General features: G+C 41.9%; 2 protein-coding genes across 2 annotated transcripts; one reads left to right on the top strand and one right to left on the bottom strand.

Moving 5' to 3' along the window:
- Window positions 1-918: 918 nt before the first annotated feature.
- echdc2 (enoyl CoA hydratase domain containing 2) lies at window positions 919-6674 on the bottom strand. Its single transcript, XM_085397854.1, has 11 exons — window positions 6340-6674; window positions 4503-4570; window positions 4215-4302; window positions 4045-4131; window positions 3834-3926; window positions 2940-2996; window positions 2771-2833; window positions 2548-2672; window positions 1646-1696; window positions 1526-1573; window positions 919-1303 (listed from the first exon to the last, which is right to left on the bottom strand). The coding sequence occupies exons 1-11, from the start codon at window positions 6578-6580 to the stop codon at window positions 1226-1228; spliced, it is 999 nt and encodes a 332-aa protein (XP_085253980.1). The 5' UTR covers window positions 6581-6674; the 3' UTR covers window positions 919-1225.
- An 8101-nt stretch (window positions 6675-14775) lies between these two features.
- On the top strand, window positions 14776-37331 carry lrrc52 (leucine rich repeat containing 52). Its single transcript, XM_085399186.1, has 2 exons — window positions 14776-16135; window positions 31505-37331. Exons 1-2 carry the CDS (start codon window positions 15487-15489, stop codon window positions 31843-31845), a joined length of 990 nt encoding a protein of 329 aa, XP_085255312.1. The 5' UTR covers window positions 14776-15486; the 3' UTR covers window positions 31846-37331.
- The last annotated feature ends 13851 nt before the right edge of the window (window positions 37332-51182 follow it).

Genomic DNA, 51182 nt, shown 5'->3' with positions numbered 1-51182 from the left:
CATAAGGATACTGAAGGGGGGGGGGTCGTTGTTTAGGAGTGATTGCATGGAAATTATTCTACTGTATGTTTTTCAGTTCCATCTGATTGAACAAAGGGAAGAAAAACAGTTTATACAACAATAGCGTAGAAACATTTAAATTATTTAAAGGCATTTCTCTGTTCTGAAAGTGACCGGCCGTGTGATGTCTGCATCCTACAGGCTGCTATTTTAACAGTTATGCTTCTGCTGTTTAGACTTGCTGTTACAGCTTATGAGACTGGCTACATTTTTGTTGTTCATCTCTTATTGCAGGCCTTGTCATTTACTATGCTGTCAACACATAACTAGGAAAGAGTACTGAGGAGACATGAAGCAGAATAAAGTACAATTATTTTTGCATTTTGAGAATAAAGTCGACTCCCTTAATCCACAAACTAAAGGTAGGAAAGTGACCACTGACTGCCAGAATGGAGGTGATTTTTCTGGTCAAAGTTTATTCTCAAAATGCAAAACTTTTGCTGAAACACTTTGATAAATAACACTTTCTAAATAATTGGAGATAAATTTGTTTGGCAGGAATGCCAGTGACAGGTCAGGAGACTTGAAAAGATTACTGGATGTATGGTTATATAGATAAATATAGAACATTAGGCTCCAAAATGATACTTAATGACGCATGTGTCCCAGGCTAATAGTGTTTCCACAAGGATAGTCTTAGATGACAGAACTTTTGGGGGTTTTTTCCGCCAAAGTCGTGTAGTTTGGTTGAATATCGCCCTGCATAAAAGGCCAGTTCTTAGTTTTTTCCACAAGCGTTTTAATCCATTGGAAGATGCAGAAAGTCAAGGTACTGTATGTCTGCTGTGATTGTGCCATGTTGCTGCTCAGAATCGCATTTTCAAATTTAGAAATAAAGAATGTACATTGCCATAAAACTGGAGATGACCCATGTGCTGTCTTTTTTATTTATTTAGTTTCATTTCAAAGATGACCTTGTTCCTGATAAAGCATCAAATATAACAAATTATAAACAATCTGCACTTGTCAGTCTGATCCTGAGTCACAAAAGCAAGTGGCCACTATTGAGCACTTGCATGGCCTAAATTAATGTACTGGCACCGGCTGAGAGTCACAAAGACAATCAATAGATGTTAATTGTTTATCTGACATCGGGCTACAGAAAGCAGTGTGCTTCTGTGTTCACATGTCGGTACGACAAAGAAATCCAGTAGCTCAAAGGAGTTTATTCCCCAGTGTACCGCGGAGCTCTCTTCTCTATGAAGGCTGCCATACCCTCTTGTCGGTCCCGTGTGGGGATGACCTATAAAGAGAGGACAAGTAAATGATGATTTAAGTGGAGCGAGCATCAGAAGGTTCATGTCAAAGCTAGGCCCGACTAGAATTTAATTTATAACAGCCTCAGCATCAGCTATGTGTTGGGTTGCCTTAGAATTTAGCTCAAAAGAAAATTCCTGAACCACAACAATTATGCCAAATTAAAACAAGTGTTTCGGAAATCATAAACAAGAAGTGGAAGACTTACTCGAGCATAACACATCCTCTCTATCGCCATTGCTGAACCGATATCAACCTGGAAGAAAGAACAGTCACTAAATTCACTGATGTAAAGACCTTTAAAGAAGATCTGGGATTCATAATGTACCTCCAAGCCTCTGTTCATTGCCTCTTTAGCCATCCGCACTGCAATAGGAGCCTGAGCAACAGAAACAAAAAGGGTTAGATGCCGATGGTATTATCTCCTTCCATCCTAATCAGGTGCCCAAACCACCTGGATTGGCTCTACTTTAAATATAGGACCTTTGGAATATAAACAATGATAGACACAAAAATGCTCACCTTCCTTTACGTTTTTGTCTCTGATACTTAGCTACTTTATTTCACTCTACCACTGACGTCCCTTTATGTTGTTGTTTATTCAATTTTTTGTTCAAAAATTAAAGTTTGAGAGAGAGAATCAAAAATATTAAACTGTTGATCAATCAATGTGAGCAATGCATTTCTACAGAAATTTAACTGGAGGAACTCTTTACAGTTTAATCACATGCAAGCAGCAGTACATTTGTCTTAGAAATTCCAGGAAAACAGAAGTGCCAAAATAAAGATCTACACCCTCTTATTATTTCCTCTGTGCTCCCTCACTTTGATTCAGTGCAAGATCCTGTTAATCAATCAATCCGTGCTAAGTCGAGCATAAATGTGTTGGAAAATGTGATAGTGTATGGTGCTATTTGTGGTCCATTTCTCCACTTGACTGCCACTCTAACCCCACTGACTGTGGGCATCTGAACTGGAGTGAAAGATATATGGAACGACAGAGGCCTGGAGAGAGGGACAAGCAGAGGGAGATGGTGAGAGGGAAGGTGGGAAGAGGAAAAAAAAAAAAACAAGACGGAAGAAAGGAAAAAAGAAATGCATTGTTTTTGTTTCTTCCCCTTCCACTGCATCCAGAGAAAGGGGAAAGGGAGCAGATCCCCCTGCCTGAAGGAGGAGAGATGCAGCAGTATCAGAGCTTTAGCGGCATGAAAAGTGTGTTTGTACTCTAACCTGGGGCAGTATCTCCCTGGCCAGGCTGAGTGCCTCTCTGTAGGCAGCGTCTCCTGTCTGGTTCTGTTCTACTACTCTGTTTATGAGCCCCATTTCCAGAGCTGTCTGCCCTCCCACGCGCCTGCCTGATAACAGACAAGGAGAGACAGTGACACACCAAATCCTTGCTCACTGATGAGCATTCAGTGCCACTAAAATCACATCAATATTTCTGAATTACTACCTGTGAAAATGAGCTCTTTGGCCAGAGTGACACCGATCATCCGTGGCAGACGCTGACTGCCCCCTGCAGGACAAACCACCTCAAGGTCAACTTATCACAGCTGCTTTATCTCTATTTACATACAGTCAGTGCAGTTCAGGGTCATTTCAGTGACCTCTGTTCGTCTTACCCGCCCCTGGGAGCAGCCCCCGTGTCGTCTCAATAAGACCCATCTGTGCCGAATTTGCTGCAACACACATACACACACAAACAGAGGACAGTTGAAGGTCTAAGTGCCATTAAGCTGGAGAGAGTGTAAAATCTGACTGATGTCTCTGTCAGAGCAATTGACACAAACACCTGCTCACCCAGCTCATCTGTGCTCAACCAATCACTGAGCTGCTGCGCCTAATATAACCAATCACATGAAGGTTCAAACGCATGAACAGCTGGGCAGATGTGGCCTCATTAGTCCCCAAGCTCATCAACAGATCATTAGAGCTCCATCGTCTCAGGAGTATGTTTTTAGCTTGACCATTGTGTATATAACACATTTACATTTATTCAAAGCTGTTTAAAAGCTGACAGTTTAATTTCCCCCTAAGTTACTTATAAAGAGTTGGGAAAGTTTTGTTTCATTTTAGAAGATATTGTTTCAGTAAATTACCTGTTCATTAACTGTGATAGCTGAAATTGTGTAAATATTGTGTGAATAGTCCAACATATATTCATTTAAACTAAATAGTAAAATAAATTTTTTTTACGTCAGTCTACATATAATGGAAACTTTTAAAATACACAGTATTTTGAAATCTTTTCAGAAACGTTTTCTGCGCTCTAAGATTATTTTTTGCCCCCCCCCCCCCCCCCCCGGGGAATCCTGTGTGTCCAATGAGGAAATTGTCAATGAAGAGAAATGATCCCATGTTGAAACTGCTATTCTCCACCACTGATCTGATATGAGTGGATTAGTGACAGCTGTAAAGGGAACATGACATCCCCTTTCTAACCTGATTAGCATCACCGGAAGAAAGAAAGCAGATCCGATTCAGAGTTGACAGGTGAAGGTTCAGAGGTCACTCACCAGCAGCGCGAAGGTCACAGGCCAAGGCTAACTCCAATCCACCTCCCAGTGCAACTCCATCCATCGCTGCGATGGTCGGCGTGGGCAACAATGCTGCCAGGTTATTGAAACAAAGTGAGCAAAGTTTACAAATGGATAAACACATTTAGCTTGAAAAAAAGACTGACTAATCACTCAACCTTAATGGGTTTTTTTTGTTTGTTTTTTTTACCTATTTGAGTCATGAGGGAGCGCAGGCCGTGAACAAACAGATCAGACTCAGAGTTGTTCATCAGAGCTCTCTCCTTCAGATCGGCACCTAACCATAAATCATAACGCACATGGTCACACATCATTACTGCACACTTTGATCACACCTTCCTGGCACCAGAGATCACTCACCTGCACAGAAAACGCCCGGCACTAAACTCCTGAAGATAACCACACGTACCGCTGAGTCATTGTACAGAGTGGAAACCACCTTCCTCATCTGCACACACACACGTCATCATGTCTCAGTGGCTGCTGCATATGTGTTTAATGTATGTGTGTGTGTGTGTGTGTGTGTGTGTGTGTGTGTGTGTGTGTGTGTGTGTGTGTGTGTGTGTGTGTGTGTGAGAGAGAGAGAGAGAGAGAGAGAGAGAGAGAGAGAGAGAGAGAGAGAGAGAGAAGACGTGGAAGTCTGCTTACCTGTGACACAAACACATTGCCGAGAGCATTTCTGGCTTTGTGCCGGCACATCAACACTTCTACGATCCCTGAGGAAAAGAAAGCAACAACAGGAATAAAGGGCAACAGCTAGAAATTAATCTTGCTGAGTTTTTATAAACATGCCGTTTACAATTCAGTAAAAATGTGGGTTCATTAACTATTTATTTCCACCATGACCATGATGGAAATCAAGAGTATCAAACCATGGAATCGGCTTTCTAAAGTCACCTTAGTCTGGAAGACACGTAGTAGGCCTAATACGTAAAACATCCTGAAACAAAAATATTTAATTTGTAACAAAAGCCAGTTGAAACCTAAAACGCTCACATATACGTGTTAAAATACTCTGCTGTTAAAAGAAAATTAAAGAAACTCATCAGATTCTTGTGGGATATATCTACTGATATGCTACCATCTACTGATGGCCTGAAACAATGTTACAGGCAGCATAATGTTCACCGCGACTTTTCCAGGCCCTCCCATGTCTGTCACTTGTGCTCAGGGTGAGCCTGCTATCATCTGTGACAAGCACAGGATGCCACTGGTGGACCTGCCTACTGGGCTCCACGGTGCTGGGCAGTGAACACAGAGCCCACTGGAGGAGGCTGACCTTCATAAAGTCTATTTCTGATTGCTTGGCCAGAGATATTCACACCATTGGCCTCCTGTTGGTCAATCTGTTGGGCTCATCCTGTTCCTCCTTGCATAAAGGAGCAGATATCAGTCCTGCTGATGAGTTAAAGACTTCTATGGCCCTGTCCAGCTCTCCTAAAGTATATGCTCGTTTCCTGGAATCAGTTCCATGTTCCTGTGACTGTGCTGGGAGACAAGGCAACCCTTCTAGCAATATTGTTATACCATCCTGGAGGATTTGCACTACCTGTGCCACCTCTGTAGGGTGCAGGTATTGCTCATGCTAACAGTGGTGACACTGACCCTAGCCTTATGCAAAACTAATGGGAAAAAAGTCAGGAAAGATGAGAAGGGAAGAAACTGCTAGTGACCTCCACCTGTAAATGACCAGATCAATATCCCAGAAGTTTAACTGACTTGATGCTACACTCTGATTAAAATGTGCTCCTTTAACCTGACACATGACATGTGTAAAAATAATGTCGAACATACAAAATAAACATGGAAACAATAAAGCTACATAAAAATATGTTCGCACAATGCGAAAATGGCTTGCTTGTGCGCATGAAACTTATTAAAAATACACATTGCTATGCATTAAACACATAACTCGAATTAAAATGTATTAAGAGTAGCAAATTAATGATTTAGTCAGTGAAGAAATGTAAAACTTCGTGCAAAATTAAAGAAATAAGGGGGGGCACTACTTTTCAACTCCCAGCAGAATGTGGTTACTTTCTTACTACACGCCTAAATAAATGTTTACTGGTAGTTCTGATAAACAGTAACGCGTTATGCATCTATACTTAAACAATTGTTCTGCTAATCAGTAATAAAACAGTACTGGAGCTCGGTGTTGATATATAACCTAATTACTGATTTATTTAAGAGTCTCCATATTTCATTTATGTGAAGTCTCCTTGTCATGTTAAAAAGTACAGTTTGAATTCATGAGAAGAAATTAATGTCCTTCAACACAACCGCCCGTTTCAACAGTAATCTAGAAATACGATAACCTGTGGGAGTTATCGACCAGTCGTCACCAGACAGCAAGTAAGCACAGAAATTTGACATTTGCGAGGGGTTCCGTGAGACTAAAGCGTTGCGAAGATGTCAAACACAAAAATATGTTTCTGCAAACTTTCGTGTTATCATCATACTGTTGTGCAAAAAGTGCCCCTACCATCGTCTTTCCCCTCTAACCGCTTTAAATCCACCTCTACGGCAGCCGCCGCCTCAGTGTGCTGCCTGCGGCTTTGTGCGCGACTGTATCCCGTCAGAGGCCGACCGCCGCCGGCCAGGAGTCGCGCTCCTCCCTGCGGAATCACATGGGAAGTTCGGCTGTGAGTTTCCCTCTTAATCAAAGCCCCGTATCTCCACAATAAGCACCTCGGCCCTGTCAGTCTGCAGAGGATTGTTGTCATGCTTGTCTTTTACTTTGCTGAGCAGCTTCTAAAAGCAGGAAGACCGTTCAACAAAAGTTAACGCTCCAGGAAGTTTAATGCTGCTTTCTTCCTGTGAGAGGAGGGACTTGGATGCTAATGACCCTTTTTCACGCCAGCATGCTGGAAGCAAAGTGCAAGAGTGGCTGAAACAAGGTAGTACCCACGAGAGTCACTCTTTTATGATGTAACAGTGAAATGTTTGAAATTAGTGTCATATTTTTAAAACGTGGGATTTTTATGCTTCCTGATTACAGTCATTATTTCCTTCTAGAAGAGTAAGACTGAAAATTGTGTTGTGAAAATTTATTTTTACTTCTTTATCTCCCTGACACACACACACACACACACACACACACACACACACACACACACACACACACACACACACACACACACACACTCAGTCTTGACATCACCTGAACATGAAATTAATTCTCACATTAAATATATTATGATTTAATTTTAAGTCCCTCCACTGTGACTGTAAAGACATTTAGATCCCAACCATATGACAACAAACACACGTTGTCCTCCAGCCTGTTGTCCTGTCTCTGGAGTGTCCAGTCTTTGGCCAGACATCACACAGCTTGTTGAGGTAAGGTTTTCCGTCAGACTTCTCATGTCTAGTTTGACCATGCATTATTGAGCAGGTCTTTATAGCTTATGCAATCACGAAGCCAGACAGTTGCTTTGATGGCACAACGGCCTGAAATTAGAGAGTCGGGTCTGTGTTTCTATTTTAACTTTCAAGTACATCTGATTACATTCAAATCAGTCAGATTACATCCAGTGTGCCACGGCACTGTTCAGTCCATTTTAATGCAGCCTCTCTTTGTTTACCCTTCCTAATTAACATGGATGCCAATGGCTCTGGGCAATGAATCATATTAATTTGTAATTGAAATGTAAATTAATCATCGGTGCAATGTGTAGTTGGCTGTGTGTGCTGCAAGGTGTCAGGTCACGAGAGTGGGCAGGAAGAAGTGGGAAAGTGAGATTGAAACTATGCCCATAATTGCACAGATGCATATTTAAACACACAATTTTTTAATTATATAAATTCCACCACTAATCACAGACAAATTGAATAAATAAAAGAAAGGGGGGAATAGAGGAAAAAAGAATGAGAGGTAACGTAAGAAACATTTAAATATAAATGTTCAGTTGCTGATAAGGCTTCATTTGAGAGGCAAAGAGACAGAGAAAAGAGATCTGCATTAGTCTGTAGGTTCTGTTGCAGTGAGGTGGAAAGTTACCTGAGAGATTTGGAGGAGAACAGGTTGTCCAGATTTGATGTCTGGCAGGTTTGCCTTCCTCTTCTCATGTGTGCCTTGAGACGGAAAACTGATAGAAGATGACACTCACAGTTTGAGTGTGAGGGTGTGTGAGTGACAGAAACTGAGCCTGATGGACTCTGACTGATGTAGACAGTCTGTTCCCAGAAAAGATGCACAGGTTGGACTCGCATCACTCCAGCACTCTGGGACAAAAGCAGGCGAAGATTATTATTCCACCATTTTACCAAAAAACAGAGAAGTAAGTATTTGTTCTGCATTTTCATGACTTTGGTGGTTATTTCCAAGACCTACATTTTCAGACTTTATCCTCTTTTAACAAACATCACAGAAACAACACACTTTATTCGGTGTCAACCACACATTGATTCCCCTCCGTTCCTGCAGGGGTCAGCCTCGTATCAGAGGGCTGATTCGAGGTTTGTGAACTGTTCACGAGGGCCTTTATTTGGCCTCTCAGACATGCTTTCAGCATTATCTTCATTAAAGCCCAGGGCTGAGTTTGTGCACAGTGGGCTGGTGATGGCTGATGAGGTAGGGCATGAGTCAGAGGGAATGAGTGGCATTCAGTTACCAGATATGTCTGGGAAAAGTAAGAAGGTACAATGAGCTCAACAGGGCGCGTGCAGTGCGTTTGAGCTTTACATCCAGCGCTTCATCACACTGATATGCTGTAATACTAACACATTTGATTCTCTTATAAACACCTATAAAGAAACAAGGTCTTAATTTACTGACATAACTATGGAAGAAACAAGAATTGTGCAACAATACCCTCTTTGTTTATAAGTATCTCAGTGTCATAAGTCTGTGTGTGCGCGTGTGTGTGTGTGTGTGGGGGGGTGCAATGGAAAGAAGAGTGATTGGGTAAAGAAAATGGGAGCAGATGTGTTTTCAGGTGATCCTGATTTGTGTGTGAGGTGATTTGTGAGGGGGCAGAGAAGGATGTTACGTGAGCACACTGAGGTGGAGTGGATAAATATGCTCTGATGATACTACAGATTGATAAAGCTGCGTTTGCTTGCCAACAGAATCCTATCAAAATGTAACTCATCAACTACAAATCAGAAGTGTAAAAAAAAAAGGGAAACATCTGGTAAATGTCTATATTTTTACCAAAAGACCCCCAAAACCAAAAAAAGTCACACAATGATGATAAAGAGGAGAAACATGGTAAATGAGGGGTTCACAAATGTCTGTTTAAAATTTCATGTAAGCCCACTTCCTGAGATATTTCCATCTGTATCTGTGAGCTAGGCTGCTGCACTGGCTCCATGTGCATTTATTAAAATGAACATAGACACTAATCTATTTTTACTCAATCCCACATACTTCATCCTGATGCCTTATGCACTTAGGAGAGCACCATTGTTTAGTATCCCACAGCTGAAAACTGAAAGCTGCACATTCACATGTTAATTTTTGCCCAGCTGTTTAGGAAAATTATTGCATATGTGATTTATTTATGAGGGATATATTCATTTATATCCTTGGTAGGATTCATGTGACTTGGAATTGAGTTCCATAGATGAAGTTTAAAAAGCAGTAATCTTGATATTGCTGGTTTTAGTCTTTTCACTGAATTTTTAAACAATATATATGTGTATATATATATATATATATATATATATACACATATATATATACACATATATACACACATACATATATATATATATAGCTGGAGACATGCTTCCAGTTTAGGTGCCTAACCCTTCCATTACCACTGGGACCATTATAGACTAGAACATCTGCTCCAGCTGATCCTTCAGCCCCTGATTCTGGTACTAATGATGCATCTGGATAATGTAGTGAAAATATTACTGTTTTTGGAATAAACCAGGTGTTTGAATCCTGATCAGGGTGTGCATCTAGCAAGTATCCACAGTGCTACTCAAGTATACCTTGGAAAATAAGTAAACATACAGCTAACATCACCCAGTCAGCTTCTTAGAGCACGTGTTTACCCTGAGAACTCAAAGCACATTTTACTACAATCCTCATTCGTCCAAACATGCACAACAGGAACCTTTCTATACACACCTTGTCTGACATTCACACACACACCTACACTATGATCTAGGATATTTTGACATGGAGACTGGAGAAGCAGAGGAGTGACCCACCAACCTCCTCTACCTCCTGAGCCAGATGAGCCTACATGTTGGAGAACCTTGACCATAGTTATGAGCAGTGAGCTGTTTTTATGTGTTCACAATAATGGACAAAGATATCCTGTTTACAGTGGTACATGCTCATTTTTCACATGTCAAATTATCAGGTCAGCATATGTTTAAGTAACCCAGTCAGCCTTCTGAGTGCTCCATGCACACAGGTTCATTTGGTTTTTGGGGGTTTTTTTTATTCTTGACTCTTTATGATGTCAAAGAGAGCCAATACTCATAGTATGACCAGACCTGCTACACATGTGTGGCTGTGAGCACCCTCAAACCTTTTTGTGAGAGACATGCAGTAAAAGCTGTTTTAAAGCGAAGGAAGTGAAATAGATATTTTTTCTTGACAGGAGCTGCACCAAAGCAGCGTTAAATATAAATAAGGAACCCTTTGAACTGCAAAACACTCAAATATGTTAATGTAACACAGGATTATGTTAAGTACTCAAATGCTCCCTGGACAGCACTGCACATGAAAATATGATTTTGACCTTTTTCAGATTAGTCCTCTTTATGGCCAAGCTGAGCCATTACAGGCTGCAAATAAAATGTAATGTCCACATGTTCGGTCTCTTTATACTTAATCTTTTCTATCCATAGCATCCAGTATGGAGGCAGTCTGTGTGACTGATAGATGACTGTACTCTTGGCTCAGTTACATTAAAGTGATGGACTTGGACACAACCTGAAAATAAAGAGCCTTGGCCTTATAGCCTGAGGGATTGTGCAAAATGGGAGAAGAGTTACAACCATACTGAGCCACAAAAAGAGAAAGGGAGAGTGGAGTTATAGCTATATGCTCGTGAAAAGTGAGTATTTTCAGCTGTTACAAAAAGAAAAACAATTTGTCTTGTCATTATTTAGTCCAGCAATTTCTCCAAAGAAAAACAAAAAGATGTGAAGTAGTGGATCTGAAGGGAAAGGTGAGTGACACCTTTAATGGTAGAGGTAGTCCTCTCCTCAGGTTGGGGATCAGACGGTCTGTCTGGCACTTGACAGCTGACACTGAACACACCCTTATTAAAAAATAAAGATACGCTCACACACTCCACACAGGTGCACTGTCACATCCATGCAGACGAGCATGACACAGAGCGCATGCCGCTCTCACGTGACCGTACGAGACAAGACATCGAATGCCGCGTAGCCTGGACACATGATGTTCCCTCAGCTCACGCACGCATGCAAGCACATGGATGTACACAAGCCCCTTTGGAAGCTGACACCATTTTGAGCAGTCAGGGAGGAAAGTCACATTAATGATTCTGATCACCAGGCTTTACCAAGGCGGTTAGCCGCGAACACGATCCAGCTGGGCCATTTAGATAGAAACCCACGACAGAGGGAGCAGACGGGCCGAGAGAAACCGACACTGATCAAATAGGCTCATTTTTCTCCAGGCCGCTCAGGGCTCGGTGGAGCTTTACTTCAATAATCATACATCAGACTGGAGATAGATAACCATGCTGGACCACAACAGCTCTGAAATGAAAAGATGTAGGTGTCAGAGCTGTAATATTTTACAGCTTGTTATCTGTGTGAACTCTTATTATGAAGCAGCGCCTGCTTGTCTCCTCTGGCCACATGTTACTCGACTGACTTTCCTTTCTTAGAAAAATATCATCTTAAGGGGCTGTGCAATTATCCAACCAACCTTTGATCATTTATTCGCCTTCAACCTACTCGTAGCAGTCCTGACTCCAGGTTGGAAACCAGTTGGGCATTTGTAAATATGCTTTTTTGGGCTATGTTTTTAGATTTCAAGCCTCCCCCCCCTCCCAACAGCAGTGAAATAAAGGTCACTTGTCTTAAATACTGTTTTAATAAAAGTAACAATCTTATTCTTGTTTTCCTATATTTGATTAAAAAAAGATTTACACTACTAGAATAACTTGAAATTGGGTTTCTTGGAGAATAAACTTTTTAGGATGAATAACAGATTTATCAGACAGTAGTGTCAGGATGCCTGGGTCGTTGACCCAGGGTTTTTGAGTTTATTATATTATTTATCATTTCTAGTCTTTGGTTTCTTTGAGTTCTGTCTTATGGTTTATGTCTCTGTCTTCTCTAGTTGCTCTGTCTCCCCTGTCAGCTGTATCCCCTTGTCGAGTTCGCGTCTCTGTGTATCCTTAGTTGCTTTATCCCCATGTCCAGTCAGTGTCTGTCTGCCCTGGTCCCATGTCTCTGTTCCCTCTGTTGCAGTGCCTGCATGTGAGTCTGTGTCTTTAGTTCAGTCTATGTTATGTTTCCTGTTTTACTTTGAAAGTCCGTGTCTCATGTATATGCGTCTGGTTTTGCTTCCTTTGTCTCGTTAGGCCTGATTTGCCCCAGCTGTGTTTCCCTCCTGTTACCCATTCCCTGATTGCTCCCCCTGTGTATTTAAGCCCTGTGTTTCTCTGTGTCGTGGTCTACCCTCATTTATGCTGTGTGTTCTGCCTGCTCGCTCATGTAAGTTTAATTGGATTTTTGTTACGTTTGCCAGCAATAAAAGCTGAGTTTTGAAATACACTTTTGCCTCCGAGCGTCTGCACTTTGGGTCCTCCTTACCACCACTCCTGCCTGCACACAGCCCTAACCTGACAAGTAGCTCTGAAGGCAGATGGAAAACAATGAGAGACCACAAACAAAGAAATAGTTACTGTGCTTGTAATTTTCTTTTCATTATTTTTAAATAAAAAGGATTAAATTTACTAATTTAAAGTTTTAAAGGTGTTGGTGTTTATGCTGATCTAACTGGCTCCTGAAAATTAATATTTACCCCTGACATTCTAATATGTTAAAGCTTCCAATGTTGTGTTGTTGTTTTTTTAAACCAAGATTAAGGTTCTTCATTGATTGCAATAAAAATGCCACCAGGGTGTTTGTAAATCAAAGAACTCTGACTCTCTTGATCTCTGGTTTCATGTTCATACCAGATTGGGTTAATTCCGTTTAAGATTGTTGAAAGTGGCATTTTATGCTCCTCACTTCATGTTTTCAGAAGAAACAAAAAATTTACGCTACATTTTAGACTCCTGACAGCAGTCACCTTTGACAAAACACAACCAGCTATTTCTTATATGCATGTTTAAGCTCCTGTTGTGGTTTAAATATGCTACTAGCTCAAATGAGGAAGTCCTGCCCTAAACCCTTAACCTTTGACCTGACATATGTTGGATAGCAATAGTGTTTTTGGGGTGAAACGGTCTTCCGTAAGAAAAATTTCAGGGCATTAGTTGTCAGGTTTCGTAGATCGGACTCACGCGCAGACCACTAGTGTCTTCAAAAGGTGCATTTATTTACAGTGTTTCCTACAGTGGAATTCATATATACACATAATAGTGTCAAAGGAAAAAGGGGCCGGGGTTCCAGGGTCCAGGAGTGAAAGAGGCAGGAGTCCAGGAAGGGAAAGTTTCCATTCAGTCCTAGCACATCTCCTCTCCTTTATCTCTCTTGCTCCCGTTCAGTCGCCAGGCACAGGGGAAGAACAAGTCCAGAGGCAATCTATGCACAGGCAGAAAAAAAACCATTAGTCTCCTGGTTCAGACATGCTCATAAACTGACTTTACAAAATACAGGGCGACTGACGCTGATGACTCAACGATCCAGCGACGAGTAGAGCAGACTCGCCCTCTTAAGAAGGATTCCAATCTTTCATGATCAGCGACAGATGTGCTGATCACCTCCAGGTGCGTAGGCCAGGGGCAGGAGCCCATACTGAGCTCCGCCCCGGCAGGAGAAAGAGAGAATGGAAGAGGGCGAGAGAGAAAGGGAGAGCAGAGGTGAGAGAGAAAGGTAAACAAAAACAAAACACCTGACGGCTGTCAGCTGACGAGGAGCGGAGACCATGACATTAGTATTGCTTCGTTTGAATTTGGATAGCTGACAAGATATTTGTACAAACTAAAATATAATTTGGGGTTGTTGTTTTTTTACTAGAAGCAAAGGGGATTTGTAGCTGAGCTGCAGCCAGTTTAACTACAGTTGGATTGATGAAGTCCATACCTCTATGTGACCCCTTAACGAAGGAGCCTTTGACCTAATTTCTCTGACTTTTGAACTATTTCCATCTCTGACACCTGTCGCATAGCTTTGCATAACACCTTTGCTTCACTCATCTCCCATTTGAAAGTGAACTTTTGAATGACACTAATGGGATGTGACAGTCAACATCCTGTCAACTTACTTCCAACTGTAAGACAACAAAACGTGTGGCATGTGGATAAGGGAGTGTGTGACTGCCTGACCAAATTAAAATCTGACTATGCCAGAAAAAATTAATAACTACGCGCGCGCACAATCCAATTTGAATGCATTATGTTGTCAACAAGCCGCTGGGGGAAAAGACAAGGGAGAAATTAGCCAGTGGACCACATGAGATAAGGCCTGTTAAATTTGTGCATGGCTAAGAGGCTGCTGCTTTCAGACAAGATTATGATTGAGTTGTTTTCATTATTATTATTATTATTATTATTATTATTATTATTATTATTATTATTTTATGCGCGCACACACAAAAACACAACGGCACGAGGACTTTGAGTTTCACCGGATGGTCGGACGGTTTGCTCTCTGGACGTCTGGTTTTCTAAAGAGGGCAACACCTGCTGACGTCACCACTACAAATTGCCCATAGCCAACACACACACACACACACACACACACACACACACACACACACACACACACACACACACACCACAAACTGGACTTTTGTGTGTGCAGAGCTGCAGTATACGCGCGGATGGAGAGTCAGAAAGGGAGGGCGCACAGAGCGAGACAGCATCAGTACAGCGCGGCAGTGAGCCACGGTCACACAGGGCTGAGTGAGCGCAGTGGAAGGACGCACTTTCAGTTGCACTCCTGAGGGAAAAACACGACTTGCCTGCTGGACGGTGGCGCACATCACTCAGACAAACACAGTCAAGGACACATGTGAGCCGAGTGCGTCTCCACGGAGAACATTTCGCGGACTCTGCGTTCAGGATTCAGGGATTTGTTTTAATTTAATTTAATTTTTTTTTTTTTGCGTAAGTCATGGTATTTGTTTGGAAACTAAATAAACAATGCTCTCCGATGGAGTCGACTAATTCGCAAAGATGAGACTCGGAGGGGGCGATCGACAACATTCAATGGTTCTTTGGTCTCCTCAGGTGGGACAAAGTCCGATAAGCTGCACAAGTCTCACCCACTGAGCCTGAGAAGCGGTCACCTTCTGAAATGATGTCTGGTGGCAACGTGCGTGGTGCGCCAGCGTGCGTGTGAGTGACTGACCGATAGCCTTTCTGAGAAAGAGAGAAAGAGCCTGGATATAAACAGGAGCCGGGATTTCAGGCAGAGACAGCCAGATACTCACACCCATGCAGGATGCCCGGAGAGCGCCGGAGAGTCCTGGTCCAGCTCATCCCGAGTTCATGACGCTCTGGGCGGCCTCGTCATGCGTCTCTTGCCCGAGCCCAGTGCCCAGTCCCTCCGACTCCTCTTCCTCTTTATCTTCGTGATGGGGGTGGCCCCTTCACCGGCTCTCACTGCCGGTTGCCCTGACAGATGCGTGTGCGACGACCAGCTGGTGGTCCAGTGCGCTGGCCAGGATCTTACCCAGTTTCCCAATGACCTCCCCCTGGCCACCCGGCAGCTCATAATCTCGAACAACCGCATCGGTGACCTACCGGCGCTGCAGCTCAACTACCTTTCCGATCTGGTCTATCTGGATTGTAGCAACAACTCACTGACAGAAATCTCCGAATCCACTTTCGGGAACTTGAGGAAACTCGCTTATCTGGACTTGTCATTCAACAACCTGCTGCAGATTGAGGACCGGACTTTCGGGCCCCTAGCGTCTCTGGTGATGCTCCGGCTGACGGATAACCCGAGTCTGGGGGAGATCCACCCGGATGCCTTTGCAGAGAACATGGCTCTGCAGGTGCTCGATGTGAGCCGGAACAACCTGACGACCCTCAACATTAGCAGCCTGATCGCTCTGCCTGCTCTGAGGTCTCTGGGGCTCAGCGGCAACCCATGGAGATGCGACTGTGACACAGAGGACCTCTGCCTTTGGCTGCAGATAGAGGGATACAAGTTCCAAGGTGAGGTTGTATGTATACACAAACGGGCATTTATGATAGTTTTAAACACTTAAAAAATGATAATGTATTTTTTACTTTTATATGGAACATAGCACAACACATAAATTGGTCCATATATGCATGTTTATTTTTCAGTTGGCAGCAGTCTTTTGTGAGGTGATCACTGTGCGTTTGGCTGCTCTTTCCTGGAAAAGAAACTACTCTTACTTTTAAGACCTAAAGGTTTCATCATTTGTGGATGGCTTAGCTCCTGATGATGGGCCACTTATTGCACTGTTGTTCTCCTTTTATTCTGATATGTATACACACATATTTCCAACCTCCCCCAGGTGTGCACAGATGCACAGTCAGATGCTCTTTCTCTTTCTGAAAAGCACACACTCACAGAGAGAGATGAGAGGCTCCAGAGCTAAGAGTTTGACCTCAGAGTCAAAGTAATCTGAAGATTTTGTTCCCCTGCTGATCTCTGCAACACAGTCCCTCCAAACTGCCCTTCACGTCTCAGTAATACCTTGAGTTTACCCCAACAAATAAGCAGCCTCGTGTTGTTCTTACCTGGAAGGCATCAGCACCTCGGCTGTAAAATCCCTTAAACACAGAGGAAGAATGACCCACGAAGAATTTGTGGACTTGTGACTTTCTCAGAGAGGACAAGCTCAGGTGATCTTTGCTCACAAAGGTTAATTGAGCTTAACTGTAAGCAGGTGAATTGGGTTATCGCTCGGGACAATGGATTGCTGTCTTACAGCTGGTGTTCATCCCATCAATGTCACCGCTTTGTTTATCTCAGTCCTGAAGGCAGAGATAATGCTAAGAGGATGATTGTGTCCTTTTGTACCTTTTTTTACTTTTTACTAACCTCCCCTGCTTGCACACACACACACACACACACACACACACACACACACACACACACACACACACACACACACACACACACACACACACACACAGACTTTAATGAACACACATGCAAACAAAGTGCCCACTTGGGTGTACTGGAGCTCACATTGTTGGGCCCCTCAGTCCAGATGGTTAATGATGATGCTCCAAAAAATTGGCCTCCTGTGCTCTTACTAAGGACAACACGTACATGTGTGAAGCGTGTGTGTTTGTCTGTGAGAGAGAGAGTGACTCACCCCACTTGCCCCAAACGCAATTTCATTGTTCTTGACAATGACAATAAATAAATAAATACTAAAAATACTAAATACACTTAGTGTGGAAGCTAGAGGTTAAGGGGGACCCTCAGGCCAGGACCCATAGGAAATTGAAGTATTAAGGGACACAGAGCTTTAGAGGAAGGCCACATAAAGACAACAAGTACCCAAAGTTGTTATCCACCTTTAGACATGCAGTTACTAAGAAAATCAGAACACATTTTCTAACCCGAGAGCTTCTGAACTGTAAGTGACACAATCCAACACCCACAGCTGAGCCACTCTGCCTTAAAAACACTCACACCTGTAACAGTTAATAATCATGAAATGACACTCATTCATCATCACACCGCTCTATAAAAGTTAGAAACGTGATCAGTGGAGTTCAGACTTTGTTCATTGAGAAACACATATCGCACACCCTCCATCGCTCAGGCTGACAAATCAAGTATGAACGTGGCATTCATAAACAAACACGTAACCAGTTTAACGAAGTGAACGGGGTCAAGCGAGAACGTGTGTGTGTTAGAGCATGTAGTTGTGTTTCTGTGGTCGTGAATGCCTCCTGATCAGACTGCAGGGCTGTGAGTCTAAAGCACAGAGACTCCAGCTGTCGCTACCTCTCAGTGTGAATATGAATCAGGTGCATGCAAGTGTGTATGCTTGTGAGAGTTCATCTTCAGACAGACACAATAACTAATTCAGGATTGTTTTCAGTTTTGCTGCTGATGATGTTTAAGGTTATAATACCTGGATTCAAACCAAATTTAGTTTGGTTTGATTGTTTTTGTGTTTCTGTTACAGATTTTGTGCTTTTTGTCGTTGTTAGGTATTTACATGCCCGTCATTTTTAAGAAAGTCACCCAGTTTTTCTTTTTGTTTGTGCTGGTTATGTGTGACTGACAAAGGCTGACATGACTTGACTCTGGCAGCCATAATAAAAGAGAGACAACAAGAGAGAGAGCGACAGAGTGATTGAACGAAGAGACACAAAGACAGAGTGGATGCGTTTCTTTAGTAAAGTCACGAAAAAAGCAAAAAGACAAACCGTCAGGAAAGTCTCTGTCACAGAGAACGAGTCTGAGCTAGAGGTGCAAGCAGTCGGGTTTTATGGTTGATGTTGTAAATTTCTTCCTGGTCAAGAAAGACTTCGAAAAAAAATGTTGGATAAAATGATATTTTCAGAAAGGGAAGCTTAATGTAATTGTGAAACAGCTGCTGTTATTAAAAAGGGTCTAAAATTAACCAAGAGAAAAGAAGTAAAGATACTTTTAGTTAATCATGTATAATATTTAGACTCTATATTGAAGGAGTTCTGTCATAATGGCGCTAGGCGTGGGGTTTGGCGCTGGGGGTTTCAGTTACAAGAGAACTGGAAGGAAGAAGACCAACAGCACCACCTGCAGATTTGCACCCCAGGAAATACTAATTTAATAAACCTTAATTATTTTGCAAATTGGTAGTTAAAGCACACAGACTCATTAGTGGCAAGGCAGAAGTGTGACAGATTAATTTCAATAGCTTATTTGACAAATCAGTCGCAGTGAGACACATTTGGTGAGTCGCTGGTTGCAACCCTGAGTGAGCCTTTCTCAGTGTAGATTGTCTCCGCAAGTGGCCCCCAGCTAGTTGTATTAATTAGTTATTTTTGCCTGGAGTGGTACTTTAATATGTTTTTTAGCTTTGTGACTGTAGTTGGCTTCTTTTATAAATATTATAATAAAGTAATATTTTAACAAATTTTGTGGGTTTTTGTGTGGTTTTTAACTTGTTTTCTTTTGTTGGAGCACTTATTTTTGAGTTATCGACTTGTACAAATAAAGTATTGAAATTCATCTGTCACACCTTTGCCTTGCCCGTAACAAGTCTGTGTGCTTTGGTTACTAATTGTTGATATAATTTGGGATTGTTAGATTAATGTTTACTGAGCTGAAAAAATCCCCTGGTGGCGTTGTTGGTCTTCTTTCCTGCAGTTGTTTTGTAACTGCCCCCTGCCACAATGACAGACTTATCACTTAACTCAGCAGTTTCCTCAGCTCTGTGAAGCATTTTAGCATCTTTCAGCTATTTTGTTTTACATTCACTGATCACTTTATTAGGTGCACCTTGCTATTACTGCGTTGGACCACCTTACGTTTGCAAATATGCCGTACTTCTTCATGGGATAGATTCAACGAGGTGCTGGAAGCATTCCTGGGAGATTTTGGTCCATTTTGATATGACAGTGTCACACAGTTACTGCAGATTTGTCATGATAGTTGCACATTAATGCTGTCAATCTCCCGTTCCACCACATCCCAAAAGTGCTCTGTTGGATTGACATCTGGAAACTGTGGAGGTCATTTGAATATAGTGCATTGCCATGTTCAACAATCCATTTTGAAATGATTTGAACTTTGTGACATGGTGCATTTTTCTGCAGGAATCAGCCATCAGAACATAGGCACACTGTGGCAATAAAGAGATGGAGAGCAATGACTAGTCAGCAGCAATACTCAGGTAGGCTGTGGCAATGAAAGGATGCTGAGTTGGTACTAAAGGGGGGGGGGGAAGCGCGCCAAGAAGATTTCCCCAGCACTATTACACCACCAGCAGCCTGAACTGTTGAAACACGTCAAAACTAAGGCACGTGTTCATGTTTAGACTAAACTCTGTCCCTACTGTCTGCAGGAGAAATTGAGTTATCAAACCAGGCATTTTCTAATTTTCTATTGCCCAATTTCGGTGAGTCGTGATGTCAATCATAGCCTCAGATTTCTGTTCTTAGATGATAGGCACGCCACCCAGTGTGGTCTTCTGCTGCTTCGAGGTCTGAAGTGCATTCCTCAGTTGTTGCAGGTGGTTATTTAAGATATTGTTCTCATGCTATAAACAGCAGTCTGTTCGTTCTCCTCTCGCTGGATATTTTCTCATTTTCAGGCCATTCTCTCGAAGCCCTAGAGATGGCTGTGTGGGGTAATGCCTGGAGATCAGTTTCAGTTCATTTTGCAGCAGTGAGTTGTAGAGAACCTGATATTTATAGAGCAAATGAATAAATCAGAGCTGAAAGGAAAAACAGTAAATGTCAGACTATCAGTAATCAGGTGGACAAGCGTGCAACTCCAATGTAAAAACAGCCAGTTGTTCGCTAATATGTTAGCCACATTCATCTAACAAAGCCACTTCTGGCATGTGTAAGCTGCACCCAAGAGAAAAAAATAATAAATGCAGTTTTAGGGAGAAACATGATATTCATGGAGAGAAAAATAACCTCAGTTTGTTACTTTGTTGTGTCGTGCACATAAAACGCTGTAGTGCGGAGACATTTGTCAGTCATGGACATAACTTCTTACATTACAGGCAAACTTCTCAGCAATAATAATAACTCATTCACTTTGCTGCACTTCACAGTGTGTCGGGTGTTGATTTTCTGCTTTTGGGACATGTGCTGTCTAATGATGCTGATGTTCACACGCCACGGTTTGCATGAAGTATTACATCCAGCAAAGAGGAAATGGGATTTTTTTCTGTTTATCTGTCAGTTTCACTAAAAGTGGAGTCTGGCTTAACATAGAAATTATTTAGATGTGGATACGGAAACTTTTTTACAGCTGCAAGACAGGGCAAGGTGCGAGAATATCCAAATCTTTGCAACCACGTATCAAACTGAAAAAACATAAAACAGAGCGATCACCTTGCTGCTCTGAAGAAGATATCAGAGAATAACCTGGATCCATGGACTTAATTCAGTTGAAGGTGTGCCGTCTCGGACTAGTCTTGTTTGTCATGGCAATAAATCAACAAGAAAAAGGTACGTTCAGGAAGATTTTTATATAACATTGTCTGTTTGGTCATGCGTTCCAACAACTCTGACTTACCTGTCATGCTCTGATCTCCATTCTCTATTATGAGTTGTCAGTACTCAGGGAATGTACTTTCCCTTGTCATAATAACATTTCAGCTTGTTAAATGCCTTGCTGTACTCACTGTAGGGTGATATTTGACAAGTGTCTCAGCTAAATACACAGACTTTGAGTGGCTTGTCCTGCCTTCGGGCTGGCAGAGCTTGTAGTGTTATGACTCCAGTGTTGGGGAAAGTATTTTCTGGCTGCTCATCAGTCCCCTGGATGCCTGGGAGCCCAGAGGCAAAGAGCCAAGGCAGGGGGGCCACGCATGGGGCAAGAGTTAAATATTTATAAAATGAAAAAGACAAACAGAGGTCAGCCAGTTTAAAGATGTCACAGTGAAAGAAAGACATTAGGTTTCTCAGAAATTGCACCTGATTTTGACTTTAATGAAAGCGAATCTTTAATTACTGAAGAAATTAGATGAGATGAGAAGAGAGAGAACAGCTGAAGTAACACAGGAAAAGAAGAGAGGACAAAATGAGAAAGGACAGAAAGGGATAATAAATCGGGCAAAGAGATTAAAATGAACTTTGGGTACAGCAAGGAGAAATAAAACAAAAAAACAAAAACACACAGACTATTGAGGACTTACCAATCATCTATGCCCCAGATCTGTCACTCAAACCCATTAAAACATTCATTATGACAAGGAGGCATCGATTCAATTTAATACAGGTAGATGATGCATTATTTATCAGCTGGAACCATTCCTCAGACCCATCTGGTGCAGAGAGGCATATCAAATTCAACTGGTCTCCTTCAATAGTGTAGCCTCTATGTATTTTTATGTCTCTGTGCATTTTACTGTGTGAGCTCGAACGCAGGATTGGTGTGATGCTTGTGTGGGTGTGTTTGTGATGTGATCACCTGAGGCACAGAAGGGAGATAGCACAGGTGTGTGAGTTCATGTGCATGACTGCGTTTACATGCTGCACGTATGTGCACGTGCGTGTGGCAAACCAAGCATGTAAGCCAAGAGAATGAAATTGGAAAAGAGAGCGGAGAGTGTGAAGATGACGGAGCAAAAAATAAAAAAAACTCAGGGAAATAGGAAGATGTAGAAGATGAGGGAAACGGGGCTGAAGAGGAGAACAAATGCAAACGTGCTAGAGCGGGAATGAAAAGTGGAAGGTGATAAAGAGGGGGGCAGTGACAAGAGATAGAGGAAAGAGAAGAGAGATGGAGCTGCTGCTATCTGACCTTCACTCTCTCTCTCTTTACTCATTCTCTGCCAAAGGAAGAAGGGATCATATGGAGAAATGATAGATAGGAGGATGGTGGTAATCTGACTAATGCCATATTTGAGAAGAGTGTGAAGGCGTGTGTTATTCAGCCCTAGTGGATGTGATGGAGAAAAGGTCAACTATTCTTAGTCTTCTTTGCCTTCCCCAGTATGATGCATTTAGCTGGCTAAACGGTGAGATATCCGAGCTTCGCCGTGAGGGGAGGGCCCCCAGAATGTCTTATGCTGGATTTTGTAGGCTTGTAATGAGCATGACTGGGAAAATTTGGAGATTTAAATATGTCTAGGCATTTTAGGTAAAGCAGTAAAAATCAAGTCTCCGTTTTCTAAATGGAAATTATAATGTATGCATCGTTCCTTATGTCTTATCTCGTGTAACTGTTATTTAAAGTACAGCAGAGTCTAAAGTCTTGATCCACCCCTCGTTTTTAAATATTTTCCTTTCAATGAGCCAGACTATCTCAAGCAATAGATCTCCAGGCTTTTTGAAGGGTTTTTCTTTCAAAATTGACTGACCAATTTCAGAAGAATGTTTTTTCTTTCCTTTTGCAACTTAACATCAACCTATGAATCATTCAACAATAAAAATGGGCCTACCTCATGAGCCAGTGTTGTGTCTACACAGTAGCAAATAACCTGTATTGAATTGTATCTGTAGGGACTTTATTATTTGCAGCCTGTTGCAAAAATACATTATTTGTTCCTTTTAAAAATACCAAAGAAAACACAAGCATACATTTATATTTTTCCACCAACAAGGTGATCCCGATAGAGCTATGTGAAAGGACCCAGAACGACTCAGATATGGCTGCTCTCAAAACTTTTATTTATTGTGCACTTTATTGTGTCTCTCTGTCACCTCGAACTCTGCTGCTGTCAGCTGCTTCAATCGCCTGCCTCCTTCCTCCGATCCTGCCGGCTACTGAAATAGGGAAGTCATCCACCACAGCTCCATCTTTATGGAGGTGCTTTCCAATACAGAACAAGCCAACTTTAGTAATTTCCATAGACTGTGAATGAAAGGTGGACATAGCCATACAGTGTGTGCAAAGCCCTTTTTCTGAACCCTTGATGTGACCCTTTTGATACCAGATATCTACAGCGCAGTATGGATCTTTAACATGCTTCTTGTCAGTACTGGGGCCCGTGATTTACAAAATTAACATAATTTTATATTCAGAAAGACTTAAAGTTAGTGAGTGGTGCCATAAAATCACTGAAGCAGTGGGGTGGTTTTCTCTTAGACTTCTATACAATGTGATTTAACAGATGTCTACTCTACTAATCATTAGAAAGAATTCAGGTTTTACGCCAAGATGGCGTTACTTTACAGAACCTATGCACACTCTATGATGTTGCCTCTGAGTACAAATCTGAGACATCAAAACAACACTGGTGAATTGCAGTGATGGTTCCGGAACAATTTTATTATCATAATATACAAATAACACAACAAATAACACAGTGATATCTGATAGTAAATCTGCAGGTTTTGCAGTATGGTCTAATTTTCACAAATCCCTGAATGAATGATAGTATGTATTAAGGACATTATTGTCCACTGTAATCTTATTGATTCATAAATAATTCTTCAAATTCTGTTCTTAGTACTCTTCCTCCACCTGGAGGTCAGAGGTCATAAAGGCAACAGAGAAGAATGGGTTGTCAGAGACGTATCATCAGGGTAGCTGATTAAAGGCTTCAGTCAAGGTGTCTGGTTGAATAGTGGCCTCCACTAAGCGTGTAAACACACAGAAATATGTAAAACAGACTTAAGTTAATTCTCTGTGATTGAAGGTATTAGAGGCTGCTCGTATCTACGGCTTCCACATGTACAGGACCAAAACTGTACTAATTACCATGTGCACTGGCGTAATTAATCTGTTTATAAATAGCTCCGCTCCTGTTTCACAGGATAGCATCTCTGCCCCTGCAGGGTAATAGCTCAGAGATCTGATCATACATGTGTGTAATGTGAACATACTGTAAATGCACACATGAGCTTAAAATGCAGACCTGCATCTTAAGGTCCTTTAAACTACAGGCCTCTCTTGTTTTGTGTGCATTCACAAAAAAGAAAAAGAAAAAAAAAAGCAGTTGTTATTCCGCTGCTCGTTGCCGTCTTATGCGAGTGAGCATCAGAGACTAGTGAACAAGTTAGAGTGAAGTCAACGAGTCAACAGCATTTTTCAGCAGCATCTCATCCCCACATTAGCAACACCTCCGGGGAAGCAATGAGCCCGCTTTCCTGTCAACACCGAGCCTGGAATCTACCCAGCTGATGATTAGACACTGAGACTGTATCACCCAGGCTCAGTGACTGACACTCACAAACACTCATGACCTCTGATTACAGATGCATATGCACACACATACACTGCTTATAGTCACTGGATTGCTATATTGTGCACTCTTTCAAATAAAACAGGAAGTCTTAGTTCCCATTCACAATTCCTGGAAAGTTCTGCTTGATCTGAGGCTTTTAGAGAGGTGCTTACTCGTGTCTTGGGCTTGTGTGCCTTTATATCCGCTTGTCTATTTTAAAAAGTAAGGTGTTACATGATTGACTGCTTATGTTTATTTCCTCCTGTGATATTTTTATCCTTATAAGCACTGGCCAGGTGTCAGTGAGCTGCAGGGATTTGTGTCCGGTCATTAGCACACTGACATAACACGGTGACATTATGGCATGCACAGCAGACATAATTGGGTAAAAGGTACAAAAAAACAGGCAGGTGTACACCATGCAGGAAACCAAGAACCAGACAGCAATAACATTTTACCGACTGCATATTGCAGAACCTAAGTGTAGGGCAATATGAAACCACCTGGTTCAGGCCACACTACGTCATAATGAGTGTGTATGCCTTGCCCTGCAGCTTGTTTAAGGTGTGTTTGAAAAATGGGGAAACTGCAGTGCAGTGAGCATGCAAACTGTCAATTTTTCGAGGCTGCAGTAACTGTCCTGAAACTGCTGGAATTAGACTGCACTCAAACTACTCTGCAGGAACAAATAGCGCAGGCACACATCTCTTTATCTTTGTGCTCCACACTCGCTCTCTGCTCTCTCTCTCTCTCCGAGCCTTTCTCATGCACATCCACACAGTCCTTAACCTGAAAATACCCCTGGTTTAGCTCTCGGGGTATTTGTTTCATTTTGCAGAATTGTATAAGTGCTGCACCTACTGAGAAGTTTTAATGAGACAATGAGCAGGTTAACTGCACAGGCAAATGGAAAGAAGAGCAAATGTTAGCACAAGTTTGCAAGTAACACCCTTTTATACACATTTAAGTTTTCAAAAAGGTGTGCTTAAAATGAATTAGCACCTGTACTGAATGGGTACTATAACTGGACATTTAATGAAACAGTCTTCAGATTAGATATTAACCGGAGAGAATGGCTACAATGCCTAAAATGCTGGACTTTAAACAAGAAAATAACAGTTTTAACTACATTCACCAAAAGTACCAGTGCATATCTTATTAAAGACAAAATTCAGTGAAAAATAGCGACTGTGAAAAACAGGGACAACTACTGAAAATGTCAAGGGCATGCTGCCAGAGTGATGGCTGAGTGATGGGATGAGTGAGAAAACAGTGAGTGACAAGGAAACAGACGGTGAAGAGAGACTGAACACAGAGTGAATCATCCAGGCTGCCACCTTTTCCTGTATTCTGCAGTAATACTCACATTATTTTCTCTTATCTGGAAGCGGCAGTGAATTATCTCCAAAGCGTAGCCACAAGTGTGCAGGATAAATGTATTTGTGGGCGGGAATTCAGACGTCTTCCTGTTGAACGACACAGAACCAACTGGTAAATGGCCTGTATTTGTATAGTGCTTTACTGGTCCCTAAGGACCCCAAAGCGCTTTACACAACCAGTCATCCACCCATTCACACATTGGTGATGGCAAGCTACATTGTAGCCACAGCCACCCTGGGGCGCACCGACAGAGGCCTTCTCCTGTAATCCGTTCCTATTACCCGTTGTATTCTAAAAGTTATTTCCTTATTACTCCCTTCCCTCCACCTGTGGCTTATCCTTTTTCTCTCCTCGTCTGTGTTTAGCCATTACTCGATCTTATCGTGTTCATCTCCTGCATGCCTCTCATCCATTTGGGGATCCTCTGCATTTTTATTTATCTCATTGTTTACTTATTTGACTCACTGCTCGACTTTGGTAAATCCTGCTCAACTCTGCAGTGCTTTTTGTGGTCATGTTCTTCCAAAATTTGCATTAAATTTACACCTTTCTTGTTTAACATCAGGCTTTGTGTGTGCTTTTGACAGAAGCCCTTACACATGACACCTGCCCAGCTCACACCATGTTACAGTCTAAAACTCTTAACTCTTTAGATTAAATACAACAGGCTACATACACTCGCTGGTCACTTTACACCCATGATGCACATCTCCTATTAGTCTATTGGATTGATATCTGATTATTGTGGGCTAATTTTCATGTTCAGAAACCAGTTTGAGATGATTGAACTTTGTGACATGGAGGGTCTTTCTGCTGGAAGAAGCCACTGGTGCGGTCATAAATAGATCAGGAGTCTCTTTAATTATTTGACTGATTCATTATAATCTGGGTGTTACAAGGGCATACAGCCAGTTTGTGGGAGTCAAAATTCTGGCTAGGTCATAGGGGATCAAATATTTACTTCACTCAATAACCTGCAAATTAATTTTTAACTTTTATGTTTTTTCTTCAAGGGCAGCACGGTGGCACGGTGGTTAGCACTGTTGCCACACAGCAAGAAGGTCCTGAGTTCAATTCCACCATCAGGCCGGGGTCTTTCTGTGTGGAGTTTGCATGTTCTCCCCGTGTCTGCGTGGGTTCCCTCCGGGTACTCCGGCTTCCTCCCACCGTCCAAAGACATGCAGTTTGTGGGGATAGGTTAATTGGATAATCCAAATTGCCACTAGGTGTGAATGTGAGTGTGAATGGTTGTCTGTCCTTGTGTGTTAGCCCTGCGACAGACTGGCGACCTGTCCAGGGTGTACCCCGCCTCTCGCCCTATGACAGCTGGGATAGGCTCCAGCGCCCCCTGCGACCCTGAAAAGGATAAGCGGTAGCGAATGGATGGATGGATGTTTTTTCTTTTGACTTTTTTGGTTGATATTTTGCCTCTCTCCATTAAAATGAAACAGGGGGTCAAAGAATTATTTACCCCACTGTATGTCTTGTGCTAGGATGAACTCATTAAGTTCCTATGCTTGCTCATTTTAATTAAATGCAATACAGTTTTCCTCCATTTAATGCTAATTCACAAGCACTAACTCATGGCACTTTGCAAGTAAAAAACTAAAACTTACCAAGTGTTTATGAAAAAAGTGCAGATCCAGGTTACTATTACTGCCAGTAAATCTTATTGATCTGTATCATATGATCCTTTTGTCAATGGTCAGTTCTCATTTTGTGTTTTAATCAATGAGAAAAGGGCTGCTTTTCATACAAAATCAATTGGAAGACAATAAAGAGAGTCATGTGAATTGAATACGTTTTCCCAAAGTAAGACTTAACTTTTGCTTCTGTCAGGCTGCCTGATTAATGTTAACTTCACAGCTAACACTAAATAACAGGAACATGGTGGATGCATCGTACTTTCATGCTTATCTATTGTTTAAATATTAGAGTTTTCTGTTGAAAGATTGTTTTAGTGTGAGACAGTGTTCTTGTTTGTTCACTTTGCTCAGACGCACACAGAGGAATACAAGTGGAGCACGCTCAATCGGCATACTGCCTTTCATCACACTTTAGAGAAGAACAGGCAGCAGTACCATGCAGCCAAGAACTGTGACCAGAGTTTGAATTGTTACAAGACACATGAAATGTTGACGGAAGAAGAACAAACGAGACCCCAATACCCCGAGGGACCTGTTTGCTGTTGTGAGTCTGCACAGCCTCTGATTGCACCTCACTGTTCCAGCATCCGGTTACGAATGTTACATTGCAAGAGAGAAAAGAAAACACCTCACTGCATATACGCAGGAAAACAAATCCTCACACCAGCCTCGAGGCAACATTGGCAAGGTAATGAGACAGAGCAGACCAGCTAGCTGTGCCAGAAACAGTGGAAGACGATGACAGAGGGACAGCCACGAACAGTGAAGACACATAAGGAAGTTTAGTGCAGTTTTCCAACATATGAAGACCTTTCAACATAAATAAGGTAACATGGATAAAAGATTAGTGACAAGCAGATTAAAATAATAAAATAAAAACAGAACTGACCTTCCATACTTCCTCCACAGATTATTTTGTCCTGAGCTGTCCTCAGGCTCCTGCTGCAGCCCTTCCAACGATACTAAGAGGCAGAATTTCTCAAGCATGTCTTGGGTCTTCTCCCAGTTAGAAATGCCTGAAAAACCTTACTTAGTAGATATCGGGATCCCAAAGGGTAGTCAGACCTTTATCCATGGAGCTTGGCTGGATGCAGCCCAAACAAGTGGGTCCATCGCCTGTAGATGTGCCATTGTGGCCTGCTGCATTGTGGCTTGGGCAGCAGTTAAAGGAGGCAGCAATGGTGATCTTATCCCTTGGGTTCACAGACAGCCTATTTAAGGCCTATATAGATTTTGTATTGTAATAGTGAATTACTGAATGACATCAAAAATCCTTTGCAACAAACAAAGGCCATGATTCATTTCAATCAGGTGTCGCCTTTAGTGTCTTAGTGGAGAACAATCCTCGAAGAGCCAGTAAAGTCTTGTTTGGGTGGGTTTAAAGAGCCCTGTCCCTGCTTTCTCCAGGACTTTCTGATAACTAATTTCCACAAAGGAGAAATATAAAAGAATTTCTTCATTACATTCAGGAATGCGCCTGTTTTACTTTCACATTTCCAGCAGTAAATTTCATCCGTCGGTCCAATTTTGGCCTATTAACTTACAGACACTCTAAGGTTAATGCCATTTACAAAACTACCAGTGCGGTAAAATACAAACAGCATAATTTCTGTGTCTAATAATAAAGTATATAATCTTGCCCTTTGTGTTGCCCACTGAACACTCGGCATTAACCACTGTATTTGTCCCCTCTCAGTATTCTCTCCCAGCTTTTTAAATCAGGTCTCTTTTTCATGCCGATCACTTCTACGATTACTTCTAAAAGGGAAGCGAGCAGAGACAAGAGAGGGGCGATGTAAAATCTCTGTGCGTCTATTTTCTGATTGACTGTCAAAGATGGATAAAGAAAAAAGGTGTTACATGCAGAATATGTTCCAGTTTATCCTCAGTTGTTTATTTGCCACTGAAAAATTGTGCACCTCTGACAACTAATCCTGTTTTATGGTGTTAAATACTAACTCAGTGACCTCATACTCTCAGCACTCACATGGACAGCTGTTAAAAAGAAAAAACATCAAAGCTATTTGGTTACAGAAGAATACCAATCCATCACTTGACACATGCAGCAGACTTGACACAACATCAGCTCAACTCTTCTTCTCAAGAGTGGGAGAAAGCCCCCGGGGAGGTAATAAGCAACGCTGTATTGATCAAAAACATAAAACCACTGCAGATATATGTGTTGTGAAAGTTCTCCCGAGCAGGTTTGGGAAACCTTTTTCAAAACACCAAGTTTGCTTTGTTTGATTCCACTTTTCTTACCACCAGTATAATGTGTCTCGTGGTTATCTTGGGCAGAATAAAACACTTTAGGTTTGAGGTTCATTTGGGCGTCCTTCTAGTTCTTACTTCAAACTGCTGCTTCTGCAAATCCCTGGCAAGTAGTCTGAGATGTATAGATCATATCCAGTCATTCTGTTCCCATTGCTCATTTCCATGTCCAGACCTTTGGTTTCATTGGTAGATGACTGCAGTTTAATTAACACTGTTAACAGCAATAATCCATCAGAGGAATGGAGCGCCAGAGACTTCGCTCATATTCTATGTTCTGTCTATCTTGTGATTCCTATTTAGTGTGTGCATACACTCTTTCTCTGTGCATTTGTTTGCATTTTTCTTCCTCCGTCCCTGTTTTGTGCCGTTATCTTTCTCTCGGTTTTTAAAAGTGCTCATCTCGATTTGTCCGTCTATCTCTTTTTCGGTCTCTCATCTCTCTCGTTTCCCCCCAGCTTGGAATAAAGAAAAAGAAAAAGCAAAACAAACACACAAGCTCGTTCCCTTTATGTAGACAAATGCAATCAAGCATGCAGGGAGGGTGGGAATGAAGAAGCATGGGAATTAGCCGTGCTTCTAAAGTAAGATGAACTGATAGGAAACAGCGCATACTGTTCTTGTTTCTGATTACACTACTAGATGCATGCAGAGCGAGTCCCTCTACCCTCCATCCTCTCTCTTGTTAGCGCTGTGTTCATATTAATTGATATACACGAGGGTACTGTATATGCTAATGCAAATTCACTGTAGCAGAATGAACTGATTCAAGGAGGCTAGGACAAGCACGGACAAAGAGATTGGGACCTATCTGGCTTCAGTAGTTGACCCTAACCTTTGACCTCTCTTTTGTTAAATCTCAAACCCCATAAATAAGTCATTTACTGTTTTAAAAGTGTCAGTGTTTCTGCTTTACTGTGTGGATGACAGTTACTCCGGCTGATTATCATTTTCCCATTACGAGCAGCAGATGTTTTGTCAGAGAAAACACTCCTTATCTTCTCACCAGTGCATAGTGATTTGCTGGTGTATAATGATGTACACGAGCGTAGGGGAGCGTTTATGTGCCCCAGGCTTGCAGTCAAGTCACCTTTCCTTGCATACATGTGCATGAGTATGTGTGCAGCGTAATAATGATCCCGTGCCCTAGACACCAAAGACCCCCATTACTCAGAGGAAATCTGTTGTGTTTCTCGGGATCCTTTATCACAAAGGTTATCAGTGCATTTTTAAAAGCTGTTTGTTTGGATCCTGGCGTTTGATGTTTGCATACCTTTTTCTCCTGAGTAATTACATTTTTTCCCCTTTTCTCTCCCGATACTCTGCCCTTCATCCTCAACCACACACTGATTATTCTCTGCCACTGCTCTCTTTTATGATATGTCTTTCCTCATTAATCTCCTCTCTCATTACTCCTCCACTCTCTTTTTTCTTTTTCTTTCTCTCCTCACCTCCAGATGAGGGCCAGACAGTTTGCCACAACCCTCCGGAGCTGGCTGGCCAGCGGTTGGCGGAGGTCGGCATGCAGTTGCGGGCAGATTGCCACCAAGGCCTGGGCTACTGGGACTACCTCTTCTTCATCGCCATCGGCTTTGTCATCTTCTCGGCCGGTACGGTGTCGGCTTGGGTGATGGGCGTGCTAATGGTGCTGTACGAACGCTACAGCAAGCGAAAGAGCGAGGAACTGGACAGCGATGACGAGGACGAAAGGGGAGGGATGGGTGGAGGTGGGGGAGGTGGAGGGGGAGGTGGGAACCAGGGGAATGGTGATCTGAGCAAGCCTGGCATGCAAGTGTGACAGACTGATGTGAAACAACATTGGAAGAGGAAGAAAGAAAAGACAGAGAGGAGCAACTTGAAGTGATGAGAGGAGTCTGAGACCAAAGGCTCTGCTATGAACTAAGATCTGCCTGTCTCTCTTTGTTACAGATTTAGATATTGCAATATGCTCCTTAACATATAAGAAAGTGAGTGTGTATGCGTGCGTGTCTGCGCGCGCGTGTGTGAGTGTGTGTCTGCGAGAGAGAAAGAGAGACAGACAGAGACAGCAATAAGGATGACTATGCCTTCACTTCAGGAGAAACAGAATGACCTCTGAGATTATTGAGAGCAATAACCCCCCCACCACCACCACCACACACACACACACACACACACACATACAAACAAACATACACACACACTTTGCACAGATAGTCTACGGAGCTGCTGGTTTCTCTGAGTGGGTGGATGTACCTTTATACTATATGTAAAGTACTCTTCAGTAACACCCAGTAAAACAAGACACGTGAGTGACGCATTCAAACACACACACACACACACACACACACACACACACACACACACACACACACACACACACACACACACACACACACACACAGTATAATCATACAAAATACATAAGAAGGTACTGGGAGTCACAACGAGAGCTTTGCCTTATCTCCAAAGTTAAAGGGGGATCTAGTTTCGTATTTAAATGTGATTTTCCTGAAAGCCTTAAGGCAACTCACTTGAAATATTCTACAGTCACCGCTGTTTCCTATAGACAGAATATGTCCACAGAGAACAAACACATTTTGGGTCATAACAGATCGAACAATGTCAGAGACTGTCAAAATAATGTGAATGTACAAAAAAAGAACAAAGAGGTGGTCCAACTAAGCTTGCCGTGTTACTCTTAACATTAAAAGGCACCCTGTGGAGCTGTCTAAGTGGTAAATGGTGCTATGGAGCAACATTTTCTTTGGGGCGTTTGTCAGTTTTGCTGTACTGACTGACACATAACGTTTTAAGCAAAATTAGAAGGTTTCTAGTTATCAATGCATGCCGATGTCTTAAGTCGGCAGGTATTTATATAAGTATTTATATAAGCCTAGAGGATAGATGCAAATGAATTTATTTGAATGTAAAAAAACAACTCCCTTTGTTGACAAGAAAACTGCACAGGGTGCCTTTACAAAGCAACTTAACACCAGCTGAAAATCAGACTTTGTGGTTACTATATCCAGACAGTAATGCAAATTTGTTGCACACTTTTTTCCTGAATTCCTGACCAGAGACCTTTTGGAGTGTTGGGACCAAAAATGTCTGCAAGAATCTGAAACACTTGTGACATCTTGAGAATGAGTTTCCACAACATATCCTTGATGTTGACCTAAAGAAAAGAAAAGAAAAGAAAAGACAGATTAAAAGATGTTAAAGTGAAATCACACAAGCTGTAAAAGACAGAACAGTTTTGACCCTTTTAAAAAGTACTACTCAAACATTCTGGGAAATGTGCTGAATTAATGGTGTTAATTTCACCTATTTATTTAAAGGTAGCTACAGTTTCCCCAGTATTTCACAAAAATCTGATGTTGTCATTTCCTGCTGTTTCTTACTAGAGCGGATGGTTCACTCGACATTTAAAGACGTGCTTTTACGTGCCGTTGCCCCAACGTCTCCAACTCAGATAGGGGCCGTGCAGAACAGTGACTGAGGTGCTTTTCAGCCTGATGTTAAGTTGCTCCCAAAGCTCGTTTCTCTGTAATAACAGATAGGAGAAGTCTACCTATAGTGACACTAAGTGACTGTCAAATCTCATGTTTACTATGTGTATGTCTGACTTCATGTTTCTGTGTGCACAGTACATGGTTTGCCACACCGTGGGTCGCGCTGCAGTAGTTGCTTGCCGTAGTCTCCATCTTGCTATTGTGCTTGTGGGAGAAGTTTGTCTTTCTCTTTGTGGCAGGATACCTGTTGTGAAAGTCAGACAGTGTTTGTCAGGCTTTCACCCAGGAAGTCTGTAGTTTGAGCCAAGTATTCAATTATTATTTTAAACTTAAAGTCAAAGTTTAATTAGTTGCATTTGAGAAAAGATGCTTTTGGTGGTTAAAGTACACATTGCCACAACATTAGCCACTTCTTAAGCTGTTTTCACACATGCACTGCAGCCCTCAGTTTTAACCCTGTCACATCAATCACTATACGCTAACTTGTGTGTCTGTGTGATGTCCAATTGCACACGTGAGAAAAGCGTAGGCAACTGCACGGTGAATTGACCGCGAGCAAGTTGATCTGCTGCTTCGTGCACGCTCTACCCTCATAGCACCTAAGGCTAATCTGCACAGAGTATTCCTCTGTAGTAAGAATTATTTCCTACATGTAAGAAAAGGCAGCTTTGGACAATGTCCCGACCTGATTCTGTGTGTGCACGTGTGAAAATGGCTTTTGAAAGCCCTGAAGCCAAACTTCTCCCGTGCTCTGTAGTTGTAGAAGTGGGGCAGGTTCATGGTGGCTGCACATGAAGACAGCACCAGGGTGGTTGACTCAGTTGTACATCCACGGATGACTCTGCTTTATGTGGCTAGACATATCACTTAGTTGACCCCATATCACGTACGCAGATGGGCTGCAGCCTATAACCCGACTGTCAGAATAGAAGTGTGCCTCTGGAGCAGTAGTAGTAGTAATATTACTGTTTGTGTTCATGTATGCGTAACTGTATGTGTTTAAGTGGGGTAGAGCGATCATAGAGCATCTCTGTTAGCAGCGTGGATGAGAGATTCATGAGCACAGACAGGTCCAAACCGATTCCTCCTTCATCCTGCTCCGCTTCCACCCTGTCTGTCAGAGACTGGATAGGCGGTTAGTGATAATAAAACTTTAGATAGAGGTGGGGTTGAGCAAGAGCGGGGTCACCATCTGAAGCAGGAATTCATCCTGACTGATGTATTTAGCAGCTGTATTGAAAGACTGATTGATAGCCAGGCTTTTATTGATGTTGTGGGCTAAGTGGATCCAATAGCCCGGGATGAATGGGCACAGTTAAATGATGAATCTCCAGAGGGTTTGGCAGAATGTACACGTGTGCGTCACTGTGTGAGTGTGTGAAAGAGTGCATGTTTATGTTTTTTTTTTGTGGCTTGGTTTATGATCATAACAGTATATCCTAATGTGGGTGCAGATGAGCGACAACAGCTTTTTCATCTGTTTATTTATTTTTTTACAATGAGAGGTGAACTTCCAATGAAAATTTGTCACATCTTCACAGACACGCTTCCTCCCTCAGTCAATCACAGGAAGCTGCTCACCCTCCCATTTAAACACACACACATGCGCACACATAAATCTTCCTACATGCACAATAAATCTCAAGGGCATCACTAAAGTCAGAGCAGCAAGCCTGAGAACATTAACACTCCTGCTTTGGTCTCTCTTACCATGCATCACTACATCCTCTTATCCTTCCCCTTCATTCTCAATCTGACACTGTCATCAGCTCTCACATGACGCCAGCACACAAAGACACACGGATACACCTGGATCTATAATTTATCTGCTAAATCTTTAGGCTGTCAGTGCAGATTTTAAAAGGACCTGTGGAAGGCTGGTATCTATGTTTCATCACATTCATAAAAAGGCATGTGACCTACCATGGCATGACCTCGCAACCTATACCTAAACTTGCAGACAGCACTTTCTGTTTGGTGCGTACATCTGTTTTGCTGGGCTGATTGTCAGTTTTATGCTGCTGACAAATATAGAGCTGTTTAGCGGACAGAAAATGTGAGTCCTTTATCAGCACTAGGTCAGAGGAGAGGGGAGTCAGTCAGTGTGCCAAAAGGTGAGGCGCTATACTGGTATGAAGTCGTCACAGGGCAGAGCACAGGACAGGGTAAAAATATCACTGATCTAAGAGGGCTTCTGTTTTGTGCACACATGTGAGCACCATCAGATTGTGTAATTAGCTGAGAGGCGAATGGAAGTTTAAAATGTTTGGTAGGAAGCTACTTTGGCTTATGAATCTCATCTTAAAGTCACTAATGCATCTAATGAATGAGCATGAGTTTGTGGAAAGGAGTTGGAAACAATTTAATATATTATTACTGATAAAATCACTGCAGTGGACTCTGTTCTGGGTGTAGCTGATCAAAGCAAGCGAGGAAAGAGAGGAGGGGGCTTCTTTGTAACTTCTCCCCTCCTCTCGTCATGTTTTTACACATAATAATAATAATAATAATAAACTTTATTTATAAAGCACACTAAAAAACCAAGGGTATACCAAGGTGCTTGACAAAAAATAAAATAGGAAAAAGGAGATGCACACAATTATAAAACCTTGACAATCATAATATATAAAAGTAGTTAACAAGCATAACGGATAAAAATGTACCAACGCACACCAAATGTTAACTAGGTGGAAAAGCAAGATTAAATAAATAAGTCTTCAGCCGTGATTTAAACAGTGGCATAGAGTCAGACACCCGGATAGGGCAGCTACAGCAAACGCACGGTCGCTGCGAGATTTCAGCCGAGAACAAGGTTGCTACAGAAGAAGTTGGGTAGCAGATCTAAGTGAGTGCACTGACAGGAGCGTGTAACCTAAGAAGCTCACTGAGGTAGCTCGGCGCCAAATTATTAATAATTTTGTAAGTGAAAAGTAGTATTTTAAATTGAATACGGTATTTAACTGGCAGCCAGTGCAAGCCAGCAAGAACAGGAGTGATGGAAGAAAACTTCCTGCTACCTGTCAAAAGGCGTGCCGCCGCATTCTGAACAGTCTGCAATCTAACAAGAAGGGAGGAGGAAAGGCCAATGTAAAGAGAATTGCAATAGTCCAACCTGGAAGTCACGAATGCGTGAATAAGTTTTTCCAGGTCATTGTGCGGGATATAGCGCTTTGCCTTAGAAATGAGGCGCAGCTGATTAAAACTAGACCTCACAACAGCAGACACTTGCTTGTCAAATTTAAACGAGCTATCCAGCAATATGCCCAAATTACTGGCATAATCAGAAGGGGAGCTAGCAAAAGGCATCAGAGCAGCACACAATTGGTCGCGGGGGATTTTACTATCGAACACCACGATCTCCGTTTTCTTTTCGTTCGGGACGAGAGAATTACTCTTGAACCAATCTTTAACCTCACGCATGCATTCACGAAAATAGTGAAAAGACATAGGTAGATCGTCAGTAATCTCAAAATAAATCTGTATATCATCAGCATAGCAATGAAAGGCAATATTATACTTCTCAAAAATTGCTCCAAGAGGGAGCAGATATAGTGAAAAGAGAATAGGGCCTAATACAGATCCTTGAGGCACACCACAGCGTACAGGTACCGAGGAAGATGAGAAGTTGCCCAAATTAACCGAGAAAGACCTGTCAGCAAGATAAGATTTAAACCAGTTGAGGGCAGTGCCTCTTATACCCACAGTATGCTCAAGTCTTAGTAGAAGAATGTTATGATCGACCATATCAAAAGCAAAGGAAAGGTCCAATAAAACCAGGACCACAGAGCGTCCAGAGTAGGGGTGGGTTTTTATAATCGATTCATCGATTAAAATCGATTCTGGCTTGGATAACGTAAAATCGATTCATTAAAATCCTGAATCGATTTTTTAATATAAATTTATTTTGTCCGAAATGCCAGAATCTCTGGTGACATCTCACAAAATTTCAAGAACCACCAAACAGTAAATGAGAGCAGGTACAGGGATTCTGCACATAGACTTAAACACACAGCGCGACCCGCGGATCAGAATCAGTTAGATGTCGCCTTTCTCACAGTCGGGGCTGAAAGCCGACAGCTCGCTGATCCGGGTCCGCGCTTTGTGTTGCAGAGCGTTCTCACTCCCGAGGCGTAACATGTCGACGTTTTGTCACGTCCCGCGGCGTTCCTGAGGAACGCGAAAGGAGACCTTCGGCGTTCTTATGGTACGCGGCGGGTTATGGCTGGAATCCAGTGCAATGACGCTCCCGCGGTAGTAGACGTTCCAGCCCTGTATTCCAGCCCTAAACCTAACCTTATCCCTAGCCCTGACCATAACCTTATTCCTGACCTTAACCAGGACTTTAATGATGTTAAATAGCGTGTTTCTAAGCGATTTGAAGAAAAAGAGCGAACATGTGTAGGTTCAGTCCAGACGGTTCTCATATTTCCTCTTTTTCCGAGGTCGTCATTTAGGAACGTGGTGGGTAGCCGAAAACGTAATATGGTGACGATTTGTCACCTAGCGTAAAATGTTACGCTTTGGGAGTGAGAACGGGTTGTGTGTTCACGCCCTTTATGCGCTGATTCTAAAGCTGTTAGTTTGATCTCTCTCCAAACAATATTGACCGAATCAGCAGCAAAAGAAGATCCAAACGCTTCACATAAACATCGTCATGAATTCACTCTTTTACTGTTTTGCTTCCATTGCGATGCGCAGCTCTCTCTCTCTCCCTCTCTCCCTCCCCCTCTCTCGAACAGTTTCGCTTTCTTCATTATTCGCTTGCTTGTTACACAAGTCTACTGTTGCTTACAGCGCTGTCGGCCGCTGTTTTTTCCCCTTTTACATTCTTCCGAAAAGAAAACCTCATTTCTGCTGTTCAATACTGAACAAATTGAAACTTTTTAAAATTATTCAAAATGCAAAATGCTTAGCCATGTCTCTAATAAAACCGCTGTAACGTCAGAGGTAATGTTGATTAATTAATGGTTTTCTTTCGTTTTTGATGTACTGCAGAATATTTTTATAAAATCCCAGGCCAGGAAAATCACCTACATGTTTTTCTGTGTTTTATCTTCAGCTACTTTGACACAAAGGCATCTGCTGTGATGCTCACACCTTGGATAAAGTCTTGAGAGTGTCAGCTTCCTTTTTATAGATACAAAAATATGTAAATGTCCTGATCTGAATTATATCTCTGACTGTCAAAATTTCCCAGATTTAAATCGAATCGAATCGAATTAAATCGAATCGTGGATCGAATCGATTCGGGACCTTGTGAATCGGAATTGAATCGATTCTAGAAATCAGTGACGATACCCAGCCCTAGTCCAGAGTCAGTGCTTACAAGAAGGTCATTGAGAACTCTAAGCAAGGCCGTTTCAGTGCTATGCCGTGGCTTAAAGGCAGACTGAAATTTCTCTGCAATGTTGTTCGCGTCTAAATACGCCTGAAGCTGAGAAAGAACTTGTCGCTCCAGGATCTTGGACAGAAACGGTAGCTTAGAGATTGGTCTATAGTTCAAAAGATCATAACAATCAAGATTCTTTTTTTTCAGAATAGGCTGGACTACAGCATGCTTAAAGGCCAGTGGGACAGATCCAGAGAGTAGAGAAAAATTCATTAAGAACAGAATGCTCGGTCCAATTACATCAAAGCAGCCCTTAACAATGCGTGATGGGAGAATATCAAACACAGCATTGGTGTTTTTCAGTTAATCAACCAGCTGCTTCAGAGTCGAAAGTAACACGGGCTCAAATTGATGAAAAGTTGAATTTACACTCAGAGGAAAAGACGGGATAAGAGGCAGACGAAGAGGAAAGCTTAAGGGATGAAACCTTATCTAAAGAAAGAATTTAAAAACGCTCACAAAGAGCTTGTGAATACAGTAAAGGCATATCAGGACAGGGATTAACAACAGAATTAAAAATTTTAAATAGCATACGGGGGTTGTGACCATTAGCCAAAATGACTTTGGAAAGAAAAGATGCCTTAGCCATTCTAGCAGCAGTTTGAAACTGTGCGCGGCTAGTCCGTAACATGTCATAAGAAACCTGAAGTTTATCTTTTTTCCACCTCCTCTCATCACGGCGACAAACACGTCGTAAAGCACGTGTAGTGTCATTTAGCCAGCAATGAGAGTAGGTTCTAGGGCGCTTCATTTTGATGGGAGCAACAGAATCAAGAATAGAAGAACAAAAAGATAACAGGATATTAGCACAACCATCAACCGAGCAGAAAGAACAGTCGTCAGGTACAGCCAAATCAGGGGTAGATGAAAATAATGATAACAAAATATCAGCACAACCATCAGATGAGCGAACTGAGCAGCAGTCAGGAATCATAAACGCCAAATCTAAAAAAGACACAGCAAACTTTGACACAGCTTCAGAGCTGAGTACGCGTAGCGGACGAGAAAGAGCTCCAGGCTGCGGTCCAGCGGCAGATAAGCCAATATCAAAGGAAATAGGAAAATGATCTGGAATCCCAGCGTCATTTATATCCTTAATACAGATATCCAGGCCATACGTAAAGACCAAGTCCAAAATATGGCCTTTAACGTGGGTTGGTTCATTTAACCACTGAAGGAGGTTAAAAGAGTCCATTAAAGCAAGAAAGTCTTTAGCAAGCAGGTCGAAACCCAAGAAGTCGGCAAAGTCCGAGATAAAACAAAAATAAAAATATTTGGGTGGTCGATAGACCAACACACACAAAGTGGTCGTGGAAGCAGTCATCTCCAATAACTGAATTTCAAAACTAGCAAAGTTAGGCGAGGAAAGTCGCCGAACATTATATACGTTTTTAAAAACTGAGGCTAAACCACTTCCCCTACCAGAAAGCCTCGGTGAACTAAAAAAGGCACAGTCCAAAGGAAGAAGTTCAGAGAAAGGAATGAGCTCACCAGGGCGAATCCAGGTTTCTGTAAGGAATAAAACATCAAGGCCGCTAGTAGAGAAGAAGTCATTGTAGCGTGTGAGGATGTATCTCTGTGTGTGGCTGGAAAATTCACAAGTTAATGCCTGAGAAAGCAGCGTTGGTGTGCTGTTTAGAAGTCAGAGGTGCTGTGATGGCTTGCTGTTGAAGCTGCAGATTGCAGATGTCCTCGAAGGCGACAGCACAGTCCCCAGTGTACGTGTGTGTGTGTGTGTGTGTGGGGGGGGGGGGGTCTGATTTAGATTCTGACAGACCTGCTGATATACTGTGTATCATGTTTTTTAGTTCCTTTGCCATTTCTTTTAGATTTTTCTTTAGTTTTGTACATCATGGATCATAAGCAATAAAGAACTTAAGGATGAAGTCTGGATGAAAAGTAGTTTTCTAAGATTTTACTTGTTAATACTGGAAAAATGACTTGAATTCTTGTCTTATATGAATAAAAACTACTCAGTTAAAAACTGTAAGATTTTTTTAATACCACAATAGTGGAGATCTTTTGTTTAACAGCGCTGAGTCCTGGATCCAGTGCACCTTTGCTGGATGTTTGCAGTATAACATAGTTCTGTTACTGATTTTCATAGCACCACCACCACATTCTTTATTATTGGCATTTTTATAGCACTCTCAATTTGGTTTACTCGTATTGTTTTTAATATTTCTGGCATATTCTGCCATTTATTAACTGAAATGTCCTGTCTGCTTTTAAAGCATTAAGAGGAAATTGTTTATGCATGTATACCAGTGTTTCCAATAATGTGGCACTGATATCAGCTGGCTTCTTTTTCAAATTCTCTGCAGTCGCTCTTCGGTTGTATTTCACAGAAAGCCCTAACGAAATCCCTACAGCCCCACCTGTGGGTGGTGGGTGCACAGCAGGGCAGATGCATGCAGTTGCTTTGGGTTGCTTGGGAGTAAGGCCCAGCCACCAGACCCTCACCCTCAATTCCCTACCCCATGCCTGGCTCCAGACCGGAACCACAGTGACTCTATTCTGTGCAGCGGGTCACTCTTGAATCCTCACCCAGAACCAGTTTGCCTTGGGAGATCCGACCAGGGGCAGATTGACCCACACAACATATCTCCTGTGATCACTGGACATGCAAATCCCTCCACCACGTTAACGTGATGATTCAAGGAGGGGACTGCATATTTAGAAGGTAGCAAACTGGCAACCATATGTTAGCCTACCATGGTTTGCTATTTTACTTCTTAACTATTATTTAGAAAATTAATAACACGTTGTATTCAAAGTGAAACTAGCAACTGAGACCATTATCTCATCAGGACAGTCAATAAGGTCACAAATCAAGTTAGCAGTATGTTCATTTCCTCATAAAAGTTGGCCCTGCCGGCCATTTAGAGAAAAAAACAGGTTCTCGTCCACATTGGCTTTACTTTTGGAGGCTAAGTCTTTGCTATGCGTATGGTTTATGAATGAGCAATCTGGGAACCCACTGGCTAGTCTGATTAATTAGCATCTGGAGACGATGCCAGCAATTCTGGGCTTATACTGAAGCCAGTAAAGATCTATTCCAAGATTTCCTGTTCCGGGCATCGTTTATGAATGCAGGTAAATTAGAAAAGGATGATGAGAAAAAAAATCAGTGTCAGACAATAGCTGATGGCTTTTTAGATTGCATTTCAGCATGCCATACCTCTTTTAATCTACACAAAAACGGTTCACTTGCATACATATTGGGAAGTTCTTTACCAAAACTCTGCAGATTTGGCATATTCATGCTCAGATATCTGTTTATGGAGATTAATGACAAAGTAGCAACTCAAGCTGTTACTACAATAATAACCACACAAGTTATTAAATCTACTATGAGTGAAATCCCGAAGGTTCTCACTTTAAACTGTGTAGTCGTGCTCTGGTACTGATGCGCAGGTGTGTGCTTTTGCTGCAATTGCCTGTGGGAACTCAGTTTCATAGATAGCTCAGTGAGGTTGGAAAGAGCAATCTTAGATTCAGTCTCTCGCTCTCTCACACACACACTGAGGGAAAAATAGAAATAGTCCATTCTCATAAATCTGAGCAATATTTGGCTCCATTTCCTATATATTAGACACAGTCCGTCTGTCTGTCATGTGTGCCTCTAGAGAATTTAGAGACTGCACGCCACACACATACACACTGCACAGTGGCAATGGGATAGCATCAGGGGCTTAGAGCAGGAAGCAGAGGCTCACAGATGACTTTGATGAATGCACGTATGAATGTTTTTTCTCCCCTCTCTTGCCTGACAACTTTTCTTTCTCCTCTTTATCTGTCCTCACACCCTGCTCCCACCTGCTTGGCTCGGAGCACCCCACCCTTCCACTTTCCCTTTCTTTCCACTCCCTCCTCCCTTCACTTCAGTTGTGCTGCCAACTGCTCAGCCGCTCCACTCACACCACTGGCAGAGAGCGAGCCCTAATCCCTCACACGGCCCTCAAAACTGTGCCTGCTGGATCTCAGAGCTTTGGCGCTTCTAAAAGCTTTCCATGAGAGAGACAGGAAGGATTGCGGGCTGACAAATGGACAAAGAAAGACCGACAGGCTTGCAGACAGACGGACAGAAATGGCAATTTTATACAATACTAAGAACACAAAACCCCAGAAGCACAACAGCAATGCAAGAGCCAAAACATTTTGTGTTCACACAACCATTACTGTGTGCGTTTGCATGCGTGTGGGTGGGTGTGCGCTTTAGTTTGTGTGTTCAGTCTGATCTGATCCCGTTATTTCTCTGAGGGTGAAGTTAGAGTGCAAGCATGAAGCACAGAGACCATCTAATGCAATAAGTCAATATTACAACCCATCACTGCACACACACACACACACACACACACAGCACAAAATAGCCTTCCAGAAGAAAATGTGAACATTTTGTCTTTGCAGATCCTTTGAGTTTTATTATTCTCCATCATATTCCCTGTACTCACCACTGATGCACAGCTACAGTGGAAAAATTGTAAAAATCAAAGGAGGAATACTAGAATATGACCAGGAGGAGGTGATACATCAAAATCAACAACTGTTTATGCATCACTTTCAGCGCAACCCCACTTTAAGAGTGGGGGAGAATGCACTGTGACTTCACCCACAGGTTTTCCTACAAACACATGACATAATGCCAACATAACATTCGCTCATAAATTTTATAATTTGCAACATTAATAAGTAATTAAGTTAACTGATGATGACAACATTGCTCTATGGCTGCAAAACAACCAGCGCACATGAAGCCCTTGTTTGCATTTTCATTGTTGTACTGCAATTTTACTGCAGCAAAACAATGACAATAGTTGTTTTATTTTACTAAAATAACTATTTGCAATCTTGCCATAAAGTGCTTCATGTTATTACTATATAATGTTTCCACTATAATGAAACCAGCTTATCAGTCAATGCATGCAAGCCTAACTAACAAGCTGTTAGCATCTATAGACTGTAGGGGCACGTCACACTGCAACACAAGTGGCTGTTCAAGGAGCTGTAACTTCTGTGTTGACTTCATTTTCCAACCAACACATTTATCAACCCAGACATGAGTCCGAATAGCCACAATAACGGGAACGAAACTCAAGTTGAACTGTAATTTTCCATTAACACCGGCCCTCTTACAAGAGGTAGGGTGCTCAGAAGCTTTGAAAAACATGACCTTTCAGTCAGTAGATGGATGTCTTTGAAACAGACCAGCCTATAGGTACTTGAGCAAAAGAGGAGAAAATAATCACCGTCACACTAGATGTCCATTCTAGAAAAAACATTATAGTACAATTAAAAGTTAAAGTGAGGACTCTTTTTTTATATAAATCTGTATTTGTTAGATTAAAAAAATCTTTAGATGAGCAAGAACTAGTCTTAGTTCATGTTTATGCTGTGATTTAAAAGGTTTAAGACTGGGGACTGGCACGATCTTAGGAGTTTCAGGCGTGTCAACCATCTTTTCTAGCACATCAAGATGTGACATAGTTGGGGTAGAGGTCAGAGGTCAAAAGTGGACCAGAGACAGATTTTAGTTTCATAATTATAGAAATGGCACACTTCGTATACACTAGATACACACAATGTGCTCTCACGCTAATAAATAAAAACAAGTACAATACAGAGCAGCAATTTACCCAAGCCTTTCTGACACACACACACACACACACACACACACACACACACACACACACACACACACACACACACACACACACACACACACACACACCCTGTTGATCGCTGGCCTATCTTGGTTCTCTCACTTGCAGTAGCGCTCTCTTTCTAGTCTCTCTTGGCTTTACACACTCCAAAACACCAACACACACACACACACACACACGCACACACACACACACACACACACACACACACACACACACACACACACACACACACACACACACACACACACACAGACTATTGTACAAATCTTCACAGAACTTGTCTGTACTGTATGACTAGCAGTTCTGGCTATTTAATACTGCAGTAACTTATATTAAGTAACATTTTATCTTTTACTATCAATTAAATCAATAGACTGATGTTTAACCAATGTTTGTGCTTTCATTCCTTTTTTTAACAGTGTGTCTTCTCTGTTTGTCCCTTTCTTGGGTGTCCTATGGTGATGTGGAAAAAAGTACACATCCTATGTCAGCACAATGTGCAGCAGGAGAGCAAATCGTGATTGATTTAGCCTCTGCACCAACACCCTGGCGCTGGAGATGGCAGTGACAGAGAGACTGAGGGTTGGGAGAGAGAGAGAGAAAATACATAGCGTTGTACCTGCAACTTCATTCAAACAATGTCAACACTAAACTATATTTTTGTTTAGTTTATATTTCAACCTCTTCAAATTCCCAGTCAAAATTTTCCATCTCCTGCGTGTCCCCAGTGATTTTCCCTTCTCCTTCTTGCTCTTATTTCTTTCCCACTCTGCCTCACTCTCTTTGTCTTTACCTCCCTCCTTTATCTCCTCTTGTCTTTCTGGCAGGAACAGTGGTTTTATTATCCAACGTCACCTCTGCCAGGTTGGGTCAGATACTGCAGTGGAGCTGTCTTCACTTGGCACTTAACATAGGGAGAGGGAGGAAAAACAGATACACAGCTGAGGGAAGTAGAGGGAGTGACACGCAGGTGGAGAGTTTATCCCTCTGCTGCACAATCTGTAGGTGTGAAGGTTCAGGCTTCCAGCCCAGCAAATTGTGTAAAATGTTTGTGTTTATGCGTGATTGTGTCTGCATAGATGAAGTGTGTCTGAGTAGTGTTTGCTGCAGCTCCACTTGATGAACGATGCGTCACTGTGGCTGTGGGCTTTCTGGGAAGAAATGGTTGACCAGACACAGCACGCCAATGCAAAAATGCCAGGCCTGGTCTCTACCGCCGGCTCGGAGGAGCCACAATCGATCCTGACAGCTCAGTGTGTCACCAGGTCACACTGCCACACTGTGGAACAAAAACAAAAAAACTCATTTCAGTCAACTAAAGTGCACTTTTCTCTTTTAACCATTTTAAGGAGCAGAAGATTGCAATAAGAATACCTGTTCTGCTTTGTTCTTTCTGTCAATCCAGGTGCATTCTTAGTAGTCCATTACCTCAAGTTTATTTTGTACTTTCTGCTACAGCTACAAAGATTATGCCATCCTAACCAGATAGAAAATGATCTGTAAGAATGACTGTCTGATTTAGTTGCTTTAGACATTCCTTCTGTGCCTTTTTCCCGTCTGATGCAGTCGGGAAGTAAGAAAAATACTCCCCATCTGCACTGAGTAAATGGATGACCACAACTCTTACAACTGTTTCACTTCACAATATCTGCCAGACCAGTCTTTGTTTCAAAATCTAAAAAGTCTTTCATAGCTTAATAATTAAAAAATAATAAGCAGCATATTTGGTATGCTGTAGAGATCATGTCGGTCTAGGGGCTTGGGAATATTTTGGTTTCCTACCAGAGGATCTGTAAGAAAAGGCTACAGTAAGGCAAGTCTACGCATTTTGCTTTGAATGCTGCCTCTGCAACCCAGACCTGGACCCATGAATACATGGATGGATGAAGAATAAGAAAAATTAAAGTTCACAGTTCTCTAAATGCAGCTTATTTGCTCATATTTAAAGATGCATTGCTAGACGTCAGTATTTTGCAGATTGCTGTCAGCTGAGGTTTATTTTCGTATCCTTTCCAATTCACATGCACAATCCAAGCATGTTTTTGTGCTCACTTTATTTTTACATATTTCAACAACATATCAACTTTTAAGGTCCCAGTATAACTACCGCAATGGTCGCTTCGCTCGTCTCACAGTCACCAAATCAAGATTTGCATCCCATGGCTGACGCGCCAAGATCGACACATGAGGTGATGTCAAAATCAGCAAGCATAATGGTCTCACTAGCAATAAATCAGGAAATAAAAATGAAAAAAAAAAAAAAAACTCCAGATATGTGCCAATAAAATATTTTGCAGCATTTTAAGTTTTTACACCTGAATGACCTCAAAAACTCTGGTCACCGTTCATCTTCAGTGAGTGTACGCTGTCAGCCCACTGTGAGCTGTCTATATACCAGATGTCCACATCGACTTATTCTAGAAGAGGCTGTAAAACTTTGTGAATGGAGTCCAGTACGAGACGATGAATCAGTGAAGCTCATTTATATCCGATGACATGGATACTCAGGTGAGTTGTTGATATCTTTAACTTCTCTGTCAGTAAGTGCTGCTGTTTATGCCACTATTAGCCTCAGCTAATTAAACGTTCCTTGAAGTGGATGTGACATTTGTGGACATTTTTGGAAATAAACTCTCATATTATGTGAAAATGTAAACAAACTGTTTATCATGCTTGAGCCTAACATCAGCTGGCATAATGTTAGCTTATAACCAGCTGTTGTTCTTGTTTAACTGGCTTAATATCAACTGTCCCGAGACAGAAGGGTTGCATGTCTAACCTGGTGACAGTACGCAACTGCAATAATATTATATATATGTATCTGATCTCTACTGCACACATATAACAAGATTTGGCAGAAATACCACGTCCATCTCGCTCACCTTATTCAAGATAGAGGAGCAACATGCAAACTTCCACAAACCCACTCATATGTATTTTGAACTGATTAATTACTCAGGTTGGTGATATTGGATCAGGTTTCTGGAAGGTGTAATTACACAATATTCAATATATATATTTGAGTACAGCATTTTCGCTCATAAAATAACCTTAAAAATGACTGAGTGTACCTTTAATATTTCATATTTAAAAAAATAATTACAGCCATTATGTATTGAAACTTTAAACTCATGAGAGAAATATTAAAGAAAGCAGAAACTGAGTCAATATTTAGACTTTGAGAACAAGCTAGTTTTGGGAAACTTATCAGAATGCAATACAGCAGCATGGAAATCACAGAATGTTATGGCCCTCGTATATAAATGCTGGTTTTGTTGTGCTCCTGTTCCCTTATTTCCATCTACGTTTGTCACGGCGGGGTGCGCCGATGTGTGTGGAAACAGGACCCAAAAGCAGATGATGACGAGGAATTGTAATGATTAACAGAAAGGTGAACCTTTAATGCGATGACGGCAGGGAAATGAACCAAGAGACCAAAAACAAACAGGCAAAACACTAAGAAACAAAATACTAAATGGTACTGAGACCAAAACCTAAACTATGACTGTGGTGGAAAAATAATAAACAAAGACCATGACTAAGACTAATAATACATAACAGATGAAAACTAGAACTATGACTGAGGTGAGGTAAACAGGCTAAGACCATGACTAAAACTGTGACCCTGGTGAGATAAACAGACGAACCGACAATGGCATGAAGAAAACAAAAGGCTTAAATACAGACATGAGGTGATCAGGGGAAGTGGGGACACATGGGGGAACAGCTGACAGACATAAACCTAATGACAGGACCAGGAGAGAAAGCTAAATACAATGAACAAAGAACACATGACATTGTCAAAATAAAACAGGAAATACTAACAACTAAACATGACAACACAACTCAACAGACCCAACACGTGATGAATAAATACCAAACCCCAAAACATAGAAAACCCAGGAACAATAACCAATAACTGCCTAAACTAAAGGCAAAATAGGAAATAACACAAACTAATAACATATCAAAAAATACAAAGAAAACTCAGAGTGCTGGGTCGGAGACCCAGCATGTGACAACGTTCCCTTTTCACTGTCCTATTGTTGAATGTCAGGCTACAGTGTTACATTTAATTACATCCCGTTTTGCTTTTTTCTTGTCTTTTTGAGGTTTTTAGCTCCTGCCCCCCACCTGTGTTTATCTTGTCTTATCTTCTGGTTGTTTTGTTAGATTTCCCGTGGTTGCATTGTCAGTGGCTTCCTATTTTGAGTTAATTAGGCTCTTTTTTTTAAATAAATTAATAAATCCACCTTTACTTTTTTTTTCTATTAAGCGTTTCCATTGCTTGGGTCTTCCTTTGCTAGAGGAGACCTCCAACTCTAAGGTATTCACATTTCATTGCATAATCTCACAAGATGTCACTGTTTATGATACAAGAGTCAAAACATCTTTTATCATCATTTATGATAGGTGTCAATTCCATTAAACTACCTTTATGTAAGTTATTACATTAAGACATTATGCACCAGTGTTTCCACTGTGTTTGCCATTTTAATTACACACATCAAACAAGCAGCAGCCGACTGTTTAGTTGACAGTAACTAGATGGCTGTCACCTTCAGCCATTACAGCCAGCTGGGATATGTTGCTCTGGGTTTTTGTTTTGATTTTATCTTGCTCCTGAAGTGTGTTGCAATTATAGTTACAGCCAGTGAGGGTAACCTAGAGGAATACCAGCATTTTACAGGCAAAACTGGCTTTATAAAAACAAAACAATATTAATATTTTTAATTTGAGCTTTGAGTCAGAGCACTATAAAGCTGCAAACAATTAAATGAAAGTAGGGATTTCTGTTTGGAAGGAGCTTTAAATTCACTACAAAAAGCCTGTGGTTGATATCATTGATTTATAATCAGTGGTATACCGCTTTTAGATAAATTTCAGACTCCAACTCTCCCTCCCCCCACCCTCCTCATCTGACTTTCTGACCTCGACCTACTGCCCTGCTGCCCCCCTGCAGACCTGATGGAAAATCTCTCTAAATGCCCTAAACTTGGACCTTTTAGCAGTTTGTAAGAAGTCACATGAAGCAGGATTGTCACACCTGATTTGATTCTTGAAGCTAAACTCAAAGATCTCCTTACATTATGGTGGTTGTCAAAGGGGGAGGGTGGGGGGAGGGGGTGTATCTGTGCTGAGCAGCATCAGAAGGTGAACCAGCCAGATTAAACCTCAGAATAGCAGCTCAGTGTTCCTAGAATAGAGCTCATCTTCCTCCGAGACTAACAGCTCATTACCACAGGAATGCCTCCAAGGACCCACCCCAACCACCTCACCCTGCCTTCATCACCAAACCCCCACCCAACAAAATGACCTGTTGTTGGGTGGAGCATCCGCATTGTGACGTGTTTCTGTATGAATACACCTCCACCTCCCCTTCACCACTATTATCAGTAATCTTAAGTAACTCCCGTTCCTCCTACTTTTGTATTCCGCCTTTCTCTCTATAAGGATAGCTGCCACCCTTATCTCAGACACATGACTCTTCTGTCTTTCACCAGAATCCCCGACAACCACACACACACACACACTCCCCTCCTTTGCCTCCGCTCCCCTCTGTCCCTTTGCAGGGTGGCTCTTGTCGACACCTTTCCTGATTTGGAAGCTTTTGATGAGAATTCCCCACCTCAATCTCTTCTGTTTCCCTACTTAACCCTCCCTGGGGCTCCTTAGATCTGCACACACTGACGCAGACACACACAAAAATGACTGGATCATGCCCAGTGCGTTGGCACGTACTGGAACATGAGCGTGCACACACACTTCGTTATAGCCTTAATGAGGTCTCATCATGTCTTTTACTCTCTCTCTCTCTCTCTGTCCTCTTCCCTCTCCCTCTTCTCTTAGCCCAGTGTCATAATTTTTATTCTGCTGCTCTACTGAGATGTCAAATCAAAACATTAGCTGAGACAACCATTTGAGCTCCTGAAAGACTTTAAATTAACATAACAAACTGGGTACTCTTTTGTCAGACTCACAGACTTTTCAAAGACACAAACAAACTCTGGCAGACTGACTAGCTCTCCCTATGAATGCAAACTATGTTATTTTATGCCTGGTTTGCCCCAACAATGTTTGTGCAAGGACACGCATTAATAAGGGTGTGAGTCTTCAGTGTGTGCATGTGTGCCTAACTGGGCAACCCCAAACCCCATAGATGGCCTCGGTGATATGGATGTTAGAGCAGTAATAAAGGGCATCCTTATAAAGGAAAGGGCCATGATGTGGAGGAGAATGCCTCATCATGAAGAAGTGGTTTTTCATGATTGATATGAATGCCTTGGCATACAAAAAGTACACTACAAGCATCATGGGTCACACCTGCCATCTGCTGCATCTCAGTCTCATTATTTGAACAGCCATGTCTGAGTGTGGACGTTAGTATGTCCTCTAACTTAAGGGTTTTAGAACAGAGTGTGGAGTCAGCATAGGTTGGTCTTATCCACACACTCCAAGGTAAAATATAGTTTTTATTAGTTCGTTTTTAGTTATTCTTTACTGTGGCTGTATGTTTAATTATATTTGTTTCCATGTAGTCTGGGAAAGGTGTCTCGTCTGCCCGTCCTGCTTACATGTGTCCCTG

Source organism: Rhamphochromis longiceps, linkage group LG23 (genome assembly GCF_057381845.1).
Source record: "Rhamphochromis longiceps isolate RC_006_pf linkage group LG23, R_longiceps_female_GT1.1, whole genome shotgun sequence".
Classification (NCBI taxonomy): domain Eukaryota; kingdom Metazoa; phylum Chordata; class Actinopteri; order Cichliformes; family Cichlidae; genus Rhamphochromis; species Rhamphochromis longiceps.
This window is presented reverse-complemented; position numbering and strand designations above follow the sequence as displayed.

What these genes read in the sequence shown, in the direction of transcription:
- echdc2 (XM_085397854.1), bottom strand. Translation starts at nt 6,580, where the DNA reads ATGACAACAATCCTCTGCAGACTGACAGGGCCGAGGTGCTTATTGTGG. An exon ending in GTTAGAGGGGAAAGACGATG is followed by an intron (nt 4,571 to 6,339) that starts GTAGGGGCACTT and finishes TCTTTTCCTCAG; the next exon opens with GGATCGTAGAAGTGTTGATG. An exon ending in CAAAGAGCTCATTTTCACAG is followed by an intron (nt 2,673 to 2,770) that starts GTAGTAATTCAG and finishes GTCTGTTATCAG; the next exon opens with GCAGGCGCGTGGGAGGGCAG.
- lrrc52 (XM_085399186.1), top strand. Translation starts at nt 15,487, where the DNA reads ATGCGTCTCTTGCCCGAGCCCAGTGCCCAGTCCCTCCGACTCCTCTTC. An exon ending in AGAGGGATACAAGTTCCAAG is followed by an intron (nt 16,136 to 31,504) that starts GTGAGGTTGTAT and finishes CCTCACCTCCAG; the next exon opens with ATGAGGGCCAGACAGTTTGC.